Consider the following 60,948-nt stretch of genomic DNA (forward strand, 5'->3'; position numbering starts at 1 on the left):
AATAAGTTAAAAAAACCCAACAACTATAAAATCTTAGACAGAAGGTGTGAAAAGTGAGAATTTTGTTCAGGATATATTCCTTCCTTCTCTGCCCCACCTGCACGGGAAAACAGTACCTCCACAGCCCACGGATGCTGGGCTTGGCCATGTGGTTTGTTTTGGCCAATGGAACTAGGGCAGAGCCGACACACTGTCAATTCTCTGTGTGTGTTTGTGAGCTCTGCACCCGGGCCTCTGGAAGATTCTGACCTCCACCAGGAGAAGAACGTGACCCAGGTAGCCACTAGCCCTCATCCTGGACCACAGAAGGAGCCCTGTGGAGCAGACCCACAGTCAGGAACCAATTCCAGCTGACCTGCAGACCCACAGCCATAAATACATGCTTAGTGTGGTATGCTGCTGAGTTGCGGGGTGCCCTTTTATGCAGCATTATTGCAGCAAAAGCTGACCACCCGGTATATCTGGTGACAAACTTTTATAATTCCCTAAATGCAAGGACCAGGCATCTAGACATTGTTCTGTGTGAAACTTCAAAAGAGAAACCATTTCTATCTGGTCCCTCTTCTTTAAAGCCTCCATTCTCACTCTCGATGTCCCCTCCCTCCGTTGCTCCCGATTGTTTGGTTTCAGTCATACACTGTGGGTAGATTTTCCCCATCTCCTTATCTTCTCAAAATGAGCTGTCCTTTGGGCCATTCCTCAGAGTTTTACTTCCTCTCCAATGAGGATAGTAATTAAAGCTAATAATAAATAGTGCTTTCTATGAGGTAGGGAATGATCTAAGTGCTTGACAAAGTTTAACTCATTTAATTTTCACAGGCATCTATGTGGTAAGTACTATTTATTAATTTCCATTCTGTAGATGAAGAACTAAGGCAACAGAAATTAAGTAATGGCTCCAAATAGCACAGGGTTAGTAAATGGAGGAGTGAGGATTCAAGCCGTGTCATTTGACCCTCCACTCCAAGCTCTTTGCCGTTGTCTTTTCCTTTTTAGTAGTGGGTTAAATGAATCAGCTAATCTATGTTAACATTAATTAGTTATCCAGTATTGTTTTATTATTTCCTCAGATACCATAATGTCAGGGACTTCCCTGGTGGTCCAGTAGTCAAGACTCCACGCTGGCAGTGCAGGCGGCACGGGTTCAATCCCTGGTTGGGGAACCGCATGCTGTGGGGCCGAATAAACCCCCCAAAACCATAAGGCCATAACTCATTACGTGTGTAGAGGGCACCCTGAAGAAATGAATCTAATGATGGAATTTCGCCCTGTGACATGCCACTAAGAAGATAATTTGAAGGAGATTTTTTTCCCCATGTCCCTTGGATCATACTCTAATTTCAAGAGGGCCAAAGAATTAGCAAACTCAGACTTTGAAAGAAGAAATTTTGGCAAAAAAAAGGAAGTGACTCTTGTCTTTGGACAGTGCGTTCTGCACATGCAAATCACATGACTGTCAATGCACACCTGAGTGTCGCGGAGGGGGGGCCCTCCTACTAGGTGCCTCCACAGGATTTCAGACTCCACCTCCTCATGCTTGTCTGGATCCTGGCAGCTTCGGTTCTATTGTTCCTGCATCGTGTCTGGATACAAAACTCCATCTCCTCGGTGGTTCCTGCAAGAATATCAATGAGACTAAGCCTACGATTGTTTTCTATTTTTACTGAAAACATGTTAAGACACAGAGGAGGGGATCACATCGCAGATCACACAGTCTCTGCCATCTTGCGAGGCACCATCCAGCGCCTCGGGTCACCCCCCCGCTTTCCAAAACCACGACACCCTCTGTACACAGAGCCTTGGGTGGGCAGTCCCCAAGCTTTGGCTGCTTCTCTCAAGAGGACCAGGCCCACCAAGCCGTCTGTTTCTCTAGCTTTCAGCTACGCTTTCCTCTAAAATTCTGATAAATCCAAATTTCTCTATCTTGTTACAGTAAGAAGTACTAAGGAAAGTGGTGGGCTATGATACCATTCCCCCACAAGAAAATCTACTCGAAATGAATAAAATCGTTCAGCAAAATTGGTGGATAAAGGATCAATATACAAACAGCAATAATAGCATGCTGATATCTCAGAAACCAACAATTACATAACCTTAATTTATTATTATTCCATTAATAAATAACAAATGAATCAATGCCATTTAGCCTATTTACCAGAACTATAGGGTACCTAGTGATAAGTCTAACAGAAGGTATCTAATAGAACAATTTAACTCTTCCTTTGAGGGAGAGTAGATTAAATAAACTGGATTATTAATACAGCAGAATTCTGTATAGCAACTAAAATGAATGGTCCAAGACCCTCCTATATATCTACATGGCTCAATCTTGAAAATATAATATTGAGTGAAAAAAGCAATTTGTAAAATGTATGCATAGTATAAAATTCCTGTAGGGACTTACCTTGTGGCACAGTTGTTAAGAATCCACGTGCCAATGCAGGCAACATGGGTTCAATCCCTGGTCTGGGAAGATCCCACATGCCGCGGAGCAACTAAGCCCGTGTGCCACAACTACTGAGCCTGAGCTCTAGAGCCCTCGAGCCACAACTACTGAAGCCCGCGTGCCTGGATCCCGTGCTCCGCCACAGGAGAAGCCACCGCAATGAGAAGCAGGTGCACCGACCGCAGCAAAGAGTAGCCCACCCACCCCAGCTCACTGCAACTAGAGAAAGCCCGCGTGCAGCAATGAAGACCCAATGCAGCCAAAAATAAATAAAATAAATAAATGTATTAAAATAAAATTTATGTAAAAATTTAAAACCTACAATTGAATATACAAATATACATCTGCATGAGAATGAAATTCACCTATTTTTTTAAGATTTTTTTTTGATGCTGACTTTCTTTTTCAAGTCTTTATTGAATTTGTTACAATATTGCTTCTGTTGTTTATGTTTTGGTTTTTTGGCCACGAGGCATGTGGGATCTTAGTTCCCTGACCAGGGATCAAACCCACACTCTCTGCATTGGAAGGAGAAGTCTCAACCAGGGGACTGCCAGGGAAGTCCCCAAATTCACCTATTTTCAAGATGAGCCTACCTCTAAGAAAGAAAGGACTGGAAAAGTGGACTTCCTTTAAAAAATTCTAAGAGGATTGTATACCTCAAATTTATACAGTGTTATATGTCAAATATATTCGATAACAATAAATTCTAAGAGGGAAAGACGTTCCATGGTGATATTATGTTACTTTTATATAATGTGCATATTATTAATGCATATTAATATAACAATAGATATATATTACTTTTTGGTATTTATACGTTTGAAATATTTTATAATTAGAAATTTTATATGGGTTCAAAAAAGGATTTCAATGAGATAACGCTGAAAAACCTTTCATCTCCTTTAATGACTTTATTTTGCTCTAATCATGTATATTTCTAAATGTCCAAGACAAAAAAAGGAAAACAAAACTTTGGTCCTTAGCAGGAAGCTAGAGAGGCTAACCAAATGTTTTAAAATAAGAGATCAAACTCCTTGATTGAAATTTTACCATTATGGAAAGATCAGATCAGATGTGCAATAACTTGCCCTTATTTTGAGAGGTTTTTAGGTAATCCTGAAACAGGGCAAGTCACTTAACAATCCTGCACCTCAGATGTGACTGAGAAGTCCCATCCAGGTCTAACATTTTATGAGATCCTAGAACCCTACGTTCTTCGTGTGAGCTTCGAACTCAGATCAGCTTGCCTGGAAGGGCCTGCTCCTGGCAAAAGTTAAAAGCAGTCTCTTTTCTGTCAGCTGGAGAGAATCAAACAGGGAAGGCTCAGAATACAGAGGACAATGTGGAGAGGAAATCAACACCTAGACTTGGCAGATCAATTAAGAACTGGCAGTGAGAGGAAGGATGCTGAGGATGTCAGTCCTGCAGGTAAGACAATGACTGCCCTGCCCTCTTTGACAACAGCAATGTTTAGAAAACAAGCATTATTTACTTTGTTCTTAAGTGTGGGGCTATTTTGAATTCTACTTTAACATGTATACACGCATCTCATTAACTATAGTAAAACTTGGATGGTAATTTAAATATATGCTATAAATTCAGTAGTTGCAGTATGTTTGAAATAATTATTATAACGGTATAATGGTTATGGTTTTTGTTTGTTTTCTTGGCCGTGCTGTGCAGCATGCCAGATCTTAGTTCTCTGACCAGGGATCGAATCCGCGCCCCCTGCACTTGGAAGCTTGGAGTCTTAACCACTGGATGGTCAGGGAAGTCCCCAATAATGGTTATGTTTTTAAAAGAAAAGAGTCCTTGGTTTTTAAAAATATGTATTGAAATATTTATGGGTGAAGTAATACTATGTCTTGGATTTGATTTAACATAATTCAGAGATGGACGAAGAGGGTGAGAGTCAAACTAAAATAAGACTGGCCATGTGCTGGTAACTACTGAAGCTGAGTGATGGGTTCATTATACCTCCTCTCTACTGTGATATATGTTTGACATTTTCCATACTATAAAAGGTAAAAATACTGTCGGTAAAATAAAATGCTTCACAAGCTATCTTCTTTCCTCAGTTATCTCAGTTACTTGTAGAAATTCTACCCACTCTGACTTTAGGTGCCACCACTTGCCTGGGGCATTTTCCCAAACCCAATTCCCATGCAATGACAAACTTTTAAATCAACGTTGAAGTGGATTTCATAATGATCAAATTCTAAGAAATTTTCAAAGATTGGAATTTTCAGCTTTTCCACGAAGGAAAACTACTATAGTCTCAAAACTACCATAAGTCTCCCATACTGGATGGACCAGTAAAGCATTTCTTATAGAAAAACTGAACTCAGATTTGTTAAGTACTTACAATATGTCAGGTATTGTTTGAGTTCACTATTTTTTATTTAAAGAAGATTGATTTAATTAGAAATACATATTATTATCTCCATCTTAGAGATGAGAAATATTGACCTTGCCCGGGTCATACTGCTAACATGTTTGGAGCCAGGATCCCAGTCTGCAGATGGATAAATCCAAAGTCTGAGTTCTTTCTGCTGCATATCCTTGCTTTGTGGTCCAACAGTATAGATACCCACTCGGAAACTTGTTAGGGATGCACTCTCAGGCCCCATCCCAGTCCTACTAAATCAGAATCTGCATTTTAACAAGGTTCTAAGGAATTCGTGTGCACATTTAAACCATTTCAACATTGAGAAACCCTGCTCTACAAAACACCTAATAAATTTATTTCAAATAAGAATAACAGTAAATATTTCTGCTGAGTCCTCACTATATGTCAGATTCCATTTGTTTACCTCACAACTCTATTAGAGGTGAGGAAACAGGCTTTACAGTTTAAACAACTCCAAGGTCACATAATAAGTGGCAGAGTCTAGATTTGAACTCACATTGGTCTGATTCTGGAGCCTGGGCTGTACCCATGACCCCATGCACCTCACTGCAAACGCTGAATCCAAACACTTTATTTCATCTAAATGATGCAAATCAGCTATCTTTTTCTTTCTTTCTTTTTTTTATTTTTTTGGCTGCATTGGGTCTTCATTGCTGCATGGGCTTTCCCTAGTTGTGGCGAGGGGGCTCTACTCTTTGTTGCGGTGTGTGGGCTTCTCATTTTGGTGGCTTCTCTCTTGTTGCGGAGCATGGGCTCTAGGCATGCGGGCTTCAGTAGTTGCAGCACGTGGGCCCTAGAGCTAGAGGGCTTCAGTAGTTGCTGAGTGTGGGCTCAGTAGCTCCACAGCATGTGGAATCTTCCTGGACCAGGGATCAAACCCGTGTCCCCTGCATTAGCAGGCAGATTCTTAACCACTGTGCCACCAGGGAAGTCCCTGCAAATCAGCTGTTTTATCACTGGATTTATAATTAACATTGTTTAATCCAATACTTAGGTTTGATGGTGTGGACAGAGTCTAAAATGTCAGACTCAATATAATATTGCTATTTAAAAGCAAAATTTTAAACCATGAGGTCATATGGAAATATCCTCCTTACGCTAGAGCCGGTATATTAAAAAATATATATGTACTAGGGTGAAAATTCTATTAGGTTACCTGTCATCATTTACCAATGATCTGAAATAAAAGATGAGGTTGATTCTTCAACACAATCCTGAGATTTTCTGAGGAAGAATCGGATAGGACATTCTGCTTCCCAATTTCACCTTTACAGTACTTGGCAGCTCTAACTTTGTTTTCTAATAGGGAAAAGTCGAAGATCATTAGAATCTCCTTAAACACCTTAGAATAAACAACTCTTTAATCTTACATGGTGTAAAATAACTGATTCATTTTGCTTATAAGAAACTTCCCACTGAGCAACTAATTCATCCTCTTTCCCATGTGGGGAAAAAAGAAACAAACATAATGTTTTTGTTGGTGCAGAATATAATAGGTTATATTCTAGGCTTACTTTTAGTAAAAGCAATAAGAAACCATAATTAGCTCTAGACTAAAGTAGACTAAATTGTTATGAACATGAAATCACCTGCAGCTCCAAAAGACAGTGCATTTCTAAAAATGCCATGGAATTTCATATTTTTTGCCTCATGTAGAGCTCCCAGAGCAGAAAAACTTAATGACCTTGATGATCTAGTGTTGGCAGATCTCAATCTATAAAGTCAGTTATTAGATATCTTCTCCTTTAGGAAATAAAGAGGCTGGCAGAGTGTAATTCTGGAAATCTAAGAAGTAAGCGGCATTAAAATCACTATTCTTTTGAAAAGGTAATGGACTTGAACTTCAGAGTATCTGATTACAAGGAAATGAGATCCTCCAAAACCATATGTAAGAAGTATCCAGCTAACAATATATTAATCAGTGAAACTTTTTCTTTCTTCTTTTCAGTGGGAAAGAACAGATTAAAACAACAATGACAACAAAGCATTCTAAAAATCCTAATTGTTCTGTATTAAAAATGTATAAATAATTAAAATGTTTAGATGAAGAAACATTCTTCTAGCCTAAAAGATAAGTCTGTTTTCCCTGTGTCTCACAGAGCATCTACTCCATGTGAATGTGGATTGATTTACAGGTCGTTACCCTTTCATTCATCACCCATTTTCCAGGAATGAACATGGATATTGTGGTGAGGAGCTCAGTCCAAAATGAAAAGACAATTCTAATTATTGTCTTATTCTGGAATTTTAAAAACTATTCAGGGCATATTATTTTTCAGTGATACATTTATAAGCAAATGAAACATTTTTTCTTTGTAAACTGTAATCCTGAAGTATGCTTGTACACAAACACACACAAATGCATACACAAGCATTTATTTTTTAAAAAGGAGGGGCATGGATTTCATTTTAGACCCAGAAATAGAGGAGATTCTCTTCTGTTTCCCATGAAGGGGGAAAAAAAAGCCCCTAAAAATGTCTAATTCCATCTTCTCCTGTCAGGTATTTCCCCATCTCTTTCTTTGTCTAAGGTACGAAGTTCTGTCAGGGCTCACCTGATAAAAATCCTAGGTGAGTGGTAGGAGAGAGGTTAGATCTGTAATTTAGAGGGACTGGTGACTGAGAAGTGAATTAAATACCCATCATTGTATTCATTCTACGGAGGTACTTAGAGTGAGATAAAAATGACTCAAAGGAAAGCAGAAAACCAAGATTCGGTGTCTCTTTTCCCTCTAATTGGATCCCTGGATCTCCTGCTGGAGAGTAAGAAAGGACTTACTCTTACTTACTTGTAAGCAAGGACTCTGCCAATTCTAGCATTACCGTTTTGTCTCAAATGTCAGGGATGTTACCAAAAAAAAAAAAAAAAAAAAATTCATACATCATGTAGGGGATGGCACTCTTTAACCTCTGAAGTTTGTCCTGACACTTTTATTTTTCAAGTTGTTCATAAAGTCACATTTTAAGGGGCACTCATCGCCTGGCTTATTTCCTTTTTCTTTTGGTTTTGGCTTTTCAGCTGGCATTTGTATCAACTGTGATTGCCAGCATTTGGCGCAGTGGGTGAAGCAAGTCTTGTCTGAAAATCTGCCAGAGGCGGCCTGTGGAAGCTGGTACAACAGGAAGCAGCTTGAGGGGTGGCTGCTTTGTCTCAGTTCTCAAACTCAGAGGGAGGCATCCCTGGCAGAAAGAGGAAGTGGTCTGCATCCCCCACCTCGGCCCTCCAGAAGGTTCCCCTCCCTAAGCAGTTTTCTGCAGAGCTCTTGTGCCTGACAAATGATTGCTTTTCTTGAGATACAGAAATACCTAACTGTGGCCTTGAGGAAGCTGATGAGTAAGCAGAGGATGATAGTTGACAGAGAGAGAGGAGAGACATAGCTCCCAAGAGATGGAAAGCTGGAGAGAGGAGCTGTCCCTTCTCTGACTAGTGTTCCATTTCCCACTGCCAGGTGCCCAGGCTCAGCTGAATTAGAAATGAAACCAGAAAGGATATCTGGGGTACACCCTGGGGTATCCCAGCAGGATCTAAGACTTCCCCATACAACAGCAGGATACTATTGAATATTATTGAGAAATCTAAAGAGGCCCAGAGCCTTCAAGAATAGGTAAATCAGTCTTCAGGCAACCTGTTAAAGTAGCAAGAGGACGTGGAATACTTTATATCAAAAAGTGGTTAAAATATTGTAAAAGAGAGCTCCTGCTTTCCGGTGTTGAAGAATTTTTTTGTATCCCCTTCTCCTCTTGAAACACACACACACACACACACACACACACACACACACACACACACACACACCGTCGTCATCATCATCATCATCATCCTGAAATTTTAGAAACCTGGTGACAAGCAGTAAATCTGTTCCTTTATTCATACCTTCGACAAATCTTCACTGAACATCTGCTATGTTCTAGGCACAAAGTGCTTAGGGTACATTAGTGAAGCGCTCAAGAGCTTAAGTTCCAATGAATTATATAGCATTTACATTGTATTTACAACTATTTTCATAGCATTTACATTGTATTAGGTATTATAAGAAATCTAGAGATGATTTAAAATATATGAGAGGATAGTGCATAGGTTAAGTGCAAATACTACCCCATTATATACAGTTGAGCACCATGGATTTTGGTATCTGTGGGTGGGTCCTGAACCAATCCCCTGCAGATATCGAGGGATGACTGTACTATGTTAGGAGGTAATAATCAGTACATTTTATACTATGTTAGAAGGTAGTAAGTGTTATGGAAAACAAAAAGGCAAGCAAGGTAAGAAGAACCTGGAATTGCAGGGGTGAAGATTTAAGTTGCAGCATTGAATGAGGTGGTCAGGGTAGACCTCATTGAGAGGCTGAGAACTGAGCAAAGACATTGGAGGAGGAGAGGGAGTTAGCCAAGTAGCTATCTGGGGGAAGATATTGGTTTGGGCAGCTCCTTATCTCCTTCAAGGCAGAAGGAACAGCTAAATCAAAAGGATACACAATATGTTTAAGGAACAGCAGTGGAGCCAGTGTGGCTGGATGGGAGAAACTAAGGGACAGGGTGGAGCAGAAAAGTCCAGAGAGGCAGTAGGGGCCAGATTCTGTAGAGCCTTGTGGGTCATTGTAAGGACTTTGGCATTTACTCTGATTGAAATGAGGAGTGACTGTGGGGTTTTGAGTAGAGGAGTAACATGATCTGATATTTTTTTCAGGTGTGGGGGGTGACGCTGGCTTACAGGATCATATATCTCCAACCAGGGATTGAACCCAGGCCTCGGCAGTGAAAGCAACAAGTCCTAAACACTGGACCACCAGTGAACTCCCTTCGGGTCCACCAGGGAACTCCTTTTTAAAGGATCTCTCCAGCTACCATGTTGAAGAGCCTTTTACAGCAATTCAGGCAAGAGATGATAGCTCAAAGTGGTATCAGAGAATGAGTGATAAGTTGGATTGTGGGTATATTTCGAAGGTAGAGACTCCAGGATTCCTAATGGATTCACTTGTGGAGTGTGAAAGGAATGGAGGAGTCAAGAATAGTTCAGGCAACAAGGAGCCGCTACCTAGTGGGGAAGGTGATGGGTGAAGCAGGATTTGAGGGGAGAGGTCAGCAGCTCAATGTGGAGCATGTTGAGTTTGAAACGTGCTGTTAGACATCCAAGTGGAGATGTGGAAGAAGCAGTTGGGGGACTTCCCTGGTGGCTCAGTGGTTAAGAATCTGCCTGTCATTGCAGGGGACATGGGTTTGATCCCTGGTCTGGGAAAATCCCACATGCCGTGGAGCAACTAAGCCCATGCACCACAACTACTGAGCCCATGTGCCACAACTACTGAAGCCTGCACACCTAGAGCCTGTGCTTTGCAACAAGAGAAGCCACCACAATGAGAAGCCCACTCGGCGCAACGCAGTGGACCCTGCTCAACGAAGAGTAACTAGAGAAAGCCCGTGTACAGCAACGAAGACCCAACGCAGCCAAAAATTAAAAAAAAAAAAGCAGTTGGATATATTAATTTGGAGTTCTAGATGGAGCTCTGGGCTGGAGAGAGAAACCTGGGAGTTTTTTATCATACAGATGGAATTTAAAGCAACAAGACTGCGTGAGATCACCAAAGGAGTGAGTATAGGTAAGGGGAACAAAGGCTGAGCCCAGGAGTCCTGTAACATTAAGTGCTCAGGAAAATGAGGAAATGGTGGAGGAGTCTGAGCTAGTGAGGCAGGAAAAAAACCCAAGAGAACATTGTGACCCAGAAGCTATGTGAAGAAGGATATTTAGAAGGGGTGATCAGCTGTACCATATGCTGCTGAAAGGTCCAGAAAGATGAGGAAGGCGAATTTACCATTGGATTTAGCAACAAGGAGATCATTGATAAGAAGAATAACAGCAGTTTCTGTGGAGTCATGGGGTAAAAGCCTGATTGAAGTGGGTTCTAAGGGCAAAGGGGAAGAGGAATCAAAGACAGCATATAAAGACAAATATTTTAAAGAGTTTTGCTGTAAAAGGGAGGAAAGAAATATAGCAGTAGCTGGTGAAGGAGCAGGGTTAAGAGAAAATGATCCAGTTGAAATCAATAAGTGATTATATAGAGAAAGAGGGGGGAGAATTGTTGGAGCAATGTCCTTGAGTGGAGGAGAGGAAATGAAATCTAGTGCACAAGTGGAGAGATTGCTTTAGTGTAAGGGTATGGATTATTTGTCTATGATAACTGGCAGGATAATTATTATGACAGTGCAGGCACTGGAAGGGGGTATATGTGTTAGTGGAAATCTGTGGAAGTTCTAAAAGTCTCCAAGTAGGGGAAAAAAAAAGAAAACATAACAAAGGATTAGGAGTCAGAATGACTTTGGATTTCTCAGGGACAACACTAAAATCTAGCAGACAAGGGGTCAAGGCCTTGAAAAACATAAGGGAAGATAATTTGCCACTTAAGAATTCTATACCCAGGCAAACTATCACTGATTGCCCTCTGGCTTCTGGTAGGGTTGCAAATGTGAGACACTGGCAGGATACCACAGGGCAGAAAGAGCGGTTACTGCTGTGTTCCTTTACTCAAAGCCACAGATCTTGCTGATCAACACTTTTCCTATAGCTGCAGCTCTCTGGATTCTTGCAAACATCCCTTCCTTTTTCCCCTTCAGCCCTAAATCATCCTGCTGTTACTAGCTGCATCTCTTCGGATCAGTCACACCTTTGTAAATAGTTCCTTCATTAAGCTTTCATCTGGGCCTTGATTGAATACACAGGTATCCAAAAATGTAGCCATACACTTTTTTCTCATAATACTAATGGAGAAAGTTTTCCACTAAGATAAGAAAGAAGACGACACAGGAATGAGGCAAAGAGAATCTGCAGAACAATGGTGAAAGGAGATTCCAGGATGAAATTAGGAATCTCTTTTGTATTACGTACAAAGAACAACCAACTCCAACTGCAGCAGGCGGGACGGCAATGACAGTGCAGGAATTCCACACCCGCTGCGGGGTTTGTGGACCCGACTGAAGAGTGGGAGGGAGCACTATGCACCTGACACACCCCAGCGCGCTCAGCTGCAGCCTAGGGCTGCGGAGGGGGTGGCAGGAAGCGCTTCTTCCCGCTGAGCTCAGGAAGACTGGGGCTGCAGCATTGCGGCCCGCCAGGCCACCTGCGCACGCGCATTTCCCCTTCGCCGGCCGGCAGCCTGCTGCGCACGCGCAGTTCGCCGTCTCTCGCTCCATCAGTCCCTGCAGTGCCTGGGCCCCACCCCCGCAGGCCCCGCCCCGCTGCCGTGCGCCGAACGCTGCGTATCCGGGTTCTCGCCTCCGCCGCCGCCGACGCCGCCAGGCTCATTCAGCTTTGCTGGGACCGGTGTGTTCCCGACCAAGATGGCGGCCGTGGGGCGAGTCGGCTCTTTCGGTTCCTCTCCGGCGGGATTAACCTCGACTTACACGGGCGGTCCCTTGGCCAACGAGCTAACCTCGGGCAACGGCGGCACCGCGGCAGGGGACGATGAGGATGGGCAGAACCTTTGGTAAGGACCGCACCCTTCCCCGGTCCCCGCCGGCACCCCGGGGCCGGGGACACCCCGGGGTCGCGTGCCCGCCGGCGCTCGGCGCCTGGCCCAGGCCGCCGCGTTCTCGGCCGCCCCCGCCCGGGCGCGCGAGGCCGGTAGCGTTCCTCCCGCAAGGGGCTCCAGCCTGAGCGTGCGCCTTGCTCCCCGCCAGGTCCTGCATCCTCAGCGAGGTCTCCACCCGTTCGCGCTCCAAGCTCCCCGCGGGGAAGAACGTGCTGCTGCTGGGTAAGTGCCCCCACCTGCTCCGCCCTGCGCGGCCCCCCAGCGTGGCCTGGGTTTGGATGCGCCCGCCGCTCTCTGGCTCGCTTTGTGCGGACAGCCGGGGCTGGCTCCGCCCCTCCGCCCGACCTGTGGCTGACAGCTGGGGGAGAAGGAGAACAGGGACCCTTGCCCCGGGACCCGCAGGGACCCGCCCTCCGCTGAAAGTTTCTCCTCCCCTGGGTGTGTGGGGTTGGCCCTGACAGTTTCCTCCGGGAAGGACAATGCGATAGCCCATCTGAGAGATTCTAGTGGCTTGGGGTTTACCTAGAAAATAAGGACGTTTTTTCTTTCATGACAAAAATTGGTAAGCAGGAGGCTCTTCGCGGCAGCTCCAGTGAGAATGGCATGGCATCAATATTTAATAGCCGTCTCTTTGTATAATTTACAGAAGCTAGAAATGAGACCTGGTGTAGTTGTGATAAATGTAATTATTTGATTCAGCTTTTACGGGTACAGTGGGCTCGTGTTGCAGCTGTCTTTTTCACTGTCACTTATAATTCTGAAATGTGTAAAGTGCAGTAAACGTTTACCTTTCTCGTTCAGTCCCTTCGGCCTGATGGGTGTAATAATGAGAAATGGTCTAATATCTCAAATCTCCTGATTGTTCTATATTCCCTCTGCTCTCTGAAAGTTATGTATTTTGTTTCTTTACTGACTCTGGGGGTGGACATGGAGAACAATTCACAGGTTCACATTTTTTCAGGCTTAGCTCCAAAGTAACTTAGAGATTTCTTTCATATTCTTTAGATGTGAAAATTTGAAGTTTGGCTTATAGGATGATCGTTGAATTTTAAAACTTTGGTATTGATGTCTCAAGACTTTAATGTTCATTTAAAAACAGGAAGGGAAACAAGTCAAATGATACTTGTCAGGGTCCGCTTTTAATGGGAATGTTTAGATAGAAACATTTTTCATGAACTCGACAATCTACAATATATGATTCTTGGCGTTATTTAAAGTTACTGGAGCTAGTTGAAAAATCGTTACTTTAAAAAAATATATATATATCACTTTATTTATATTTTTGGCTGTGTTGGGTCTTCGGTGCTGAGCTCCAGCTTTCTCTAGTTCTGGCGAGCGGGGGCTACTCTTTGTTGCAGTGTGTGGGCTTCTCATTGCGGTGGCTTCTCTTGTTGCGGAGCACGGACTCTAGGCGCCAGGCCTCAGTAGTTGTGGCACGCAGGCCCAGTAGTTGTGGCACATGGGCTTAGTTGCTCCACGGCATGTGAGATCTTCCCGGACCAGGGCTCGCACCAGGGTTCCCTGCATTGGCAGGCGGATTCTTTACCATTGTGCTACCAGGGAAATCCCTACCTTTATTTTTAATGTGATTGAAAGTACCTACTGTGGATTCACCTGGGTTCATTCATGACCCTATCACATACTAGTCCTATGATCTTAAGCAAGTTCTTTGACTTATATGACCCTCAGTTTTTTCTTCCTTAAAATGGATGTTACAGAAATAATAATGCCTACTTCCTAGTGTTATGAGGAGAACTGAATGAGATGTTTGTGAAGTGGTAACAGCAGAGTGACTTTTTGTGATGAGTCTCTTAACTGGATTAGAAAATATTTTATCAGAACTCTTTTTAAAAATTGAGTCAGTGCCTACATAACTGTTATTTATAGGGCAGAGATAGATTAGGATCCAAGAGCAAAAAAAAAAATTCAGAAAATGTTTTCAGATTACTAGTTTAAACATTACTATTAAGTGCTAAACTAAAATGGACCTAACACAAAGTGACTTCGTTGAAGTGGGTTATATTTCAAATACTCTAAGTTAAATAAGACGTCTTTTCAAATACTGCCATTGTAAAGATAAGATTCCTGAATTTTGTTTTCATTTTATAAGTTCCTCCCAGTTATTGCTGTGCATTAGATGTTAGTTACATGGCTCTGTTTTTAATGGAACAAAAATGACAGTTTTGTCCATTTCTTAACGTTCCTAATTTGCACTGAGGTTGCACCGTGCTTTTTTTTTAACCTCTTTTTTTAATCTGCCTTTGACACTGGGTCAGTGCTTATGGCTGAATATATTTAGAGGTTCTAGACCTCCATCCTTCCAAACTTAGAATAGATTAAATTTCCTTTTATATAAGCTTTTTTTTTTTCAAATTTATTTTATTTTTTGGCCACACCATGCGTCACGCAGCCTCTTAATTCTCCAACCGGGGATCAGACCTGTGCCCCTTGCAGTGGAAGTGTAGAGTCTTAACCACTGGACCACCAGGGAGGTCCCTTATATGAGCTTAATAGTTCATAAAGCTCCATCTAGTATCAAGTTACGCAAGCTTAAAATTAAAAAAATTTTGAGAGTACTGTTACTATTGGGATTTTCATCAAAGTCCTTTTCAGCTTTGGAAAAAGCTGATAACAGATTTTTATACCGATTACATAAATAGGGTTAATTTTCTAGAATACCTCTAAAGATTTCTTAAAGACATTTTACCATCACTTATTATGGCCGCATTCAGTTAATGCTGGTAGAGGGGAGAAAGAGAAATAGGGATTGTGGTTTTCTTTGTTATGAGTTTGAAGGTGCTAGGCAGGAGGATGCTTGGCCCTAATATGTCTTTCATGAATTACGGTGATCTCTGGAGTCTCATATTTAAAAAACCAAATCTGAGACTATAACAAGGTTTTACATTTCCAGCAACTGTATAGAATAGGAACGTTGATCAAGGCTTAAGTACCCCAAACACAAATTGCAGTTTAACTTTACTTTGGTACACGGCCTCCCCTCCCACTGCCTGTGGGTGAAAGGGGTCAGAACTAGCAATGTGTGCATATGTGTAAGCCATCCTCAAAGCATTTTCATATGAATCTTAGTTTGCCTCCTCTGTCCCCCTTTCCCCATCCCCCACAAAACCTGGGAGATAGATGTTAACACCAGTTATAGATGAGGTACTGAATCTTAGAGACCTGTTCAGTGAGTTTTCTGAGGTCACACAGCTATAAAGACCCTGCCTTCTGTGACTCTGGCCTGGTTTTCCAACTTGATAGAAGTTCCTTCAAGGGAGGAAGTGCCACGTACTCTTCCTACTGCATAACTTTTTTAAAAGGCCATCTTTGAGTAAAAGTACTAATGATTATTTTAAAGTAAAATCCAAATATTTGTTGGATTCTGGAATGTAGCTTAATGAGGGACACGTCTGTTGCCATGGCATTTGTGTTGAAGCATTTACCTGGGCCTGACCCCTAGTGAAACCCAGAAACACTATGGCATTAGCATTTAACCATTGTTTCATGAAAGATTTTGAGAATGAACTTGTTTGTTCTTAATATTAAAAGGAATAACTTTAAAAAAATATTTATTCATTTGGCTGCGTTGGATCTTAGTTGTGGCACGTAGCGTCTTTCGCTGTGGCGCGAGGGTTTGTGGGCTCTGGAGCACGTGGGCTTAGTAGTTGTGGCGCGCTCGCTTAGTTTCCCCACTGCACGTGGGATCTTAGTTCTGACCAGGGATCGAACCTGCGTCCCCTGCATTGGAAGGTGGATTCGTAACCACTGGACCACCAGGGAAGTCCCTAAAAGGCAAAATTTCTTGTGCATGTATTTTAAGTAGGATTTAACTTATAAATGGTCCTTTTAAGAACTGTTTTTTCCTCTTTACCCTTTATATTTAATCAAACTTTACTACAGTGATTGTAATTATGTGTATTTCAGTAGCTGTTTTTGAGGGCACTTTCTCCATAACTTGGTTACTTAACCATGTTTTGATAAGAAAACTACCTAAGGAAAATAACAACAACAATGATACTTAAAATTTATTAGAGCACTTACCTGTACCAGCCACATAAGGATTGTTTACATACCGTGATTATCCCCTTAAAGATCAGGAAACAAACACAGAGCTGTTAAGTAATTTGCTGTGAGGTTACATAGCCAGAAAAGGGGCAACATCAGGATTCTGAATTGTGCAGCCTGGCTCCACTGGACTGTCTCTCTACAGGACGAGAGCTTTCTTTGTAGGAAAAGCAGTAAGATGTTTAGCAGTTATTGAGGAATTTTATCTGATTCTGGTGATGTAATCTGTCTCACTGCAAAAAAATCTCACTGATAAAGATTAATTGAATTCTTTGTCTGTGAAGATACATATGTAGCCCTGGACCCCAGCACAGTGCCTGGCTTATAGATAAGACATCAGTATAACTTCATGATTTAAGGCCAACATGAATTAATGAAAGCTAGTTGGCCCTTTGGTAAATCATGTAAACCTCATTTTTCTCATCTGTAAATTAAGATATTTGGATTTAGTCATCTCTTAAGTCTTATCTCTTCTGACGTTCTGTAATTATTTCTAATTGTAAAGCTTATTTCTAATTGTAAAGCTTGTGAGTTGTATATTTTTAAAGAAATGGTTTGAGAACATATTGCAATTGGGTTTAAATTAGTGAAGTAATTCTTCGCATACGTGGGCTGTTTGATTCCACTCAGGGAAGAAATCTCGCGTCTGCAGTTTTCCCTGAAGGTGATAATTCAGGATAGTGTGCAGCCAAAAAAAGTCCCACAAAATACTGAGCATCATCAGGAGTGAAACTAGTTTCTATTATGTTTGAATTATTGCAAGTAGGAAACCTCAAGATATACACTGGACTAGAGATCTGTTCAGAGAAGTAACTTGTCAAGGAAGTGAATGGTTTTCTGTGTGAGGACTTACTCTAAAAATAATGAGATTGTTCAGTCAGAAACTTAATTGTGGGAGAAGCTGGGATTAAAGATCCCCAAGGTTATATGACTTGTGGGAAACACAGATTTTTATCAGTTGATGCTGTTTTCTGGCATGATTGGTTATGGGAATGTGAGGCAAGGAATAGTGTTACCACATATATGATACTGGACTGGTAATTTTCAAAGGATTAAGGAAACTATTGCCTGTTATGTGTTACTACTGCTAAAAATATAAAATGTTTTTGAGAGTCCAATGGCATATTGATATTTTATGATGGTCAGCAATCTATTAAGGCCACATAGTAAATAATCCAGGCTCTGTGAGCCATAATCGTCTCTGTTGTAACTACTCAACTCTGCCCTTGTAGCCCCCAAAGAGCCATAGATAATCCATAAGTGGATGGGTGTGGCAGTATTTAGTAAAATTTTATTTACAAAAACAGGCAGCAGACCAGATTTGGCCTGTGGGCTCGTTTGTAGACTCCTGCTTTAGGCTATTACAGGCATCAATTTTATCAGTAAGCACAGGTACCAGTTAAAAGAGGTTTCTGGTTAATGGAATATGATGTTTGGCCCCTAATAGGTGCTCAGTAAATAAACGTTGGATGATTGATGACCAGCTTTTACTTTATTCCAGCTAGAGGTATAGTTTCAACACAGGTTTAAGAAATGTCAAGAGTGGTTCATATATTTCCCCTTAGTGCTGCTGTCAAAAACAGAAAACAGAGCTGGAAGAACTACAGATGTCGGCCAGTACAGTGGTAAGTCAGCTGGTGTGAAGTCTATGTGAGAGGTCAGCAAAAGTACTTTGAAAATGCAAAACACACAGGAGCTTTGAGTTAAGAAAAAGAAAAGACCCAAGTTCAGCATGGGACTGTTACTATTGAGTGACCATGGACTAACATTTTGGGGCCTTATTTGTAAAGTCAGGGCAGTGGCTGTTAGACTTCACAGGTAACCTCTTTATTTATTTGTTCATCAAGCATTTATTAGAACGTGCTGTGCATAAAATGCTCTGCTGGGTCATCTGGAGGAAACGGGGCTCACTAGGTCCCTGCACTCCAGGAGCTTATAACCTTCTGTGGGGAAAGACTCAAAGTATATAGTAAAAAAATCAAACGTCAGTCTGAAATAATTGCTAAATAGCTTACATAAGTTTTTATAGAAAAGGTGGTATCTGAGTAAAATTTTGCTAAGTAGGGTGGGGAGGAGGACACTGCAGGACTAAGGGAACGTGTTGCTGTAGCTAAAAACCTGGTGAAAAGGCCCGGGGTGCTCAGGAGTGGAAGAGTCCTTAACTAGAGGCCCCCAGGTATGGGAGTCAGCCCTTCCTACCATTCGAAGCTGTGGGACTGTGGGCAAATTACAGCCTCCTAACTGAGATTCTTTCATAGTTCCTGGGATTAAAAGAACTGAAAGAAATTATGTGTAACATACCTTCCTCTTAAAATTAGTATTCACTATTTTAAATTATAAAAGTAATACATGTTTCTTGCCAGAGAGAGAGAGAGAAAAAAAAATTTATGAGGATAGGAATGTTCATTTTTTCTATGTGTGTATATATTTTTTAAACAAAATAGGCTCATACCTTGTGTTTTGAAGTCAGATTTTTTTTCTTTATGTATCAGAGGGTTTTTTTTGCATGGCAGTAGATATGGATTTCTTCCCTTTTAATGACTGAATAAAATATGTGGCTCTATCATAATTATAAGATTGGTAAACAGATTATTATTATTATACCCCATTTTCCACTTGCCAAATATTATCTTTGGGATAAATTCTTGTAAGTTGAATTGCTGGGTCAAAAAGTATATATCTTTTAAGTCTTTTTGTATATTACTAAACAGTATTTTTGGAAAGCTGTACCATTCTACATTCCCACCATCAGTATGTGAAAGTTGTTTGTCTAGCACTCTTGCTGACACCAAGGATTATTCATTTTAATCTTTGCCTATCTGGTAGGTAGGTTAAAAATTGACATGTTGGGGGCTTCCCTGGTGGCGCAGTGGTTGAGAGTCCGCCTGCCTATGCAGGGGACACGGGTTCGTGCCCTGGTCTGGGAAGATCCCACATGCCGCGGAGCAGCTGGACCCATGAGCTATGGCAGCTGAGCCTGTGCATCCGGAGCCTGTGCTCCGCAACGGGAGAGGCCACAACAGTGAGAGGCCCGTGTACCACAAAAAAAAAAAAAAAAAAAAAAAAAAAAAGGCATGTTAATTTAAAGGCAATTTTATTGTAAAATATGTATTATGTTTGTTAATTAAGAACTATTGCATTAGTGTGACTTTGACCTTCTGGAGCATAGGAACTGTTAATAACCATTGGGATCAGCACTTGTTGGCCTTGGTGAATGTTTATTGAATTAAACTCAGTGGTTTTCAGTTCATGTCTAGTCAGGCTGCAAGAGTGAGAGAAATGATAAAGGGATAAGTTCTATTTTTTAATGTGATGTGGATTGCCGAATGATGATATTCAAAGGTAGGGCTTTGGCCAACTGATGGGGTGGGAGTATCATATATTATGCTTGTTACTTGAGTGTTCTGCTAGGTGCTTTACTATGTAGCATGTTCACTGTTTTGGAGAAGAGGGCTTTGAACCCCAGGTTACACAGCTGAGCTAGGATTTAGGGTTGGGTTTGTCTAACTTTCCACTGTATGTGCACTCCTTGACGTATTGGAGGGAGGTAGTCTTGAGTCACCTGGTGCAGATGCTACAGCTGGTTAAGTTTCTCCCTGCTCTTGCCGGGTGAGGAAAGGGAGGAGATGCTCTTTGTGAGATGGACAGCAGATTAAAACCTCCCACCCTATCTGAGTCATCAGGTAATTTATGGAAGGCCATGCAGAAGGTCCAAGCCCAAAAGTACCTCCAGTGATGACTCCTCATGGCTCTTGTCACCAGAGCTTTCAGGTAAAATAGGATGATTTATCTTATATAATACAAAGCCAAATCAAAAATGTTAATTTTACGATGTTGGTATCTTACTTGGATAAAGAAGGAATATGGCAGGTTAGAATTCTCTCTGTCATGATACTGTGGACCATAAAATTTCCTACAGAAGTGTGGAAGTGTGAATCAAAGGTCTGCATAGAAAGCAGGCATCAGGCACACAAACCTGTGCTGAGCAAGAAGAGTACAGTGCTTCAGCTTTCCACAATAGCAGGAAAGGAAACTGGGAGGAAAGGGAGGCAGAGTGCTGCTTAATTTTACCTCTTGTCATCCCTGTCTGTCTTGAGCTGGGGGGAGAAGATTGGAAGCTGTTCCCTATCAATGACAGTGATAATAGTGTGGAGGTGCATTGCTGGATTTAAATCCTGACCCTTCTTTAGCAAATTGCTTAATCTTTCAGATTATACTGTTTACCTTTTAGGATTATCGTGAGGATTGTATGAGGTAATGTTTGTAAAACACTTCAAACAGTGGCATACATGGGAAGTGTTCAAGATAGCTGTTGCTAACATATTGTGTGTACTTAGTGTTCTGACTGCTCATTTTCATGATTCAGGTTTTTATGTTATCTTTTTAAAACATGGTTGATGTCTTATAAAAATTTTTTTTCCTAGTGTATCACTGATCAAGGAGGTATGAATTGTAATAGTCAAATAATTTTAAATCCATCACTTTAGAGATTGTCTGGATTTTACCTCCCCCTCTGTTTAGAAGACAGGGAGCAAATGGAGATACCTGCCTTGTCTGGGTTCACACATCTAATGGTGACAATGTTACAGCTGGAAATCACATCTCCTAGATCTTTACATATTTAATTCATAAATTATCATCATAAAGTTTATGGACAGTACATCATATTGCTGAATTAGATCTTTTGAGGACATAAAACAATATCATGAGCACACCTTTACCTCTATACCGTTTTGGTGACTTGGTGTGGAGTTTTTCTTTTGTAATCAATTTGGTTTTCTAATTTGAGCTACGAAGTGAGAGTTGATGGCTGTTACTGCTTTATGGTAAAACCAAAGTTCTTTTAAGTGCTTGGATCCTGTACTTGGTTCACTCACAGAGAGTGACTTATTTGAATAGGGTTCAGACAAATAATTTGAAATACAGGCTTATTTGCTATGGAGAATTTCACTGTAATTGGATGAATAAATCTTTCCTCCTTTTGGTCCATCCTCTAGGACAGGGTTTAGCCTATAGACTGTTTTAGTATGGCCAGCAAGCTAAGAATGGGGTTTGTTTGTTTTTTACATTTTTAAAGAGTTGGAGGGGGAGAACTAAAGATAAATATGTGACAGAGACCTTATGTGACCTGCAAAGCTTACAATATTGCTCTCTAGTCCCTTACAGAAAAAGTTGCCCAGTGCCTGGATGAGGACATGAAAATAACTTTATTATAATAGAATTTGATCTAATGAAAAGTTACGGTTTTAAAAAATTTTTATTTTATTTTGGGGTATAGTTGATTTACAATGTTGTATTAGTTTCAGGTGTACAGCAAAATGAATCAGTTATGCATACACATGTATCTGTTCTTTTCCAGATACTTTTCCCATTTACGTTATTATAGAATATTGAGCAGAGTTCCCTGTGCTGTACAGTAGGTCCTTGTTGGTTATCTATTTTAAAAATAGTTGTGTGTACATGTCAATCCCAAACTCCCAATTTATCTCCACCACCCCTCCCCTCCCGCCTTTCCCCTTTGGTAACCATAAGTTTGTTTCATTCTGTGAGCCTGTTTCTGTTTTGTAAGTAAGTTCATTTGTATCATTTTAAAATTAATTAATTAATTAATTTATGGCTGCATTGTTTTTCGTTGCTGCGTGCAGGCTGTCTCTAGTTGTGGCGAGCAGGGGCCACTCTTCTTTACGGTGTGTGGGCTTCTTATTGTAGTGGCTTCTCTTGTTGTGGAGCACGGGCTGTAGGTGCTTCAGTAGTTGTGGCTCGCGGGCTCTAGAGCACAGGCTCAGTAGTTGCAGCGTGTGGGCTTAGTTGCTCTGCAGCATTGTGGGATCTTCCCGGACCAGGGCTCAAACCTGTGTCCCCTGCATTGGCAGGTAGATTCTTAGCCACTGTGCCACCAGGGAAGCCCCACTGTATCATTTTTATAGATTCTGCATATAAGTGATATCATATGATATTTGTCTTGATCTGTTTGACTTACTTCACTTAGTATGATCATCTCCAGTTCCATCCATGTTGCAGCAAATGGCATTATTTCATTCTTTTTAATGGCTGAGTAATATTCCATTGTATATATGTACTACATCCTTTTTATCCATTCCTCTGTTGATGGACATTTAGGTTGCTTCCATGTCCTGGGTATTGTAAACAGCGCTGCAATGAACACTGGGGTGCATGTATCCTTTTGAACCTTGGTCTTCTCTGGATATATACCCAGGAGTGGGATTGCTGGATCATATGGTAGCTCTATTCTTAGTTTTTTAAGAAACCTCCATACTGTTCTCCATAGTAACTGTACCAATTTACATTCCCACCAATGTAGGAGGGTTCCCTTTTCTCCACACCCTCTCCAGCATTTATTGTTTGTAGACTTTTTGATGATGGCCATTCTGAGTGGTGTAAAGTGATATCTCATTGCATTTTTTCCCCCTTTGGCTGCATTGGGTCTTCGTTGCTGCGCGTGGGCTTTTCTCTAATTGTGGTGAGCGGGGGCTACACTTCATTGCAGTGCACAGGCTTCTCATTGTGGTGGCTTCTCTTATTGCAGAGCACAGGTTCTAGGTGTGCGGGCTTCAGTAGTTGTGTCACATGGGCTCAGTAGTTGTGGCTCACAGGCTCCAGATCGCAGGCTCAGTAGTTGTGGCATGCAGGCTTAGTTGCTCCACGGCATGTGGGATCTTCCTGGACCAGGGCTCAAACACATGTCCCCTGCATTGGCAGGCAGATTCTTAACCACTGTGCCACCAGGGAAGTCCCTCATTGTAGTTTCGATGTGCGTTTCTCTAATAATTAGCTATGTTGAACATCTTTCCATGTGCCTCTTGGCCATCTGTATGTCTTCTTTGGAGAAATGTCTATTTAGGTCTTCTGCCCATTTTTTGATTGGGTTGCTTCTTTGATATCGAGCTGCATGAACTGTTTGTAGATTAATCCCTTGCATCATTTGCAAATATTTTCTCCCGTTCTATGGGTTGTCTCTTCATTTTGTTTATGGTTTCCTTTGCTGTGCAAAAGCTTTTGAGTTTAATTAGGTCCCATCTGTTTATTTTTGTTTTTATTTCTATTACTCTAGGAAATGGATCGAAAAAGATGTTGCTGCGATTTATGTCAGAGTGTTTTTCCTATGTTTTCCTCTAAGAGTTTTATAGTGTCAGGTCTTACATGTAGCTCTTCAATCCATTTTGGGTTTTTTTGTTTGTATGGTGTTAAAGGATATTCTAATTTCATTCTTTTACAGATAGCTGTCCAGTTTTCTCAGCACCACTTATTCAAGAGACTGTCTTTTCTCCACTGTATAGTCTTGCCTCCTTTGTTGTAGATTAGTTGACCATAGGTTTGTGGGTTTATTTCTGGGCTGTCTATCCTGTTCCATTGATCTATATTTCTGTTTTTGTGCCAGTATCAAACTGTTTTGATGACTGTAGCTTTGTAGTATAGTCTAAGTCAGGGAGCCTGATTCATCCAACTCTGTTTTTCTTTATCAAGATTGCTTTGGCTGTTTGGGGTCTTTTGTGTCTCCATACAAATTAAAAAAATTTTTTTTCTAGTTCTGTGAAAAATGCCTTTGGTAATTTGATAGGAGGGATTGCACTGAATCTGTAGATTGCCTTGGGTAGTATAGTCATTTTGACAATATTGATCCTTTCAGTACAAGAACATGGTATATCATATCTTTGCATCTGTTTGTGTCATTTTCGATTTCTTTCATCAGTGTCTTAGTTTTCCAAGTACAGGTCTTTTGCCTCCTTATGTAGGTTTATTCCTAGGTGTTTTATTCTTTTTGATGCAGTGGTAAATAGGATTGTTTCTTTAATTTCTCTTTCTGGTCTTTCGTTGTTAGTATATAGAAATGTAATAGATTTCTGTGTATTTATTTTGTATCCTGCAAATTTACCAAATTCATTGATGAGCTCTAGTAGTTTTCTGGTAGCATCTTTTTTTTTTTTTTTTTTTTTTTTTTTTTGCGGTACATGGGCCTCTCACTGTTGTGGCCTCGCTCCGGAGACCGGGGCACAAACCCGTGTCCCCCGCGTAGGCAGGCAGACTCTCAACCACTGTGCCATCTGGTAGCATCTTTAGGATTTTATACGTATAGTATCATGTCATCGGCACACAGTGACAGTTTCACTTCTTTTCCAATTTGGATTCCTTTTATTTCTTTTTCTTCTCTGATTGCCGTGGCTAGGACTTACAAAACTATGTTGTATAAAATTGGCGAGAGTGGACATCCTTGTCTTGTTCCTGATCTTAGAGGAAATGCTGAATTTTCTTAGCTTTTGCTTGTCAAATCTGAATGAGAACCTTGCTGAGTATTCGTTGTTGTAGGTTCTTCCCTTTCATCACTTTCAATATATTATGTCACTCCCTTGTGGCCTGTGGAGTTTTTGCTGAGAAATCAGCTGATAATCTTATGGGAATTGCCTTGTATATTATTTATTACTTTTAATATTTTTTCTTTGTCTTTAATTTTTGTCAGTTTGATTGCTACGTGTCTCAGCATGTTCCACCTTGGGTTTATCCTGCCTGGGACTCTGTGCTTCCTGGACTTGGGTGACTGTTTCCTTTCCCATGTTAGGAAAATTTTCAGCGATTATCTCTTCAGATGTTTTCTCAGGTCCTTTCTCTCTCTCTTCTCCTTCTGGGACCCCTATAATGTGAATGTTGGTGTGTTTAGTGTTGTCCCAGAGGTCTCTTAGACTGTCTTCATTTTTTTCATTCTTTTTTTCTTTATTCTGTTCTGCGGCAGTGATTTCCACCATTTTGTCTTCTTATCTGTTCTTCTGTCTCGTTTATTCTACTATGGTTTCTTTCTAGTGTATTTTTTATTTCAGTTATTTATTGTTCATTTCTGTTTGTTCGTTAGTTCTTCTGGGTCTTTGTTAAGCATTTCTTGTATCTTCTCGATCTGTCCCTCCATTCTTTTTCCAAGATCTCAGCTCGTCTTTACTATTATTACTCTGAATTCTTTTTCAGGTAGATGGCCTATCTCCACTTAGTTCTTTTGGGGTGTTATCTTGTTCCTTCATCTGGAACATTTACCTCTGCCATCTCATCTTCTCTAACTTACTGTGATTGTGGTTTCCATTCTGCAGCCTGCAGGATTGTAGTTCTTCTTGCTTCTGCTTTCTGCCCCCTGGTGGATGAAGCTGTCTAAGAGGCTTGTGGAGGCTTTCTGGTCAGAGGGACTGGCTCCTGCTCTGGTGGGTGGAGGTGGGTGTTGTCCCTCTGGTGTGCAGGGTTGTGTCAGGGAATGTGTTTAGTGGGGAGCTGTGTGCTCAGGAAGACTTTAAGTATTAGTCTGTCTGCTGATGGGTGGGGGCTGTGTTCCCACCCTGTTGGTTGTTTGGCCTGAAGCATCCCAGCACTGGAGCCTACAGGCTGTTGGGAGGGGCCAGGTCTTGGTGAGATAATGGCCGCCTCCAGGAGGGCTCACGCCCCTGAGTACTCCCCAGAACTACTGCTGCCAGTGTCTTTGTCCCTGCAGTGAGCCACAGCTGCCCCCTGCCTCTGCAGGAGACCCTGTAATACCAGCAGGTAGGTCTGGTCCAGGTTCTTATGAGGCCACTGCTTTTTTCCCTGGGTCCTGATATGCATGAAACCTTGTGTGCTCCCTCCAAGAGTGGAGTTTCTGTTTCCCCCAGTCCTGTGGAATTGCTGCAGTCAAACCCTGATGGCCTTCAAAGCCAGATTCTCTGGGAGCTTTTCCTCCCTTTGCCAGACCTGCAGGCTGGGGAGCCTGACGTGGGAATCAGAACTTTCACTCCTGTGGGAGAACTTCTGTGGTATAATTATTTTTCAGTTTGTGGGTTGCCCATCCAGTGGGTATGGGATTTGATTTTATCATGATTGTGCCCACTCTTACTGTCTCATTGTGACTTTGTCTTTGGATGTAGGATATCCTTTTTGGTAGGTTCCAGCGTTTTTTTGTTGATGATTGTTCAGCAGTTAGTTGTGATTTTGGTGTTTTTGTAAGAAAAGGTGGGCTCACATTTTTCTACTCTGCCATCTTGTCTTGGAAGCTCTAGTTACGTTTTTTTTTGTTTTTGTTTTTTGCTGTGCCCCATGGCTTGTGGGATCCTAGTTCCCCAAACAGGGATTGAACCTTGGCCATCGGCAGTGAAAGCATGGGATGCTAACTGCTGTACCACCAGGGAATTCCCTGATTTGTTTTAAAAACACCTTTAAAATATGCCCTCTTTAAGAAAGCCTAATATAGAAATGCACATTTAGATGAACTATTTAGAGAATAAATTTAACATAATCACTAAAGAGTGCTTTGTAGAAGGGCTTTCATCTTAGTCTGTTTAAACAGGAACTCTCTACTTGTACAAGTATATGTTTACAGATCATTAACTATTTGGCTGGCACACTTAATGCTGGTGTGTCTGATTCACTGCCAGCTGAAGGCTGAGGAACTGAAGATAAAACTTTCTTAAAGTTCATAGATGTTACCTAGGTGCATTCTTTCAGCATTGTTTGAAGCCACACAGGTCCCATTGCCCTACTTGCCACTCTAAAGGTATATTAATTGGATAGAATGAAGTATGTATGTAATTTTTACTTTATTTTACTCATACTATTAGGCTCTGTGTTTTTTTTTCCAAAAATGACTTGGAATTTAATGGCTTTTGTTTATTGAATGGTTAGGCCATTAAAGATGATTTTTAAATGTCCATCGATTCCAAACATAGGCATCCTGAATTTTAACATTTTTTGATCCTTCTAATTGTATAATAGAATAAAGAGAAGGTTCATGACGGACTTTTTAGTATCTTCAAACTTAATTCAGCTTGGCTGTGGCAAGGCAGCTGAAATACTGAACTTGGTACAGTGACTAGAAAGTTTTCCTAAGTTTAGTGAAGGAGGTATGTTTTATGCTCTGTTATTGATGAGAGGGAGCCGCTTGAATTTTATAGATATGAGTGATTAATTATTATAGTAGATTGTGGTAAAGGCCCAGGATAAGCAATGACAGATGAGGTATACTTATGAAAACAGTGACTCCATGTGGTTGTTATTAAGAAATAAGAATGTTGGTAAAGGATCTTCTGTGTATAGGACAGGTGCTATAGAGTGAATGAGTCCCCTCAAATTCATGTTGAAATTCTAACCTCCAATATGATGGAATTAGGAGGTGGGGTCTTTGGCAGATGATTAGGTCATGAAGGTGGAGCCCTCATGAATGGGGTTAGGGCCCTTACAAAAGAGATGCCAGAGAGCTCTCTCACCCTTTCTGCCATGTGAGGACACAGTGAGAAAACTGTCCCCCCTGACCCAGGAAGTCAGCCCTTACTAGAGACCAAACCTGCCAGCACTTTGATCTTGGACTTCCCAGCCTCCAGAACTGTTAGAAATACATATCTGTTGTTTAAAGCCACCCAGCCTATGGTGTTTTTGTTATAGCAGCCCAGAGACTAAGATACGGTTTCTGGTTTTGGCGAGCAAGCAAGCAAGTACCCGTTAAGAATGGGATAATTTCTTTCCTGTAAGCATCTTAAAAGCAAGGACTTTATATCTTGCTTAGTGTTAAGATAACTTGCCCAGAGAATATTTATTGAAAGAAGGGGACAGACGTGACACACTGAAGGAAACACAAAAAAGCTGACACACTACAGTGAAGTATATGAGTGTGTGGTATGTTGTGGAAGTACAAAGGAGGGTGCTTAACCAGACTTCTGGAGTAAGAGAAAGCTTCTTAGAGGAGACTAAACTGTGACAGGAAGGATAAGGTAGTGTTCTCCCAGGTGCAGTGAGGGGAGGGGAAGAATGTTCCAGAAAGAAATGAAAGCATGTGTGAAGATTTAGAGTTGAGAGAGCAAGGCCTCTCTGCTGCACTGGAAGAAGTTGTGAATGGCTGGAGCCTAGCGTGCAGGTGGTGGGACATGGTGAGAGATAGGCAGGAAAGGTAAGGGGGCCTTTGCAAGGGACATTGGCCTTTACAGTTTGCCCTTTACTGCCAGAACAGCAGGAAGACCCTTAGGGTTTTTTTTCTGCCATTTTATGAAAATTCCAAACATACGGAAAAGTTGACGGAATTTTACAGTTAATATTCATATACCCAAACCCAGATTCTTCCATTAACATTTAACTATTTTTGCCTTATCATATGTGTCCCACCATGCAACTATGAAAAAAAATGCATTTCAAAGTAAATTGCAGATGTTGGTATATTTCCCTTTAAATAGTTCAGCATGAATATCATTAACTAGAATCCCTTTCAGGGTCTTAAGAGGGAGAGTGGCATGATTGTTTCAGGAAGATCACTCAGCTGCAGGGTGTGGAATGGATTACAGCATGGTATGAAGTTGGTGAATGTTCACTTTTGAGTGGTATATTTATATAGTGAGAGAAGAGAACTGGGAGGCCAATGGGTTAAGACGGAGAGAAAAAGCAGTCTAACAGATAATGTGGTTGGAAGATGTGTATAAACCCTAGAACAAGACTATCTTTGCAAATACCTCAGATGAGATTTCTGGAAATAGTAGGTAACAAATGAGATTTTGTTTACAGAATATGTCTTCATTGGCCTTTTTAGACCTTTTAGGAAATCTATTTTCAGATGTCTGCATTTGCCATCAAGACAAATCATGTCAGAGTTCATTTAGGTGTAAAAAAAAAAAAGTGACAGCAGCAGAAAATGGTCATTATAATTGAGGCTTAAGACTTATTTTAAAATGTGTAGAATATGAATGTTTAATTTTCAACCAACTATAACTTCCAAATCTCATTAAAGTTGAAGAGGGGAGAAATTTTGTTCCCGGAAAGATTTTTTTTTGGCAAGCAAAGTGCGTCTTCAAACATCTTGAGAATCTTCTCTGTTAGTTAGGTTTAGAATATTCTTGAGAATAAGATATCTTCTGTTTTTCCTCCCTCATTATATTTTCTTCTGAGGACAAAGGGGAGTTGCACTCTTGAGAAGGTTGACTTGGATTCTCTTGGGAGGTTTGGATTACTGTCACCATGTTCCCACAGTCTTTGTTAACTATGGCCTGGCCTCAGTTTCCTCATCTCTAAGTAGAGAGGATGTTGTTAGAGTTCCTTATAACCCATGTGTGTTTATGAACTGTTCTTTATTCTCATTGTGAACACTTGTAATTTGTTACCAGAAATGAGAAATTTCAAGTCACAGAATGGGAGGAAAAAGTCTCTAACTACCATATTTACCATATTCCATTTATTTGACAGTATACTCTTTTTTTCCAAATTTAATGTTGTAAAATTTTTCTTAAAATGGGTCCCCAAGGTTTAAAATTCCAGGAGAGAAGAAATTATTAGTAAAGTAAAACAAACTTCATTCCCAATCCTTAGAGGTAGAATCAGGAGAATGGGAACATAGCCATCCATCACCCAGAGGCTGCCCACAGAGAGGAATGCATTAAATCATTTTTCTGTTTCTTCTGAAAATAAATGACCCCTGGAAGCAGGAATGTCTTATTCTTTTGTCATAATACAAAAATAATAAGCAATATGTTTAATAGTCTTCTAAAGATTTAATTATTGTTTATATGTTGTATATTGGAAAGAGGGTGCTTTGGAGTTCAATTCATATGAATTCAGATCCTGGCCTTGTTATTTCCTACCTGTTTGAGACTTTGGATAAGATACTTTAACAGTTCTGAGCCCCAGGTATCCTCAAATGGGAGGTAATCATCATTCTGCTAGAGTTGTGGTGGTGTTGGAATTACTGCTGGTTAAATGCATATGGTAGGCACTGTGTGTTTGCTGCTACTGCTGCTTCCATAGAGACTGAAGCAGAAGCCACTGATGGTTTGTTTGACTAGGCTGTGGGCGAAGGGGGAGGTAAATTACAGTCCTTTAATTTTTCTTATATAGAAGCACATTGATGGACTTGAAATTTCATCCCTTTTCTGTCCTGACTTCTGAGGTTTTTGCATTAATGCACACTAAAGTTTAAAAACCCTCCCGGGACTTCCCTAGCAGTTCAGTGCTTAAGACTCCGTGCTGGGACTTCCCTGGTGGCACAGTGGTTAAGAACCCGCCTGCCAGTGCAGGGGACACAGGTTCAAGCCCTGGTCTGGAAAGATCCCACATGCTGCGGAGCAGCTAAACCCGTGTGCCACAACTGCTGAGCCTGCACTCTAGAGCCCACGGGCCACAACTACTGAGCCCACATGCTGCAACTACAACCTGTGCACCTAGAGCCCATGCTCCACAGCAAGAGAAGCCACTGCAATGAGAAGCTCGTGTGCTGCAACGAAGAGTGGCCCCCGCTCACCGCAACTAGAGAAAGCCCACGTGCAGCAACAAAGGACCAACGCAGCCAAAAATAAATAAATAAAATAAATAAATTTATTATAAAAAAAAAAGACTGGGCTTCCCTGGTGGCTCAGTGATTGAGAGTCTGCCTGCCGATGCAGGGGACACGGGTTCGTGCCCCGGTCCGGGAAGATCCCACATTCTGCGGAGCAGCTGGGCCCGTGAGCCATGGCCGCTGAGCCTGTGCGTCCGCAGCCTGTGCTCCACAAGGGAGAGGTCACAACAGTGAGAGGCCCATGTACCGCAAAAAAAAAATAATAATAATAATAAAAGACTCCATTCTTCCACTGCAGGGGGCATGGGTTTGACCCCTGAGCGGGGAACTAAGATCCCGTATGCCACAGGGCATGGCCAAAAAAAAAAAAAGAACCCTCCCTAAGTGGGTAAGGGGACAGAATTTGTATTTGTTCATTCAGGGATTTGTGAAACTTGTGTTAATATCTTGGCATATTTTTTTTGTTGTTTGAGACAGCCTGTCAGTGGCTGCTGTGTAGGAGGATTAGGAATATACTTTTCACTATGAAGAGTTAATAGGCACTGGACATGCAGCAGTTATCAAAACACAAAAATGCCTGTTGCTCTGGAGTTTTGGCGGGTAGGGAGTGACTAAGCAAAAAAAAGAAAAAGCGTATTATGTTAGTAAGTTCAATGGAGAAAAAACAAGAAGCAGTAGGGGTGTTGGGAGGTTGTGATTTTATTGATTGATTTGATTGATTGATTGAGGTTGTGATTTTAAATGAGATGGTTAGGGACAACAGCCTACCTGAGGAAGTGATATTTGAGGAAAGTTACAAAGAAGCTTAGGTAACACATAGAAGAGTATGTTCTAAATAGAGGGAACAGTGGATAAGGGCCTTGATGTGGGACTCTTTTCTTAATAATTATGTAAGTGAATGTTTGGGGGAGAAAATGTAAGATAATGATATTAATACTTCTGTGCATATTGAAATGTGAGTTATTTATGGGACATTCAAATAATGATGACCAGTAAGTAGTTCAGGAGAGACTGAGGCTGGAAGGAAGTCTGAGTCACCAGATTATAGGTGGTATTGAAGTCTTGTGTGGAGATTCCCCTAGAATTATATGTAGAGTGAGAAAAATAGAGGTCTGAAGAAGGAACCCTGGGAGACACAAATGTTGGGGGGTGTGTGGAAGCTTGCAAGGAAGACTTAGGACCAACCACCTAAAGGTAAGTGGTAGAACAGGAGGGGTGGCGTGACTGTAGCTGTGGCAAGGGAGGGTCTTCTCTGCCCTCTGTGTTTCCCTTAACCTCTCTGCTGGCTCCCAGCCAAATCAGCCTTTGAGTCCAGCTGTCCCACCACACCACTAATACTTTAGTTCAGGCCTACCTCATTTCTTGCTAGGACTCCAGTAATTGTCTATTATCTAGTCTCCTTACTCCCAAAGCTACCCTTGTCAGTCACTCTTCCACACCTCTGTGATAGCAATCTTTCTAAAATACCTAAATACTGCCAGTGACTCTTCAGGATAAAGCTTAACCATCTCAGCCTGGCGTAGGATACCCTTTGTGATCTGGCATTCCCTTTTTATTCTCACTTTCTGGTTCCTTTCCCCCTTACATTCTAAATTTCATGCATTCAAATTATTTGTCCCTTCTAGAAGGACACTTTCCTCCAGGCCTCTGTATATGCTTTCCTACTTCCTGGAATGACTAACTCTCTATGGTTCATTAACACTACAAGATCTGGTTGAAGTGTTAGTTTCTGTGCAAAGCCCTTTTTGACTTCCAAGCAAATCCAGGATCTTCCCTTTGGTCTGGTTTCCTGCTTGTTGCACATCTCTAGTGCAGTCCTAATGACAGTATCTTGAAATTGTCTTCTGTTTGTTTTCCCTCTCCAATTTATGAGCTCCTAGGACAGCAACTTTGACCTGTGGATCTTTGTATTCCTAGTGCTTGGCTTAGAGTAGTAAACGTCTAAGTGACGTCTAAATGTCTAAGTTCTCAAAGTGTGGTCCTTGGACCAGCTGCATCAGCAACACCGGAAACTTGTTAGAAATGCAGATGCATGGGCCCCATCTCAGACTTACTGACTCAGAAAGCCAGGAGGTGAGGCCCAGCAGTGTGTTTTAACAAGCCCCCCAGGTTATCCTGATGCATTTTTGAGAACCATTAGTCCAGTGAAATGAATGATGGTCAGCATTCACTGGGGAGGAATAAACTCTGGTCTCATGATAAGTGGGGGTGGCCCCTTCCACTTGCAGTCAGACTTTAGAAAAAGGCAGCAGCCACACTGTGCTGATGGCTGCAAGAACTTAGAGTGGTGAGTGTGTGAGCTACGATTGACAATATTTTTGATACCATGAATTTGGGCTCAAAATCTATTCTGAGCCTATTGACTTAAACCTTTAAAGTTAGAATTAGATAAACTAAAAGGAAGACACGAACTTATTACTTAAGGAATCACTCATAATCTTACCATCAGAGATAACCAAATTATCAATGACTATTTCTAACGGCTATTATTATGGTTTTATTCTTTTTGCTTATGCTTAAGATTATCTACGAGTATATATATTTTTCAGAAACTTTTGTATATAAAACATGTATTTGAAATATTTAAAAGTTGAAACAGACTCAAATTTTTGACCTTTTAAAGATACGTTGGGGGCTTCCCTGGTGGTGCAGTGGTTGAGAATCCGCCTGCCGATGCAGGGGACCACGGGTTCGTGCCCCGGTCCGGGAAGATCCCACATGCCGCAGAGCGGCTGGCCCCGTGAGCCATGGCCGCTGAGCCTGTGCGTCCGGAGCCTGTGCTCTGCAACGGGAGAGGCCACAACAGTGAGAGGCCCACCTAGCACAAAAAAAAAAAAAAAAAGATATGTTGGGACTTCCCTGGTGGTGCAGTGGTTAAGAATCTGCCTGCCAATGCAGGGGACATGGGTTCGATCCCTGGTCCGGGAAGATCCCACGTGCGGAACAACTAAGCCTGTGCACCACAGCTACTGAAGCCCGCGCGCCTAGAGCCCGTGCTCCACAACAAGAGAAGCCACCGCAATGAGAAGCCTACGCACCACAATGAAGAGCAGCCCCTGCTGGCCACAACTAGAGAAAGCCCACGTGCAGCAACGAAGACCCAACGCAGCCAAAAATAAATAAATAAATAAATTTAAAAAAATAAAGATACTTTTTCACTTTTTAACATCTAAAGTGGGAATTAAAGAGATAAGATAAATGCTGGCTCATATTAAGTGAAGTTTTGTCTGACTAATTACTGCGTGTTTTTATGGATCTCTATATATTATACTTTGCAAATTCTTAGTGAACATTGTATTGTTGATTTAAGCTTCTATGATAAGTCTAGGCACTAAGTGTTTGCTTATAATACATAACACTGTTTCTGTGGGGTAATAAGTTTTCAATTGGTGTCATGTTTAACTTAGAAGACTCCTTTCAGGAAAGTAGCCTGTCATAAGAGAAATCTTGATCCTTTCAGTTTTAGAACAGACTCAGACTCTTTTTTTTTTTTAAGTTAGTAAACTTAATTTTTTTAGAGTGGTTTTATGTTCACAGCAAAATCGAGTGGGAAGTATAGAGAATTTCCAAATACCACCTGTCCCCATATATGCACAGCCTCCCCCACTATTGACATCCCACATGGTGTACATTTATTACAGTCAGTGTACCAACATTGACACAGCCTTATCACCCAAAGTCCATAGTTTACACGAGGATCTGCTTTTGGTGTACATCAGATGGGTTTTGACAAATGTCTAATGACTTGTATTTACCATTATAGTACCGTACAGTATAGTTTCACTGTCTTAAAAATCCTCTGCTCTGGGCTTCCCTGGTGGTACAGTGGTTAAGAATCCGCCTGCCAATGCAGGGGACATGGGTTCGATCACTGGTCCGGGAAGTTCTCACAGGCCACGGAGCAACTAAGCCCGTGTGCCACTACTACTGAGCCTGCACTCTGGAGCCCTCAGGCCACAACTACTGAAGCCTGCGTGCCTAGAGCCCATGCTCTGCAACAAGAGAAGCACTGCAATGAGAAGCCTGCACACCGCAATGAAGAGTAGCCCCCGCTAACCGCAACTAGAGAAAACCTGCATGCAGCAACAAAGACCCAACACAGCCAAAAAAAAGAAAAAGAAAAAAATCCCTCTGTTCTTTCCTGTTTAAACACTCTTTAAAAGAAAGTTTTCATAGGTCTCACACGGTGATTTAGATTATTTTTATTATGTCTAATGCTCATGCCTACTGAGGTGACTAGATATAAATTCTTTGAATTTTTTATAGTTCTTGAACTATAAAAACAAATTATAAATTAAATGCCATAAAAACTATGGAACTGATAAAATTCAGATTAGTAATCATTATAACAAATGGGACTTCCCTGGTGGCGCAGTGTTTGAGAATCCGCCTGCCAATGCAGGGGACACAGATTCAAGCCCTGGTCCTGGAAGATCCCACATGCCGTGGAGCAGCTAAGCCTGTGCGGCACAACTACTGAGGCTGCGCTCTAGAGCCCGCGAGCCACAGCTACTGAAGCCCACGTACGTAGAGTCCGTGCTCCATGACAAGAGAAGCCACTGCAATGAGAAGACCGCACACTGCAATGAAGACCCAACGCAGCCCCCCCAAAATAAATAAATAAATAACAAATGATGTTTTGCTGAAATTAAATGAGTTTAATAGTAGACAGAAGTATTTATGGGGGGCTTCCCTGGTGGCACAGTGGTTAAGAATCCGCCTGCCAATGCAGGGGACATGGGTTCAAGCCCTGGTCCAGGAAGATCCCACATGCTGTGGAGCAGCTAAGCCCATGCGCCACAACTACTGAGCCCAGGAGCCACAACTACTGAGCCTGCATGCCACAACTACTGAAGCCCACATGCCAGAGCCCATGCTCCGCAACAAGAGAAGCCACCACGGTGAGAAGCCCGCGCACTGCAACGAAGGGTGGCCCCCACTCGCTGCAACTAGAGAAAGCCCGTGCGCAGCAGCGAAGACCCAACGCAGCCAAAATAAATAAAATGAATTTTTTAAAAAGTATGTATTTTATTTTTCACTGGTTAACCTTATGATGTCCATTTTAAGCATGATCATAATGGAACTCATGTTATTATCATAGATATTCCTGTTTTCAACCCAGTCTGTATTTTGATGGACCATTGTAATGGTTCACTGCAAAAATAGTACTGAAAAGTAAATACTCATTTAATGGCAAGTTCTTTATTGCCTAGTTAAGCCTATACTTATTGCTGTGAAATGTTGGAAATGGTTCAGAACCATTCTGACCAGTACAGTTGAAAATAGCACTGACTGCTCTGGGACACTTTCTTTTGAGTTTGGCATACCTATGTGGCCACTCTCTTCTCTGTTCTGTGTACATCACTTGGCCTCAGCTTGGTACCAGAAGGATGATAAACACCAGTGCAGAGGTGGGTACTGCATTTTTCTGACAGCATTTAGATACAAAGATAGTTATTCAGAAGATCCAAGACATACAGAATTTAAGTGCTTAACATGAAAATGAATATAACTTTTAAATTCTCAGAGAACTCATGAGTCTCCAGAAATAAGTCCTTAGATCCAAGAAACTCACCTTTATTAGTAACACAATATTGCCAATAACAAAATAAGTCCATGAAATAGTAACATGTAGTATTTAAATAAATTCACAATATTTAAAAAAACTCACCAAAACGTTGACTTGCTAGCCTAGTTTTAAACTTTTAAAATTTGTGCCAAGTTTAAATCACATGATTTCTTGCTATTAATATTTTTTAAGTCTACATTTTATTTTTGTCTATTCTGCATACTCTCTGCCCTTGTTCTTGTCCAACTCACTATCCCCAATCCTCACTCCTCTCCTTTGTGCATATTTCTTATGGCTTCATGGTTTTGGTGAGGCTACAGTCACAGTTCCCTGCCCAGGTCAGTTTTTATGTATTATCCTTCCTCCATGAGTGTCCCTTGGGTATGCACATAACCCCAGCTGGGCCAACTAAGAGTCTACCTGAGAGTCTTCAGACTGAAAACTGACAGAGAGAGTCTTTTGTTCCTTGTAGATTAAATGAGGATGGCATAAGAGTTGAGCCTCCTGAAAAATACCCATGGAGGAAGCCGTTTATAATAGGATAAAATGAGACTTAACAAGAGGAGCAGAGATACCAAGAGAGAGAATCCTGGAGGTGAAGTCTGCATCTTCACCTGTATAATTACCGAGTTATTTTACATCAAATTACCCTTTTGATTGAAGCTAGTTCCAGTTGGGTTTTCTCTTGGCACACTAGAAAGCATTCTTAAATAATCCATATTATAATTTTAAAGATTTGTCCTTTTTTTACAGGTGAAGATGGAGCTGGAAAAACAAGCTTAATAAGAAAAATTCAGGGAATAGAGGAGTACAAGAAAGGAAGAGGATTGGAATATTTGTACTTAAATGTTCATGATGAAGACAGGGATGGTGAGTGTCGTTTATTTGTAATGTAAGTTTACTGAAGTCTTCCCAAGTTGCACTGCTTTCCATATTAATATTAGTCTTTGACTTTTCTTAGTGTGTCATTTTTTACTAGGAGACGTACTGTGTCATGCCAGTCAGTAAATAGTTATGTTAGGGCATACTTTTATTGGTTTGAGATTGGGATTCATATAGTGGTATTTTTAAACGTCTTAAGGTATTGGTGTGCAGACTTTAGCTTTTTTGCTTAACTTGAAGAACCTCAATTTTTCAGTTCATTTTCCCTCTGATATATATGAAATAATAGTATCCTATGATTGTTTTGCCCTCTTTTTACCATCGTCTCAATTTTTGACATGAAAATGTCATTTACTCCCCAGCTCTTCTCATCTGATCAGCCATTTTTTTCTTCTATAGATCACTTGCCTTCTCATTTTCGTATATAATATCTTGAATATGCATGGCTCTATCTGCTGATGGTAAGAATTTGGGATTGAGAAATATGAAGTAGAGGATGCTGATTTTCTGTGTTGGCAGTTAAATCATTTTCTTGAGTATTCATTAGGACTTTACTGAATTGGTAGATGTAACCCAAGTAGGTGAACCTTGCCAAAGGAGACATCTCCTGTGGAGATGCCTTAAAATACCAAGTAGTATTGTTAGTTGGATGATGAAATGACTTTATCCTGTTGCCTTGGTAACTTTCTTTTGTCTGTCGTAGATCAAACAAGGTGTAATGTATGGATCTTGGATGGAGACCCGTATCACAAAGGCCTCCTTAAATTTTCACTGGATGCCATTTCTCTGAAGGACACTCTAGTTACGTTGGTTGTTGATATGTCAAAGCCTTGGACTGCTTTGGATTCTTTACAGAAATGGGCAAGTGTTGTTAGAGAACATATTGACAAATTGAAAATTCCTCCTGAAGAAATGAAAGAAATGGAACAAAAGTGTGAGTAGTCTAGAAAATATAGATTTCAAAGACAAAATGTCCTAGCTGACTATCAGAATTGTTAGGAACTTTTGACTTTGAATAAGGTTTAATGAGGGAAACTCAATGAGAGTACTGCTTTTGAAATTCACTTTGAATGATGTGCTGTTTTAATATAGTTTTACATTGGAAACATATACATAATGGCAGACTCTTTAGTAGAGGCGCCTTTTCTTTGCCAAAAGGCCGTATGTGCTCATTTTGGAAAGCGGGTTTTCAGGATAAAAAAATTTGAATCTTTCTTCAGCTGCTCATTTTCAGTAGTCTCGTTTCTTGGTAAGTAGAACAACCTTTACTAACTTTGTCAAAATGAAGTATGTCCATAAAGATGTTGAGTAACAACATAAATATAAAGATGTTAAGCTGGTTTTATGATTTATAAAGTACATAATATATTTTGTATGTGCCCATGTAAGTTGGAAATTTTCATGGAAATTATGAAAATGATATGGGTCATTTCTAACAAGTTGTAAGCCACTTGTCACAGTTCTTAATTTCACTGAGAGCTCTTCATATGTCAGTGTTGCACTTTGCTTAAGAAAACATACAGATGGTATGCTGTTCTTTGCTATTGTTAGCCGATAACTTTTAGGGGAAATTTGACAGCTTACTGGAATTTATATGCACGGAAACAGTAAAAAATTAAGAGAATGTATGCCCTAAATTATTGAAAAGGATGTCTAACTGCTTTTAATCTATACCTTTTTTTCCTTGTTGGCCATTACCTCTGGGGCTTTTTTTCCCCCTCTCTAAGTTTATGCTATAGCAGTCAGTGGTTTTCAGTGTGTGGTCCTAAGACCAGCAGCATCAGTATCAGTACAGTTGAGAGCTTGTCAGAAATACACATTCTCAGGCCCTTTCCCAGACTGCTGAATCAGAAACCTCTGGTGCATGCTAAAACTTGAGAACCAATTAGATTTCAGTGTCTGATTTGAAGGGTAATAGCTTCCAGAGCTGCTAAAGGTATACGCATGCTGCTCTGTTCCTGGTGGAATTATGCTCAGCTGTTCAAGATTCCCTCTTCTTGACCCCATGTAAGTTTAGGACAGTTTTCCTCCTTTGTGGCTCTGTATAATATTCCCACATATACTGTTTTAATCCTGTGCTGTGGATAATTTGTTTCCAAATTTGTTGTTTTGCCCTTAAACATGAAAATCAGTTGTATGGAAATCCCTGTGTATGTGTATCTGTCACTGGTCCCTTAAGCATTCCTTGAAGAGTAATTACTAAATCAAAGTATACATTGTTAACACTCTTGGTATATTCACATTAACTTTTTTTTTATTCAAACAGAAAATCACAAAAATTATCCTCATCAGTTCACTCAGTCCCATGTAATTAATTTTTTTCATCTTGATCTTTAGTTAGCACTTTTATGAATTCATCAGTTTTCCATTAGAGTTCTGAAAATGCTTATTTATTCAGTTCAGCAGTATAGTCAGTTACCAGAAACCTGTACTTGTCAGTCTTTTCCATGAATTCCTTGAAGATGAAACCCTTTTATAGGAACATTTTTGCGAAAGCATCAGAGTACACCCGGAACTCCCTGTAAATGACAAAAGACTTAAAAATGACCACGGTTAAAGGCTTGATGAAAGTTCATAATAATGCAGTTGACAAGGAAATTTAGTTATTTCTGAGATATACATTTTAAAGTAATAACTAGAATTATGACTTATAATATTATACCAGAACATATAAGAGTTTTAGAAATTTCATGTAATGTCTGAAACATTTATATTAACATATTTCTTCACAAATAACCCAAAGAAAGTTTAGTATTAGTTGTTTTTTTTGTTTGTTTGTTTTTGTTTTTTTATACTGCAGGTTCTTATTAGTCATCAATTTTATACACATTAGTGTATACATGTCAGTACCAATCGCCCAATTCAGCACACCACCATCCCCACCCCACCGCGGTTTTCCCCCCTTGGTGTCCATATGTTTGTCCTCTACATCTGTGTCTCAACTTCTGCCCTGCAAACCAGTTCATCTGTACCATTTTTTCTAGGTTCCACATACATGCGTTAATATACAATATTTGTTTTTCCTCTTTCTGACTTACTTCACTCCGTATGACAGTCTCTAGATCCATCCACATCTCAACAAATGACTCACTTTTGTTCTTTTTTATGGCTGAGTAATATTCCATTGTATACATGTACCACAACTTCTTCATCCATTCGTCTGTCGATGGGCATTTAGGTTGCTTCAATGACCCGGCTATTGTAAAGAGTGCTGCAGTGAACATTGGCGTGCATGTGTCTTTTTGAATTATGGTTTTCTCAGGGTATGTGCCCAGTAGTGGGATTGCTGGATCATATGGTAATTCTATTTTTAGTTTTTTTAAGGAACCTCCATACTCTTCTCCATAGTGGCTGTATCAATTTACATTCCCACCAACAGTGCAAGAGGGTTCCCTTTTCTCCACACCCTCTCCAGCATTTGTTGTGTGTATATTTTCTGATAATGCCCATTCTAACTGGTGTGAGGTGATACCTCATTGTAGTTTTGATTTGCATTTCTCTAATAATTAGTGATGTTGAGCAGCTTTTCATGTGCTTCTTGGTCATCTGTATGTCTTTGGAGAAATGTGTATTTAGGTCTTCTGCCCATTTTGGGATTGGGTTGTTTGTTTTCTTGATATTGAGCTGCATGAACTGTTTATATATTTTGGAGATTAATCCTTTGTCCGTTGATTCGTTTGCAAATGTTTAAGTTGTTTGAGATGTTTCTTGTTTCTTTTTTTTTTTTTTTTTTTTTGCGGTACGCGGGCCTCTCACTGTGGTGGCCTCTCCCATTGCGGAGCACAGGCTCCGGACGCGCAGGCTCAGCGGCCATGGATCACGGGCCCAGCCGCTCCGCGGCATGTGGGATCTTCCCGGACCGGGGCACGAACCCGCGTCCCCTGCATCGGCAGGCGGACTTTCAACCATTGCGCCACCAGGGAAGCCCTGTTGGAAGATTTTTAATCACAGTTTCAATTTCATTCCTTGTGATTGGTCTGTTCATATTTTCTGTTTCTTCCTGGTTCAGTCTTGGAAGGTTATACCTTTCTAAGAATTTATCCATTTCTTCCAGGTTGTCCATTTTATTGGCATAGAGTTGCTTGTAGTAGTCTCTTAGGATGCTTTGTATTTCTACGGTGTCTGTTGTAACTTCTCCTTTTTCATTTCTAATTTTATTTGAGTCCTCTCCCTCTTTTTCTTGATGAGTCTGGCTAATGGTTTATAAATTTTGTTTATCTTCTCAAAGAACCAGCTTTTAGTTTTGTTGATCTTCGCTATTGTTTTCTTTGTTTCTATTTCATTTATTTCTGCTCTGATCCTTATGATTTCTTTCCTTCTGCCAACTTTGGGTTTTGTTTGTTCTACTTTCTCTCGTTCCTTTAGGTGTAAGTTTAGATTGTTTATTTGAGCTTTTTCTTGTTTCTTGAGGTAGACTTGTATAGCTATAGACTTCCCTCTTAGAACTGCTTTTGCTGCATCCCATAGGTTTTGGATTGTCGTGTTTTCAGTGTCATTTGTCTCTAGGTATTTTTTGATCTCCTCTTTGATTTCTTCAGTGATCTCTTGTTTTTTTAGTAGCATATTGTTTAGCCTCCATGTGTTTGTGTTTTTTACGTTTTTTTCCCTGTAATTCATTTCTCATCTCAGCATTGTGGTCAGAAAAGATGCTTGATATGATTTCAATTCTCTTAAATTTACTGAGGCTTGATTTGTGACCCAAGATGTGATCTATCCTGGAGAATGTTCTGTGCGCATTTGAGAAGAAAGTGTAATCTGCTGTTTTTGGATGGAATGTCCTATAAATATCAATTAAATCTATCTGGTCTATTATGTCATTTAAAGCTTGTTTTTCCTTATTTATTTTCATTTTGGATGATCTGTCCGTTGGTGTAAGTGAGGTGTTAAAAGTCCCCCACTATTATTATGTTACTGTCAATTTCCTCTTTTAGAGCTGTTAGCATTTGCCTTATGTATTGAGGTGCTCCTATGTTGGGTGCATATATATTTATAATTGTTACATCTTCTTCTTGGGTTGATCCCTTGATCATTATGTAGTGTCCTTCCTTGTCTCTTGTAACATTCTTTATTTTAAAGTCTATTTTATCTGATATGAGTATTGCTACTCCAGCTTTCTTTTGATTTCCATTTGCATGGAATATCTTTTTCCATCCCCTCACTTTCAGTCTGTATGTGTCCCTAGGTCTGAAGTGGGTCTCTTGTAGACAGCATATATATGGGTCTTGCTTTTGTATCCGTTCAGCAAGCCTGTGTCTTTTGGTTGGAGCATTTAATCCATTCACGTTTAAGGTAATTACATGTATGTTCCTATGACCATTTTCTTAATTGTTTTGGGTTTGTTTTTGTAGATCCTTTTCTTCTCTTGTGTTTCCCACTTAGAGAAGTTCCTTTAGCATTTGTTGTAGAGCTGGTTTGGTGGTGCTGAATTCTCTTAGCTTTTGCTTGTCTGTAAAGCTTTTGATTTCTCCATCAAATCTGAATGAGATCCTTGCCGGGTAGAGTCATCTTGGTTGTAGGTTCTTCCCTTTCATCACTTTAAGTATATCATGCCACTCCCTTCTGGCTTGTAGAGTTTCTGCTGAGAAATCAGCTGTTAACCTTATGGGAGTTCCCTTGTATGTTATTTTTCATTTTTCCCTTGCTGCTTTCAATAATTTTCTTTGTCTTTAATTTTTGCCAATTTGATTACTATGTGTCTCGGCATGTTTCTCCTTGGGTTTATCCCGTATGGGACTCGCTGCGCTTCCTGGACTCGGGTGGCTATTTCTTTTCCCATGTTAGGGAAGTTTTTGACTATAATCTCTTCAGATATTTTCTCTGCTCCTTTCTCTTTCTCTTCTCCTTCTGGGACCCCTATAATGCGAATGATGTTGCGTTTAATGTTGTCTCAGAGGTCTCTTAGGCTGTCTTCATTTCTTTTCATTCTTTTTCTTTATTCTGTTCCACAGCAGTGAATGCCACCATTCTGTCTTCCAGGTCACTTATCCGTTCTTCTGCCTCAGTTATCCTGCTATTGATTCCTTCTAGTGTAGTTTTCATTTCAGTTATTGTATTGTTTTTGTTTTTTTCTTTTTGTGGTACGCGGGCCTCTCACTGTTGTGGCCTCTCCCGTTGCGGAGCACAGGCTCAGCGGCCATGGCTCACGGACCCAGCTGCTCCGCGGTATGTGGGATCTTCCTGGACCGGGGCATGAACTCGTGTCCCCTGCATCGGCAGGCGGACTCTCAACCACTGCGCCACCAGGGAAGCCCTATTGTATTGTTAATCTGTTTATTCTTTAATTCTTCTAGGTCTTTGTTAAACATTTCTTGCATCTTCTCAATCTTTGCCTCCATTCTTTTTCTGAGGTCCTGGATCATCTTCACTATCATTATTCTGAATTCTTTTTCTGGAAGGTTGCCTATCTCCACTTCATTTAGTTGTTTTTCTGGGGTTTTATCTTGTTCCTTCATCTGATACATAGCCCTCTGCCTTTTCATCTTGTCTATCTGTGAATGTGTTTTTTGTTCCACAGGCTGCAGGATTATAGTTCTTCTTACTTCTGCTGTCTGTCCTCTGGTGGATGAGGCTGTCTCAGAGGCTTGATGGGAGGGACTGGTGGTGGGTAGAGCTGACTGTTGCTCTGGTGGGCAGAGCTCAGTAAAACTTTAATCTGCTTGACTGTTGATGGGTGGGGCTGGGTTCCCTCCCTGTTGGCTGTTTGGCCCAAAGCAGCTGAACACTGGAGCCTACCTGGGCTCTTTGGTGGGGCTAATGGTGGGCTCTGGGAGGGCTCACGCCAAGGAGTACTTCCCAGAACTTCTGCTGCCAGTGTCCTTGTCCCCACGGTGAGCCACAGCCACCCCCCACCTCTGCAGGAGACCCTCCAACACTAGCAGGTAGGTGTGGTTCAGTCTCCCCTCGGGTCACTGCTCCTTCCCCTGGGTCCTGATGCACACACTACTTTGTGTGTGCCCTCCAAGAGTCTCTGTTACCCCCAGTCCTGTCAAGTCCTGCCATCAGTTCCCACTAGGCTTCAAAGTCTGATTCTCTAGGAATTCCTCCTCCCGTTGCCGGACCCCCAGGTTGGGAAGCCTGACGTGGGGCTCAGAACCTTCACTCCAGTGGGTGGCCTTTTGTGGTATAAGTGTTCTCCAGTCAGTGAGTCACCCACCGAGCAGTTATGGGATTTGGTTTTACTGTGATAGCGCCCCTCCTACTGTCTCATTGTGGCTTCTCCTTTGTCTTTGGATGTGGGATATCTTTTCTGGTGAGTTCCAGTGTCTTCCTGTTGATGATTGTCCAGCAGCTAGTCGTGATTCTCGTCTTCTTGCAAGAGGGAGTGAGAGCATGTCCTACTCTGCCATCTTGGTTCCTCTCCCACATTAACTTTTTTTAAGTGAAGGTTTTGACAATTTTGCAAACGAGTTCTAAAAACTTATTAGTATTGGTAATATCTCTCTAGTTTTTATGGGGGTTATAGGATAAACATGGCTCAAGATTGCACCTAGGTAAAGAGGAGGAGACCTGAATAAAGGGTTTACAGAAAGGAAGTTAATATTAGAAAGCCATCTGGAACTGTCTTTTAGATTGTGGAAACCTTCCCCCCCTCATATTTATTTTTTTCTTTTATCCTTTCAGTGCTGTTTGTGAATTAGAGAGGGTAGAAGGACAAAGCTCAGTTTTGACTTGCCCACAGTAATTTGCACAGATTGAACCAGGCCTGCATTGAACCCCATTCTTTGGAGCCACTCAGTGTTTTATTCTGCCTCCTGATAATTAATGTGGGTCCAGAGTTTCTGTACTGTCTTTGAATTGGATTTCTCAAAACCTTTTTGTTTCTTACACAAGACTAAGTGTGAACTCTAGTAAAATATGTATTTAGACGGCAGAAAAGCTACCTGCTGAAATAAAAAGCCATTTCTAAACTGTGTATTAAATTATTTACTTTGATTTTCAGTGATTAGAGACTTTCAAGAATATGTAGAGCCAGGAGAAGATTTCCCAGCTTCTCCTCAGAGAAGAAATACCGCATCACAGGAAGACAAAGACGACAGTGTGGTTTTACCTCTGGGTGCAGATACACTTACACAGAACTTGGGCATTCCAGTACTAGTAGTTTGCACAAAGGTTAGTTTGCTTCCTACAGATTCTACTACTGATACTAACTAAGGATGAACAACTGTTTTATTTTCTAGGCTCCTTTTGGAGTTGACACATTAGTTTTCCTAGGTAACTTTTCTTAATAAGTAGATATAATAGTTTAAAATATTGAATGATATTCATGTTTGTTTTGTGAACTTAATCATAGTTTTCTTTGAAAGAAAATGTTACTTCAGATATTCTAAAATTTGTGATCAAATTTCATTTTCCTACTTCCAGTTAGACTTCAAATTGTACAGTCAGTTTAGTAGAGATAGTTACAGGTAAGATGATAACTATCAACTATAAAATAAAATATTTTTCCACAGTAAGTTTTATATACTAATATCTTGATATTAGAAAATGTACTTAAAATAGACTTAATTTTAAAGATATATCAATACTCATTATGTAAAGTTGATATGCAGTTATCAAAGGCTTTTATTTAAGAGATTCTGGGGCTTCCCTGGTGGCGCAGTGGTTGAGAGTCCGCCTGCCGATGCAGGGGAAACGGGTTCGTGCCCCGGTCTGGGAAGATCCCACGTGCCGTGGAGCGGCTGCGCCCATGAGCCATGGCCGCTGAGCCTGTGCGTCCGGAGCCTGTACTCTGCAACAGGAGAGGCCACAACAGTGAGAGGCCTGCGTACCGCAAAAAAAAAAAAGAGAGAGAGAGAGAGATTCTGGTAGGATTACTACTATAAAAACTGTTAATTTAGTTCTGTCACTGTATACACTTTATAATACAATCAAATTTCCTTTAAAAAATAACTTATAGTTCATCTTCTCCCCATTTGGTCCTAAGTAGTATGTGTACTGTGTAAGCCATGGAATAATTAAGGTAATTACAGAACATATAAACGCTTTTGAGATCTAAAATTATTATGTTTTTTGTAATGAAAAATTTTCACATCTAAATGAAGGAGGGTGTGGAATTTATTCACTTTTGGAATAAAAATGATAAAAAAAAATTTAAATATAGCTTAAGTTTCGCTTTAAACACTACAAAAATTATCAATAACAAAGGAATGTGGGGGGGTAGCATTTAAAATAATTAAGTCAAAGTCTATTGTCTGCTTTTCAAATGGTGATTCAGGTGTAGTTAATTGTTACTTATGTTTTTGTATAAAACTGTGCTTAAACTCTTACAGTAGAATCCTTTTGTCTGTGGTTTGTTTGGGTTTTGTTTGGCAAAGAGCTGTTTATTGGCAGATATTTTCCTGTTTTTACACCACAACTTGCCTTCTAAAAAGCTCTTTATTTTCCAAAGAAAAAATGTCAAGCTTTAAGGGGACCCGAATCAGTATCAAATGAGTCAGAGATTAATAAAATTTTCAAGCCAAAAGAGATCATCTGCAGTATTTCACAGAATCAAAGACACCGTCAGTTCTGCTTCAGTTTAAGAGCTTTTAAAGTGTGTGGGGGGATGGGGGAATGTGTGTCTCAGGATAGATGAAGAATGGTGGTTCAACTCAGTTTAAAGACGCTTGATATTGAAACTCAGAGAGACTAGGTTTCTTGCCAGATCCTCATATTTCAGTTAAAAATGTTTTTACTAAACTATCATGCTTCACCAAAAATGTTGTTAAGTCAACAGTATAATAATTATAAGTATCTTTAATAATTTAAAATAATTACTCTCAGTGTTCTATAACATGGACAGTATGCTATATCATGTTTATATAAGGAGACTGTTCTATGTTGTATATATGCATAACAAAAAATTACATATAAAAAAAATGACATCAAATTTGACCCCAAACTAATATTAGGTATGATAGGCATTGTTTATTTTTAGATTTTTTGTTTGTTTGTTTTTGGGTTTTTTGTGTGTGGGGGTGGGTACGCGGGCCTCTCACTGCTGCGGCCTCTCCCGTTGTGGAGCACAGGCTCCAGATGCGCAGGCTCAGTGGCCATGGCTCACGGGCCGAGCCGCTCCGCTGCATGTGGGATCCTCCCGGACCGGGACACGAACCCGTGTCCCCTGCATCGGCAGGCGGATTCTCAACCACTGTGCTACCAGGGAAGCCCTGTTTTTAGATTTCACAACCTTCAATTCACAAAAGTTTTGATGAAGTTATTTGGATATCATGATGTTTGAACATGCCTTAATTTTTTTCCTAACATTTTTTTTGTAGCAAGCAGAATTTAGAATTGTTTCATTGATTGTACAGGTGACATTTCAGAAATAGCCTGTAATTCCCCTTTCTTGCTGTTGGTGAAATTGAAGTGAGAGTGAATAAAAGCACCAGAAAAGAAATAAAGGTCAATTAAGAGCTATCAAATAAGCAGAGGAACAAAGGGGAAGTAGTGAGAGGTGCAGACTCCCTGGGTATACAGTGTTTTATAGAACTAGAATAGATTTTTAGATCTTAAAAACTTTGTTCTAGGACATAAGTCGTTGAGTTAGCAAGTATGACCGCCCATTATAAGCTTGTCCTATTATTCTTCATTCCTTTATGTACTAAAACTTTCTCTTTGGTGTTCTCATCACATTCAATATATCATAGAAATCAGTGCTTTTTAAAGAAATAAAAGTATTCATTAATCTTAAGACTCCAACTAAAAGCCTCTAGACATATAAGAGTAGTTAATATTCTAGGTTCTACTGATCAGTCACTGTATCAGAGTGGTAGTTTTGTGATATTCCCTCACCCAAGATTGAACTGTTTAAATCATCATATTATTATTTAAAGTTAATATTGTTTTTAAAATTATTTTAACTCATTAGTGTGATGCCATTAGTGTGTTGGAGAAAGAACATGACTACAGAGATGAGCATTTCGATTTTATTCAGTCTCATATCCGGAAGTTTTGTTTACAGTGTATCCTTTTAATACATTGATTGGTGCAGTGTTCCTTAGCTGTTTGCTTGTTTGTTTGTTTAAGTAAAGGAATAAATTGATGACTTCAGAAATTCCATAAACTTTTTTCCTCCTGCCTCTGGTTGGAAATTACAGTTCCCAAATCATTTATATCTAGGTATTTTGAGATATAAAAGCAAGTATTGAAATATGTAACTTTGATTTGCTGTTTTTAAAATACTGTGATTAAGAAAACTAATGATCAGACTTACGTAGAAAATTCTAATGAGTTGGCATTGAAAACATTCTCGCTGAAAACTGGTATTCATTTCTTGGGGGTGGGTGGTAGGGAAAGATCAATATTTGGGTTTGTGTGTTCTTGTTTTTAATTTGTTTAGTATGTTATCTCCACTATAGTCTAATGCAATGGTTTTTAAATCTGGCTGTGCCTATCTAAGACTTACTGAATTGGAACATTCCAAGGGGAGGCTGGAGAATATATACTGAATTTTAAAAAAGCTTTCTGGGTAATTCTAATGATCACAAGGTTAGAAAACCTAGCATAAGGAATCTTGTGTAGTCTAGGTTGTAAGGATTATATGAGCCAGTGAATAACATTTACAACTAAACAAAGGATAAAATGAGGGAGTGCTTTTAAGAGAATTTCCTGTTGAAAACTTCAAACAGCTTGAGAGCACCGAAGAGAGGTGTTCTCACTTGTCCCCTTGGATCAGATGTTTTGCAGTTGCATTCACCAATCAAAGCCTTTGGGTCTGAAAAGTGAAGAAATGATAGGTAGTAGGAGAAGACAGGAATAAGTAATGTACACATTTGTAGTATCTTTAGTTTTTCATCATCATTAGTGGACGTTTAATTTAAGGACCACTTGGCAAGAGTCTTGTTGAATAATGAATAAGATCACTTGACACTGGGAGTTTCCCTTTTCCCTTTTTCTTTCAGTACTTTGTCCTCCATGGCACTTTCTCTTCTCATGTCACATAATGGTTAGTTGGATTGAATTAAAGGGCATTTGTCTGCAAAAGAAAACAAAAAGTAGAAGTAATTGAAGTAGGTATTGATAGCCTTTTTTGTTACCTTTGCAGATTAGAAAATTTGAGAACAAACAGTCTCTTTAAACATTTATTTAAAGCTACACTTGGAAATGTACATATAGAGATGTAATCAGGAAGGAGACTATCCACTACAATAATTACAGACCTTTAGTAGAGCTGGTTGATTTTAAAAGAATACAAAACAAGAAATCACTTCAAGATAGTGAGAGGGGGGCTGCCCTGGTGGCGCAGTGGTTAAGAATCTGCCTGCCAATGCAGGGGACATGGGTGTGAGCCCTGGTCCAGGAAGATCCTACATGCCGCGGAGCAACTAAGCCCATGTGCCACAACTACTGAGCCTGCGCTCTAGAGCCCATGTGCCACAACTACTGAAGCCCATGCACCTAGAGCCCATGTTCTGCAACAAGAGAGGCCACTGCAATGAGAAGCCTGTGCACTGCAACGAAGAGTAGCCCCCGGCTAACTGCAACTAGAGAAAGACCGTATGCAACAACAAAGACCCAACACTGCCAAAAATAAATAAATAAATTTTTAAAAAAAGATAGAGAGGGGTGTGTGTGTGTGTGTGTGTGTGTGTGTGTGTGTGTGTGTGTGTGTCAGTGAGGACAACAATTCAAAATCATCTTTATTTTAAAAATTAAAACATTTCAATTGCATTGCAAATTTTCCAGCTGTGTATTGTGGGAATGTGAATTGGTACAGCCACTATGGAGAACAGTATGGAGGTTCCTTAAAAAACTACAAATAGAACTACCATATGACCCAGCAATCCCACTACTGGGCATATACCCTGAGAAAACCATAATTCAAAAAGAGTCATGTACCAAAATGTTCATTGCAGCTCTATTTACAATAGCCAGGAGATGGAAGCAACCTAAGTGTCCATCATCGGATGAATGGATAAGGAAGATGTGGCACATATGTACAATGGAATATTACTCAGCCATAAAAAGAAACGAAATTGAGTTTTTTGTAGTGAGGTGGATTGACCTAGAGTCTGTCATACAGAGTGAAGTAAGTCAGAAAGAGAAAGACAAATACTGTATGCTAACATATATATGGAATCTAAGAAAACAAAAATGTCATGAAGAACCTAGGGGTAAGACAGGAATAAAGACACAGACCTACTAGAGAATGGACTTGAGGATACGGGGAGGGGGAAGGGTAAACTGTGGCAAAGTGAGAGAGTGGCATGGACTTATATACACTACCAAACGTAAAATAGATAGCTAGTGGGAAGCAATCGCATAGCACAGGGAGATCAGCTCAGTGCTTTGTGACTGCCTGGGGTGGGAGGGAGGGAGATGCAAGAGGGAAGAGATATGGGAACATGTGTGTATGTATGGCTGATTCACTTTGTTATAAAGCAGAAACTAGCACACCATTGTAAAGCAATTATACTCCAATAAAGATGTAAAAAAAAAAAATTTCCAGCTGTGTAAATCTTCCAAATTATAAATTGGCTCTCGTGAGAAAGATCATTCATGAAAAGTTCACACAATTAAGCATTTAAGATTATGATGTTTGTTTCTACCAAATTAAGTATTATGACAAGTGGTATTTAGCAATACCATTTTAAGGTTCATAAGCCTTGGGTCATGTCCTAGAAAATACGAGTATCCTAGTTCAGAAGTTAGATCATTCTCAGCATTTCCTCTTGGCCTGAGTCACCATCTCTCTTGAGACCCAATGGCTAGTGCTAGCGTTTTGGTCATGAAGTCTAGTTTTGCCTTGGATTGTTCCTGAAAGCTTCCTGATGGTTCTTGATGGTTCATCTTCTCTGTTCAGTGGATCTCCTGAGCTTTCTCCTCAAAGTCCTGATTCCTGGACTAGTAAAAACTGAAAGAGACACTAGTGCAAACCATTTTTGTTGAAAAGGCAAAACAGTTTTTGATAAATAATATCCCTCCTTCATGAAGTTTAGGAAGGTTAAAAACAAAAATAAATTGCCTCTTCATATGCTTTAAATGTAGAGGTAGTAGTGGTGTCAGTTATTAAATTTACCTTTACTTTCTTGGCTAATGAGATTTTTGCCCTCCTAAGTTAAACCAGTTATGTAGAGATAGTTTTATTTGCATTTTAGCCTGTATATAAGTATTTTATAGTTTTGAAAGTCTTGATTACCATGTAATTATACCTTTGGAAATTATTTTTGAAACTAATATGCATAAATGCTAAGCTGAGAACACAAAATTCTATGGTACCTGTTGATGGAGTTTGTCCAAAAATTTCTTTAACGGTGTTCATTCAGATGGTGCAGCACTTATTTACACTTCAGTAAAAGAAAACAAAAATATAGATTTAGTATATAAATACATTGTTCAGAAACTCTATGGATTTCCCTATAAGATTCCTGCTATTGTTGTGGAAAAAGATGCAGTATTTATGTAAGTATACTCTTAAATGTATCGTTTTATCATGTGTTGTTGCTCCAGTTCGATGGTGCATCATCATCATCATCTTATTTTCATTTGAAGTGAGACCAGTAGACTTTTCCATGATGAGTAGATGAGAATCTGTTCCTAGATTGTTTTATTTATAACCTGCCTTGATTTATTTATCTTTGCCTTTTAGTCTTACTGCTGGCCTGAACCCTTTTGAAAGGCTTGCTATTATAACTAAACTATCTTGAGTGCATATATTATTGTTTCTACTTTCTAATTGGTTATGATACATAAAGGACCCAATGTATAATCTAGACATGCTTTGAAAAGTTATCTGAATAAATTGGGAGGTAGAAATAATTACCACCTTCTCCCCCCAAAACCTGTAATGACAGTTTTAAAATCAGGAAGACTGATAATAATTTTAAGTAGAAATTAGTAAACTTGAGCCTTATAATAAAACTGATTAATTTTCCATAATTGGTCAAATTTAACTTCATAAAAATATTCCCCTTAATATGATCATGGATTGAATCAAAGAATGACTGTATAAATGCTTGAGAATTTGTCATGTGCATTTCTTTCTAGTCCAGCAGGGTGGGATAATGATAAGAAGATAGGAATATTACATGAAAATTTTCAAATGTTAAAAGCAGAAGATAATTTTGAAGACATCATAACTAAACCACCTGTCCGAAAGGTAACAGTTTTAGTATATAGTCTCAGTATTTAGGCTTTTAAACTGAGGGGGAAGTCCATAATTTTAAGATTGTAGGTAGAAAGGTTAAGGGGGTTCTTTTCTATCAGGTTGTGAACTTTACAACCTAGAGCTCAACCAAAAGCCAAGAACACCTTGTTAGAATAATTGTATTGGCTTCTGTCTGTCTAGGCAGATCTTCCATCTTCATGGTCATTAGTTATTCATAATAGCCCACAGCTGTCCAGGGGCTGCCAGGTTCCTAGATATAATTTTAGTCTTTACTGTTACATGTCATTCTTATAACTATTAAATCTCATTTCAGAAGGTATTCTTCTTTTATATATCTTGATTTTGTTAAGCAGTATATGGTGTTTTATGGTTAGAGAGTATAGATGCTTATGAAAAGTTGTATAAAAATGAGTGTTTGCATGTAGTACTTCTCACTTACTTTTAATTTGAACATGTTTCGGGAAAAAGTAATTTTGATTTAACATATAATAAAGTTCTTAATTAAAAACCCAAATATTTACATTGAGCAGTTAGAAATAAGAAAAGTAACGTCAAATGAAAAATCAGTTGGTGTGTTACTTGGTTTGGATGTCTGTTAAAAGAAATGCACACATCAAAAAAAAAAAAACCCAATTTTTCCCATTCTCTCTTTTACCAGCAAAATTGTGCTTTAAGTTGTCTTTATTCATTTCGCAAATATTTATTGAGCCACTGTTTAGGCACTACGTGCTGAATAGAGGGTGACGCAGTAGTGAATCAGTATATATTCCACCTCTCAAGTGGTGATCAATGCTATGGAAATGAAGCCGAGTGAGGGAAGGGTGAGTGAGAGGACTGAGGTGGGGAGGGCTGCAGTTTTAGGAATGATGAGGGCATGTCTCTGATGAGAGGGAAGAATGTTGAAGGCACAAGGAACAGGAAGTGCACATGTCCTGAGGCAGGAGTGTGTGAGGGGGCCAGAGGCTGGAAAAGCCCCTGAGGGCCAGAGTGGTAGGAGAGAAAGCCCTCATCATTAGGCCGCAGTCAGGACTTTGGATTTCATGCTGAGTGGTATGGAAAGTGATGGGGGTGGGGGGGCGAGTTTGAGCAGAGGAGTGATATAATCTGACCTAACCTTTCAAAGGATCACTCTGGCTACTGGGTGGAAAATAGACTATGGCGTGCCTTTTACAGAAATAGGAGGAGCGGGAGACATTTGCAACTCCTTCTTTTCTAATTATTCAGCAGGTAGAAGAGGCATTATGTTTTTGTTTCAGGGAAACCAGAGACAAGTTGATTTTTACTCAGCTGGGATATTATTGGCCCTTTTAAAACACCTAACTATTGCTTAGCAGATTTTATAAGCATGACTGATATGCCTATGGCTCTCAGGTTGTGCTGTCCAATACAGTAGCTACTAGTCACATAAGGCTTTTAAATATAAATTAAGTACAACTAAATAAAATTAAAAATTCAGTTTCTCAATTACAGTAGCCACATTTCAGCTGCTCAGTAGCCACAGGCTAATGTATTGTACAGCACAGATATAGGACATTTATATTATTGCAGATAGGTATTGGACAGCTCTGCTGTAGGGCCTTGGGGAGGGCAGCTCACCCATGTAAATATGGTTTAGGTAATGTTCATATTCTTGGTGTTTTTTAAAAAAATCTAATCTAGAGAGTAAGTTACGAATGACATTAACATAATATATGAGACTTGCTCATTTATGCGATGCTCATTTCAGTTTGTGCATGAGAAGGAAATTGTGGCAGAAGATGACCAAGTGTTTCTTATGAAGCTACAGGTATGAAATTACATCAGAAACAGACTTAGTATGATAAATGGTTAAACTATTCTTGTACATATTTTCTTTAAAAATACAGCAATACATGCCTGAATATCTAACCTAGAGTTTTTGTGTGTTTTTCAGTCCCTTTTAGCAAAGCAACCACCAACTGCAGCTGGAAGGCCTGTGGTCAGTATTACAGATTTTGACAAAATTATTAAAATGCAGTGCATATTGTTTTAGTTCTTTTTTTCTTAATTATATACCTGTCTCAAAAGGGTATGCTTTGGGGCTTCCCTGGTGGCGCAGTGGTTGAGAATCCGCCTGCCGATTCAGGGGACGCGGGTTCGTGCCCCGGTCCGGGAAGATCCCATATGCCGCAGAGCGGCTGGGCCCGAGAGCCATGGCCGCTGAGCCTGCGCGTCTGGAGCCTACGCTCCGCAATGGGAGAGGCCACAACAGTGAGAGGCCCGCGTACCACAAAAAAAAAAAAAAAAAAAGGGTATGCTTTGATATAAACTTGAATTAAGGATTCTCCTGGAATTTGTGAGATTTTAAAAGATAAAACTTCACTCCTGTTTAGAATTTTGAAATCATAAATACCTATTTTGCAACATTTGTCCCACATGAGTTACTGTGCCAAACCATTTATATGTGCTATTTTATAAATCCTCACAACAGCCAGGTGAGGCAGGGCCCCCATTTTGCTGGTGGGGAATTGGAGGCTTTGGAGGACATCATGGCTTGCCTGAGATTATACAGCTGGTGGGATGGGATGCAAGTCCAGATTGGAGTCCAGATCTGACTCCCAAGCTTATACTTGTAACCACACCTCATATTCAATATGTTCTTCTTTTTCTGTTGAAGGGAAAGTTAGTATTCTAAAATGCAAAGGGTCTCTGGTATTCTAATAATGAGGACACAATTGCTAAACACTTCTGCCCAGGGCTTGCAGCGTAAAGGGACCAGTAGAAGATACGGGGGACAGTTGCAAAGTAGTTTCTTTTTGTGATAACTTCTGTGAAGTTGAAAGTTTCAGGGTTCTGTATTTATGGCTTTCCTATTTTTACTTAGGATGCCTCGCCAAGAGTCCCAGGAGGCTCCCCTCGAACACCAAACAGATCTGTGTCGTCCAATGTTGCCAGTGTGTCACCCATCCCTGCTGGGTCAAAAAAAATTGATCCAAACATGAAAGGTACATTTCTCTCTTTCTTAGAGAGAAGATAAAAATCTACCTAGAGTCATTCCACCTTTTGCTTTAGCTATTTTCATTTTTATTCAATAGCTTCTAATCTTTGTGTCTGTCAGTACAATCTCATAGCTAATCAGACTGTGAACCATTTTACGGTGTAGTCTTAACATATCATCTCTGTGCTGTGAGCTTTATGAAAGCTTTGTGTTATATTTAATCATTCTGCTATGGTAGGTCATTGAAGAAATTCATGTTTTTCCTATAATGGGCTATCTGCAGTTAACATAAAGCAAAAAACTATATGCATTATAGGTATTTCTCTAGGAATAATTGCTGTAAGTGTAATTAGTAGGTGAGAGTTTGTACTGTTTTATGCCTTTTGGTGATGTTTCTCAAATGGATTATTCCATTTACATGTCATCAACATTGAGTGTTGCAGTTTGCCCACAACCTAATCGGCATTCTCTAAGTACTAACTAATAAGAGCTTTTCCCCCTAGTATTTCCTTTCTGTTTGTATTTTTCTTCTGTGAATTGTTTATTGCTATCCTTTGCCCATTAATATCTTAGAACTTCTGCTGGTTTTCATATAGCATTGGGTAACTTTCTGTAATACTTGAAGCAAATATTTCTCAACAGTTATATTTTTGAAGAATGCCTTTCAAAAGATATATTTGCATCTAACAATCTGTTTTAAATGCCTTTTGCCTTTTAAAAATAACACTCTAATTTTTTAATAATTATCTTATGCTCTTAACACTCATATTTTATTTTATATATGCGTAGATTAGAGAAGTTACCCAGCCTCAAAAGATTAAACTTGAATTTGGAACATTTTCTGTGTATAATTCTACAATAATAGTTTATAGAAAAGTTGAATGCTTTGAGTATAAGTTTTTTATCTTATATATTTTTTTTATAGCTGGAGCTACAAGTGAAGGTGTCCTGGCAAATTTCTTCAATAGTTTGCTGAGTAAAAAGACTGGTTCCCCAGGAGGCCCTGGTGTTGGTGGTGGTAGCCCTGGAGGTGGGGCTGGAGGTGGAAGCAGTGGTTTACCACCATCTGCCAAAAAGTCAGGTATATGGGGCTTCCCTGGTGGTGCAGTGGTTGGGAGTCCGCCTGCCGATGCAGGGGACACGGGTTCGTGCCCCGGTCCGGGAGGATCCCACGTGCTGCGGAGCGGCTGGGCCCATGAGCCATGGCCGCTGAGCCTGCGCGTCCAGAGCCTGTGCTCCTCAACGGGAGAGGCCACAACAGTGAGAAGCCCGCGTACTGCAAAAAAAAAAAAAAAAAAAAGTCAGGTATAGTTACCTGGAGCTTTTTTTTTTCTAAACAGCTTTATTGAGATATAATTTACATACCATGAACTTTGCTCATTTAAAGTGTACAATTCAAAGTTTTAGTATATTTACAGACTTAGGTAAACCATTACCATAATCTAATTTTAGAACATTTTCTTCTCCCTAAAAAGAAACATCCAACCTATGAGCAGTTATCCTTGCCTAACGTCCAGCCTATTAGCAGTTATCCTTCCCTCCCCTGCAGTCCTCCTAGGCAACAAACAATGTTTTCTGTCTCTTTGTATTTGCCTATCTGGAGATTTCATATGAATAGAGTCATATAGTATATGTCTTCTTTAAAATAATGTTTCCGAGGTTCATCCATGTTGTAGCATATATATCAATATATATTTTTTTACTGCTGAAAAAATTCCATTGTATGGATATGCATACATATTTTATTTATCCATTTATCAGTTGATGGACATATGTTTTCATTTCTCTTGGGTATATATCTAGGAGTGGAATTGCTGGGTCATGTGGTAACTCTATGTTTAAATTTTTAAAGAACCACCAAAGTGTTTTCCAAAATGCTATACCATTCTACATTCCCACCAGCAGTTTATGAGGGCCCCAGTTTTTCTCCATCCCTTCCAACAGTTGTTATTGTTCATCTTTGTGTTTTAGTTGTTTTATTGTTTTTTTTTTGGTTTTGCTTAACCAAGTCCAAAATGTCTCTCTATTTGTGTGTGTGTGTGTTTTAATTGAAATATAATTTATTTACAATATTATATTAGTTTCAGGGGTCCAACATAGTGATTTGATATTTTTATACATTACAAAATGATCACCACTTGTCCATCTTTTTGGTTAGAGCCATCGTTTTGGCTGTGAAATTGTATCTCATTGTGGTTTTGATTTTCATTTCCCTGATAGCTCATTATGTTAAGAATCTTTTCATGTGTTTAATAACCATTTGTATATCTTCTTTGGTGAAATGTCTATTCATATCCTTTGCCCGTTTTAAAATCAGGTTATTTCTCTTATTGTTGAGTTCTAAGTGTTTTTTGTATATTCTCTTTACTAGACCCTTATCAGATATAGAATTTGCAAATGTTTTCTCCCCTTGTGTTGGTTATCCCTGCACTTGCTTGAGTGTCCTATGAAGCACAAAAGTTTTGAATTTTGATGAAGTCTTTTCCTTTTGCTCTTCAAGCAGACTTTTTAATCCATTCTCCTTTTTTAATCACACCTTCTTGCCACCTTTTTCACAAGTACCTGCAGCTACCATTTTTGAACATTTTACAGGTTTCTGGGTATAAATTGAATTATTTTCTGGGTTCTCACACTCTCAGTGTAGAAGATTACCTTTCTCAGTACTGCTGATTTAATTACCACTCACTTATCTTTCCAGATTCCGAAATTTTGTTGCTATTTTTCTCTTTTACTGTTCTTATTGTTCTATGCCTTTAAAAAAGTATACCTTTATGAGATTAAATGGTAGGTGCTACTTTTACTTCTATTTGATAACAGACCCCACAATTTAAAATGAGGGAATTTAGGGGCTTCCCTGGCGGTCCAGTGGTTAAGACCGTGCTTCCACTGCAGGGGGTGCAGGTTCGCTCCCTGGTCAGGGAATTAAGATCCTGCGTGTTGGGTGGTGAGGCCAAAAAAGAAAAAACAAAGGGAATTTATTTTAAAATTAAGGATGTTTATATAACTGTCTTTTAGAAAAAGTTAATGAAACTGTTGGCAATTGTTAAATGAAGACACATTGGTGTTAAGGATATTTTGACTTATTTCTAAATCTTGGTTTCTTTTCCTTTAAATAGGTCAGAAGCCTGTCCTGTCAGATGTTCACGCGGAACTAGACAGAATTGCACGAAAACCAGTTACAGCTTCTCCTACGACACCCGCATCTCCTACGGAAGGAGAAGCTTCTTGAAGATACCAAATAAAGCCATTTATTCAGTTTTCTGGGATAATGTAAACTTGCCTCTGCCTTCTCCTTCAAAAGTGGAATTAGGGAGCTGGAGTGCTTTTTCAGATGGACTTTCATGTCTTTTTTGTGTATGTGGTTGCCCATTTTATAAAAGGGAAGTATACAAAAGAAAAATTATTCTACACTATGTAGGATTGCTATTTGCATTGCCACTTTGCATAAGGAAGTAATTTTGGATTTTGAAAAACTCAAATTTATAGATCTGAAATACAGCCATGTGATCATATTCTAAAGGCTACTTAAAACATATAGGAGGGTTTGAGAAGGGCAGAAAATAATATGCTTTGGGCATTCGACTTACTTGGAAGGAAGTCCAAGCTTATTTTAGTTAAGACTATTAAAAAATCATTTAAAAAAATTATGTGTTAGTTTTGCTGGAAAAGAAATGATCAGTTGTCAGATTTTCCACACCAACGTAAATATACCACCACACATGGAATATGCTGAGAAAACGATCAGATAGCATTTGATACACTAGTCATTGTCTCAATCCATGATCCTGTAAGTTGTCATCAAAATATGATTTAGAAATATTGGTCAAGATTTGTTTCTTTAACTGAGAAGAAAAGAAAGCACACTGCCTAAATGTGTAAAAGAAAAATGCAGAGGTTGCTAAAATGTAAAGAGGTAACAGTCTTTGGATTTGTCTATATATATATATTACATATATATATATATCTCTATATATATCTATATATCTATTGATATATATATATATGGCTCTGCCTTAATATACCCCTTTTTTGTTTGTGACTTTCAACTGTAATCAGTTAATAAAGTATTTATTCTCTGCATTCAGGTTCAAATAACTTGGCATTCTCTTATATTTAAATTTGTATTTATCATATAATGAATAAGATTTGTTAGTATTTTAAAGTGTTTGACTTATTAGGATTACTAAGCTTTCTGATCTTCTTTCTAAGAGACGAGTACGTGAGATTCACTGCCTTGTCAAAGGAATTTACCTTGATCAGTACATCTTCCCCATCAGCATGTCTTGAACTACAGAATCTTACATCAGCATTCCTAGTAGAAAAAATAGAGCCTTTTATCATTATTTAATGGACAGGAACTGTTTTAAATGTTTGGCAAGTGCACTGAAACATAGCTACTCCCTTACAGGTGAGATCACCTGGTAATAGTTCCACCTTTTCTATACTCAGATTTCAGTGCTTGTTTTGGAACCTTCATGAGAACAGTTTGATTTTCCTACTGAAGTTCAACTAAAGAACACATGTACATTTGACCTATTGTGTAATTTCAGATAATTGGGGGACAGTGGTTACTACCCTTTACATTGGTCTTTGTTATAACTTTAAAATATATATTCCAAAGATTTTTTTTTCAAAAAAATATTTGAGGACAGTACCTCTACTATCAAACATAATTCTTTCATTAGAACTTTAAAATCTGTTTGGTTTTATAATAGTATTTGGCTCCTAATGGTTGAATGTAAATACTAAAAATATATGAGAGGGTTATAATTTGTTTCAGTGTGGGAAAAACTTAGGATGTTTGTGGGCATGGAAAAATTAATTTGCAAAAACATTTTGTTTAATAAAATATGAGATGAAAAATGCCATTGATAAAATCTTCAGTCCGAAAGGGGTTCTGCAGTCCTGGTGTTGTAAAGACCAGTTTTTCTAAACTAGTAGTACTTGATGAAGTAAGTGAAACTAATGAAGAGAATTGCAGACTGTGCATTATGGTATACTTTGGTATGTCTGCTGTGTTTGCATGTCTAGACTAACTCATGTTTTTTTTTTCTGTGTGACATTGGAGAAGTACTAGAAAATCCTCAGAATTACATTGTTACCTGAAGTAATTGTCATTGTTCACTTTATATGGGATTCAGTTTTAACTAATCAAAAATCTTGTGTTTACTGCGTTTAAACCTATTTTTGTCCCTATTTTTGCAAGGAAATTTGTTTTTAAACTACTTAATCTTTTTTGTTTGTTTTTTTACCACTTTTTATTGAAGTATACAGTACAGAAAAGTGTACAAGTTACAGGTGTATGGTTTGAAATATCACAAAGTGACCACATATAACCAGCACCAGGATCAAGAAAGACAGCGTTGTTTGCACCCCAGGTGCTTCCCTCGTGCCCCTTGTCAGTCCTCCCACCCACCAAGTAACTACTGCCCTATCTTCCAAAGCTGTAGATAAGTTTTACTTGCTTTTAAGTTTTATATAAATGGAATCTTACATTTATATTCTTTTGTGTCAGGCTTCTTAGTATTCTGTGGTTCCTCCATTTTGTTGCCTATAGCAGTAGTTATCCATTCTCATTGCACCATAGTATTTCATTGTGCAAATACACTGTAATTTTTGCAGTATGCTATTGATGGGTGTATATTAGTTTCCTATTGCTGCTGTAACAATTTACCAAATTTTAGTGGCTTAATACAGATTAATTATCATACCATTCTCGAGGTCAGAAGTC

At 39.7% G+C, this 60,948-nt stretch overlaps 1 protein-coding gene across 1 annotated transcript; it reads left to right on the top strand.

Annotated features, from left to right (window-relative positions):
- Positions 1–12,096: 12,096 nt before the first annotated feature.
- On the top strand, positions 12,097–59,094 carry DYNC1LI1 (dynein cytoplasmic 1 light intermediate chain 1). Its single transcript, XM_059077370.2, has 13 exons — positions 12,097–12,340; positions 12,534–12,607; positions 37,045–37,161; positions 37,877–38,107; positions 45,113–45,282; positions 48,023–48,116; positions 51,420–51,555; positions 52,141–52,252; positions 53,988–54,047; positions 54,174–54,218; positions 55,104–55,224; positions 56,143–56,298; positions 58,334–59,094. Exons 1-13 carry the CDS (start codon positions 12,195–12,197, stop codon positions 58,444–58,446), a joined length of 1,575 nt encoding a protein of 524 aa, XP_058933353.1. The 5' UTR covers positions 12,097–12,194; the 3' UTR covers positions 58,447–59,094.
- The last annotated feature ends 1,854 nt before the right edge of the window (positions 59,095–60,948 follow it).

Source organism: Kogia breviceps, chromosome 10 (assembly GCF_026419965.1).
Source record: "Kogia breviceps isolate mKogBre1 chromosome 10, mKogBre1 haplotype 1, whole genome shotgun sequence".
NCBI lineage: Eukaryota > Metazoa > Chordata > Mammalia > Artiodactyla > Physeteridae > Kogia > Kogia breviceps.

What these genes read in the sequence shown, in the direction of transcription:
- DYNC1LI1 (XM_059077370.2), top strand. Translation starts at nt 12,195, where the DNA reads ATGGCGGCCGTGGGGCGAGTCGGCTCTTTCGGTTCCTCTCCGGCGGGA. An exon ending in TGTTTCTTATGAAGCTACAG is followed by an intron (nt 54,048 to 54,173) that starts GTATGAAATTAC and finishes TGTGTTTTTCAG; the next exon opens with TCCCTTTTAGCAAAGCAACC. An exon ending in CTGCAGCTGGAAGGCCTGTG is followed by an intron (nt 54,219 to 55,103) that starts GTCAGTATTACA and finishes ATTTTTACTTAG; the next exon opens with GATGCCTCGCCAAGAGTCCC.